At 43.0% G+C, this 50,782-nt stretch overlaps 1 protein-coding gene across 1 annotated transcript; it reads left to right on the forward strand.

Moving 5' to 3' along the window:
- Positions 1-2,280: 2,280 nt before the first annotated feature.
- Positions 2,281-41,517, forward strand: LOC143769883 (lysosomal acid lipase/cholesteryl ester hydrolase-like). Its single transcript, XM_077258907.1, has 10 exons — positions 2,281-2,379; positions 3,343-3,481; positions 14,606-14,720; positions 31,646-31,844; positions 33,379-33,488; positions 34,843-34,979; positions 35,396-35,542; positions 36,064-36,135; positions 39,349-39,417; positions 40,008-41,517. Exons 2-10 carry the CDS (start codon positions 3,350-3,352, stop codon positions 40,239-40,241), a joined length of 1,215 nt encoding a protein of 404 aa, XP_077115022.1. The 5' UTR covers positions 2,281-2,379; positions 3,343-3,349; the 3' UTR covers positions 40,242-41,517.
- The last annotated feature ends 9,265 nt before the right edge of the window (positions 41,518-50,782 follow it).

Raw genomic sequence — 50,782 nt, forward strand, 5'->3', positions numbered from 1 at the left:
CCTCCGTCGCAATCCGTCGTTATGGGCAAAAAACGGATCCTGCAAATGTGCTTGCAGGATGCATTTTTTGCCCATAGACTTGAATAAGCGACGGATCGCGATGAATGGGCACACGTCGCATCCGTCATGTGACGGATGCGTTGTGTTTTGGTGGACGCGATACACTAAAAAATGTTCAATGTAACTTTTTTGTGCGACGTGTCCACCATTTCAGACCGCGCATGCGCGGCCAGAACTCCGCCCCCTCCTCCCCGCTCATCACACTGGGCAGCGGATGCGTTGTAAAACTGCATCCGCTGCCCACGTTGTGCTAAATTTAGCACAACGTCCGTCGGTACGTCGGGCTGACGGTTTGCGACGGCCCTGTACCGACGGAAGTGTGAAAGTAGCCTAAGCAGTAGACACCCCCACAAGTGACCCCATTTTTTAAACTAGATCCCTCAAGAAATGTATCTAGACATGTGGTGAGCACCTTGAACCCCCAGGTGCTTCACAGAATTTTACGTTGATCTGTGAAAATAAAAAAAAATATATATATTTTCCCACAAAAATGTTGTTTTAGCACCAAATTTGTTCATTTTCACAAGTATAGCAGGAAAAAATGGACCCCAAAGTTTGAGCAATTTCTCCTGTTTACCCCGATACCCCAAATGTGGTCTAAAACTACTTATAAGGCCCAGTGCAAAGTTCAGAAGGGAATAAGTGCCATATTGCAGTTCAGATTTTGCTGGAACGGTTTGAAGGTACCATGTCACATTGGCAGTGTCCCCGAGGTGCCAGGACAGCAGAAGCCCCCATAAGTGACCCCATTTTACAAACTGCACCTCTCAATGAATTCATCTAGGGGTGCAGTGATCATATTGACACCACAAGTGTGTCACAAGATTTTATACCATTGGGCAGTGAAGAAAAAATAATTACATTTTTACCACCAATATTTTGTTTTTGTCCCAGATTTTACATTTTCTCATGGTGAAGTGGATAAAAATGGCTCCAAAATTTGTCCCACAATTTCTGATGAACGGGGAAATACTTACTGTGGCTGTACAGTACTGCTTAGTCATATGCTCTTCACGCCCTAGGACATATCCATACGTCACTTACTGGCCTTGGTTGTATGGATATGTCCAGGCGAACACCAGCCGGGGTGTTCAGTGATTGTGACACCAAGCACTCGGGTGCTAGGAGCAGTGCCTGCAGCGCTCCAGGGCAGTTTAACCCCATAAATGCTGTGATTGATATTGATTACAGCATTTAGAAAGCAGGCAGAGGAAGGGACCTCCGATTGGTGCCCCAGCCACTTCATCGAAGGGGTCTGATAGTTGCCATGGTGACCCGATATCATCATGACGACATCCGGGTCAGCAGGCTTTTGCAAGTTACTTAGATTATGCTCAGTGCAGAACTGACAGTTACAAAACAGAAAGTCTCCTGCAGTATAACTGCTATCAGACCGCAAAAAGTGAATGTCCCACAGTGGGACTAAGTTTTTTTTTAAAAAGTTGCAAAAATATATTTTTTAAAAAATTACAAAATAATAATATAGATGTTAAAATATATATAGTAACCATTAATATTTTGTATGAAAAAATAGACATTTGATATCGCTGTGACTATATTATGTCAGATGTCAGTATGCATTGGTCTTGAGCTGAGTCTGCGCCATATACCGGGATTACATATAGAAAAATAATTGATACACCATCATTGTCATTTTTCATTTGCTGCCCAAAAATACAATGAAAAGTTATTGAAAGTTCATTTGCTCCCCAAAATGTGGTCAATAAAAATGTCCGATAGTCACACAAGGCAAGAAACAAACCCGGGGGCATTTTTTTCTGCCTTTCTGCAAAAAAAAAAGGTGTGCAATGGAAAACAATACAAAAAATCTTCTAGCCCTCAGGGGGTTAAGCTTTAATAAAGTCATGTATGTTGTATAGGGTCTATTAATAGTAATGATGACACAGGATTCCAATGCAGACAGTTGTGGAGCGTGGGCTCAGTGTTACACCCTGTGACCAGCTCCACCCGTGGCTGCAGTGCACACTGGATGCACCCACGTGGAACTGTCCTCGGACGTCTAACGTCACATGACCCTTGTAGCAAGCGCCTAGTGACAGTCCCATGTGATTCGCACGCAGAACACTGATTGGATCTTTAGTTTACACCGTGCATCATGATACCTGTGTTATTATTGGTTAGAACAAGTCGGTGGCAAAGCTAACAAGCCTCTTGATTGGTTGATTGTTATCGTTAGTCGTCTCAGCTCCGCCTTTTCCAGGAAGGAGTGAATGGCGTGAGCGGAGGATGCTCTCTGATAGGCTGCAGTCTGCGAGCTGTCAGTGGCGGAGGAGCAGCTGCGGGGTGCGCTCCTGTGTGGTACGTACATGGCTGGGTGAGGTGTATAGCCGGCACCTCACTGCCTACACTGCAGCCTCTGCTGACTGTAATCTGCTGCTGTGCTATTACCCTGTTATACACTGTATAGTATACATACACACATAGCAGGCGTCATAGGTCTGTATAACACTGTACATAATATACTGTGTGTAATATATATATATATATATATATATATATATATATATATATATATATATGTATGCACTACATAAATATACTGTATGTGTGTAATATATATAGTGCTGTACATATACTGTGTGTGTAATATATAAATACTGTACATATACTATGTGTGTAATATATATATATGCACTACATAAACATTCTGTATGTGTGTAATATATACATACTGTACATATACTATGTGTGTAATATATAAATACTGTATATATACTGTGTAATATATAGTGCTGTACATATACTGTGTGTGTAATATATAAATACTGTACATATACTATGTGTGTAATACATAGTACTGTACATAAATATACTGCGTGTAATATGTATACACACTACATAAACTGTGTGTGTATATATATATATATATATATGTATGTATTATATATATATATATATATATATATATATATACATACAAATATTATTGTACTTGTTTTTATTATGTATAACCCTCCACACATATAAAGCGCCATGGAATAAATGGCGCTATAATAATAATATATATGCACTACATAAATATACTGTGTGTGTGTAATATATGTATACTGTACATATATTGTGTATGTATACACACACACCCCATAAATTTCCTGTTCTCTGTACATCAGTGTGTCATTTTCTACACACAGCCCTTTCCACAACAGATTTCATGATATATAATATGAGTCGGGCGTACAAGCCATTCTGCCGTGTCCGTTACGTGCATGTTTTCTGGTTAATTAATAACTATAACTGATCTATTTGTCCATTACTTTCCAGTCCCAAGATGTGGTGGGTGGCTGCAGTGACCCTATTGATCAGTGGCGTTACAGCCCAGACTTGGGCGCTGTCACCCAAAGCCAGGCGAGATGTTGGGGACTTCCTATATACCGCAGACCCTGAAGCTACCATGAATATTGTAAGTAATTGCTAATTACTACATATAGTCAGGGGGTGAATGTGATCCCCGATGCTCTACTGGATTTCATGCTCGCTAGATCTGAATTGTGCCCTTAGGACCAAACTAAGTGATAAAGGGGTGATAGCTGCTATTCCTGCTTTCATAAGTGAGAGAAATGTTAATGGAGACTGAAATGGCGGCATGACCATATCCTAACACATTCAAAGAAGAAAGAAGTACGTCGCCTGAAAACTAGGGTCTGTGGCAGGGAGGAGGAAGACCTGGCTAATGTCCTGAGGATGTGTCTGAACATCTTCTCTGGTCACGTCAGAACTGAGACCAATGTGAAACTGGGCACATTTATCATAAGACGCGGCGCTGAAGGGATCTTCCGACCCCTTGCCTGTGATTTCCATTCTGCTAAAGGAGATGTCACATTATAATTTTTTATATATTTTTAATCACATTTGCAGCGTTTTTTCTTTTTTAAATTCCCCATCTCCTGGCGATACAGGGTGTGCACTAAAATACTTACTGGCCTTTGTCTGCTGTCATTCCCACGCTGTTCCAGTCGCTCTGTTGTGACCTCAGCTTTGGGTTTCCGGCTCACAGAGCCGACCATTACTTCTTTTCTTAGTGGTAATCTGTGAATTTCTTATTCCATTTGGAGGTAAGCATTTTTGGCCTGTAGTTGTGAACTATCTGGTTATTCTGCCCTGCATCGATCTCTCCCGGCTCAGAGCGCTCACAGAACTGCTCCTAGCCGCGATTCTCCATCTTCCTGTGATGTCGCATCGGCAGAGCAGCTTCTTCTTTTCTGTTCTCAACAGTTTGCTACTGCAGATGTCATGTTGATTGACAGCTGGCTCCCCGCTGCGTTCTTTTGATCCGCCTGTCAATCAAGTGATGCCCCGATGACAGAGTGGAAGGGAAGGAACTGTTCTGTCACAGGAAGCATCAGAATCGCTGGCAGGAGTGGTCTGTGACCGCTCTGAGCTGCGAAAGATCGTTGCAAGGCAGCGCAGGTAGATAGTTGAATATCTTTAAGTGCTTAGATTGAGAAAAAGAAAAGCTCCAGATAACTCCTTTAAAGGTAATCCTATGAGATCCTCATTGTGAGTCTCACAGACTTATATCGAGAGTGATTTCCAGGTCTACACAAAAACGTTGTGTGAGCCAGCTGGTCACCACTGCAGTCACATGATGCAGGAGAGGACCAGATCAGCGCTGGAAACAGCAGAAGATGCAAATGGTACATAGTTTAAAGGGAATCTGTCACCGCTTTTTTGGCATATCCTGTAAAAATATCATTCAATTCAGTGCCAACTCTGCATCTGCGTTCTAACAGTACTTTTGATACCCCTTGACTCCTCACCTTTGATCAATAAATACTGTTTTCCTTCCTCCCACGGTGTATGTAAATATCCTCTTTCTCTAGTCACCTTCCACAACGGCATATGGAGGTTGCCTCTTTGCCCTAATGGGGAACAGGAAATGGAGAGGTTAAAAGGCCCTCCCACCTCCCTCTCACCAGTGTCTTTCCTGTTCCCCATGGGACAGGAGAGGTTTACTTTCGTATGCAGTAGTGGCCGGTGACTGCTGCATCTGACAAGCGTCGGCTTGTGTGTAACCGGGCAGCATGGGGTTGTATCTTACCTCCCCTCCTATGCTGCTCCCGTCGCGCCGCGCTGCGGTGTCCTCGGGACCTGTGCCTAGCCTTCCCGCGCCCCCGTGAGGGCAAAGCAGGCTAGTGTTCCTGACCGGAGTCCTCCTGGAGCTCTCCGGTCTCCTTCCCCTCCAACATGCCGCTGGCAACCCGGAAGTGATCGCGCGCGTCACTTCCGGTCCTTTCTGCGCTCCCTGGAGGCACTTCCGCCGGCGGTGTCTCGTGCAGGACGGCGTCCTCCACGCTGGACCATGGAGGGGAAGAGGTGTATCCACATCGCTGGGGGAAGGTGCATACCGCTGTGTATAAAACCTGCCAGAAAACGTCGCAGGTAAGACTGTTCCTGTCATGGAGAGCGGTACCTGGCAGAGCCCAGCGCTGCCCCTGCCAGCAGGGACAGGGGTTCTTAGGTAGTAACTTGGGGGTATCCTCTAGTCACTCTCTCTCCCCTCTCATTACAGGGAGAAAGGTCTGTCCCCAAAACTACTAAAAAGAAGTGTGCCATCTGTACCATTAAGCTGCCACCTTCATGGGAGAAAAAACTCTGCAGGACCTGTACTGACAAAGTTGTCAGGGCAGAACAACCTTCTTTACTAGAGGAAATCCGATCTCTGGTCAAGCAAGAAGTGCAATCCTCCCTAGCAGCCTTTACCCCCTCCGCCACCCCCTCCACCACCCTCTCCAGCCAAAAAACGGAAGATCCAGGAGGAGGATTCTGAATCTGAGTCAGACCTCTCCTATGCCTCATCCTCAGGTCGACAGGAGGAATCTACATCCTCTATAACATCTGAAGCCAGAAAATATCTCAAATTCGCTGTACAGAGAGGGCGTCTGATAGAGCACTATCAATTCAACGTCCTCCCATTTGGAATTTCCTCGGCTCCAAGGGTATTTTCCAAAATAATGGGGGAGGTAGTCTCCTTTATCCGGAAGCAAGGCGTCTGTATAGTGCCGTACCTAGACGACCTTCTGTTAATAGCTCCTTCCAAACAGGCCCTGGAGTCTCATGTATCCAAGACTCTCAAAATCTTGACATCTCTTGGATGGGTGCCGAATCTGGAAAAATCTCACCTACGACCTTCCAAATGCAGGAAATTCCTGGGAGTTCTCCTGGACTCTGCAAGACAAATGTCCTTCCTCCCATTGGAACACCGTCTAACCCTTCTATCAAAGGTCAAAACGTTCAGGGACACCAGATCCCCCACAATCAGAGAAGGCATGTCTCTTCTAGGCTCGATGACAGCCTGCATTCAATCGGTACCATGGGCCCAGGCCCATTCCAGAATTCTTCAGGCACATATCCTGCAGAATTGGGATGGTCATCCCAGTTCTCTGAACAAAAAACTGTACACACCAGGTCGTGTCAAAGCCTCCCTGGCATGGTGGATGTCCCCAAAAAATTTACAAAAAGGGGTCAGCTGGACGCAAGTCCCACTGACCACAGTTACAACAGACGCCAGCAAAAGAGGCTGGGGGGACATGATAAATCACAGCCCTTTCCAAGGCCTCTGGGACCAGTCAACAAGCAGGAAGTCTTCCAACTACAGAGAGCTAAAAGCTGTAGAAGAAGCCCTACTAGAAGGAGGTCATCTTGTCAAGGGACATCATGTTCGGATATATTCGGACAATGTGACCACGGTGGCCCACATCAGACATCAGGGCAGTTCAAAAAACAATTGCCTGAAGAACATATCTGCCCGACTATGCTCCTGGGCAGAAAGACATCTCTTATCTCTGACGGCGGTTCACCTGAAAGGCTCATCCAACATTCAGGCAGACTATCTAAGTCGCCAGGACATACATCCGGGGGAATGGTGCTTGAGCAACCAAAGTTTCGAGATGCTGGTGAACAGATGGGGTCTCCCAGAAATCGACCTCTTTGCATCCAGCCGAAATGCGAAAGTCGAAGCATTCTTCTCTCTGAACCCCAGGGACGGCTCCAAAGGAGTGGATGCGCTAGTCCAGAAGTGGAATTTTCGGCTGGCTTATGCGTTTCCACCGATTCCAATACTGGCGAAAGTCTTACAGAAAGTGCGAGAAGAACATATTGGTAGCTCCGCTGTGGCCCAAGAGAAGTTGGTACAACCTGATAGTGGACCTTCAGGTGGATGGGCCGCTCCACTTTCCGATGGAAGAAGACCTTCTTTCTCAAGGACCAATCCATCTCCTAGATGCCCACAAGTGGAATCTGGCGGCATGGCTACTGAAGCCCAAATATTAAGAGCCAGAGGACTATCAGAAGCAGTGGTTTCCACACTTCAAAAATCTAGGAAACCGGTAACCATTGCAATATATAATAAAATCTGGAAGAAATTCTCATCTTTTTGTCTCCCTGAGGTGCCGGATCCCTTCAACCCGAATATTTCAAAAATTCTAGATTTTTTGCAAAAGGGCTTAGAAATAGGCCTCAGGCCTAGCACCTTAAAAGTCCAGGTGTCCGCCCTCAGTTCAATATTTGATCAGGATCTGGCAAATCATCGCTGGATCAAGAGATTCATGATATCGGCTTCTAGAATGAACCCTAAGAAGCAAATAACAGTACCACTGTGGGATCTCAACCTAGTGTTACAGGGGCTCACAGGTCCCCCCTTCGAACCATTATCCTCCTGCTCCCAGAAAAACCTAATCTACAAAACAATTTTTCTAGTGGCTATTACATCAGCAAGGAGGGTGGGAGAATTACAAGCTCTCTCAATAAGAGAACCATACCTATCCATTCGAGATGACTCTATAGTACTGCGCCTAGACCCTTCCTTTCTTCCAAAGGTCGTATCGGACTTCCACCGCTCCCAGGAAATTATTCTACCTTCTTTTTGCCAAAATCCTGCAAATTCAAAAGAAGAGAGATTCCATATGCTGGATGTCAGGCGCACTGTACTGTTTTACTTAGAACAAACCAGTTCTTACAGAATTGACCACAATCTATTTATCCATCCATCAGGACAAAATAAGGGAAAAAAGGTAGCCAAAAGTACTATTGCCAACTGGATAAAGAAAGCAATAGCAGAAGCATACCTTGCTCAAGACAAAGCTCCTCCAGTGGGAATCAAGGCTCATTCGACTAGATCAACCTCAGTCTCCTGGGCAGAAAGAGCAGGTGCATCAGCAGAGCAAATCTGCAGGGCAGCCACATGGTCTTCATTGCATACTTTCTCCAGGCATTACAGATTGGATGTAATGCCCAACAAGGATTTAGCCTTCGGCCGGAAAGTACTCCAGGCCGTTGTCCCTCCCTAGCGCCAATCAGTTGGTATTCCTCCATATGCCGTCGTGGAAGGTGACTAGAGAAAATAGAATTATTCTTACCGTTAATTCGGTTTCTAGGAACCTTCCACGACGGCGCTAGTTCCCTCCCTATACTCCTGGATTTAAATCTGGGATTGAAGGTAAACCGGTGCTATGGTTTTCAGTTATAAGTCACTGGTGAGAGGGAGGTGGGAGGGCCTTTTAACCTCTCCATTTCCTGTTCCCCATTAGGGCAAAGAGGCAACCTCCATATGCCGTCGTGGAAGGTTCCTAGAAACCGAATTAACGGTAAGAATAATTCTATTTTTCGGTCCGATGTCAAAAGTCCTGCACATTACACCAGAAGAATTGGAAAGTCCACAGAGATTCACTTTCTGATTCTTCTGGTGTAATGTGCAGGACTTTTGACAGGTTTCCAGCGTGAGGAAGCACACAATTGCATTGCATTACTTCCTGGCCATACAACATAAGGCCAGTCTCACATGTCCAGATAATTCCGGTACCAGAGTTATCCGTGTCCGTGAGTTCACGTGGCACATTAGTGTGGCACACGAGCGGCAGCCGTCTGCCGCCCGTGTGCCGACTGAGTACCACATGGACCGTGCAGGAGACAGCGCTACAGTAAGCGCTGTCCCCCCAGCGTGTGGTGCTGAAGCTGCCATTCATTCCTTCTCTCCAGCAGTGTTCGCTGGAGAGAAGGAATGAAAAATCAATTTTTTTTATTATTTTTGTGTTTAAAATAAAGATCCTGGTCACCTGCCGCCTCCCACCCCCTGTGCGCCTGCCCGCTGGCATTAAAATACTAACCCAGCTCCCTCGATGCTTCCTCTCAGCGCCGCAGCTTGTCCTGTATGAGCCGTCACGTGGTACTGCTCATTACAGTGATGAATATGCGGCTCCACCCCTATGTGTGAACAGCAGTTTTCAGCTTTTTCCACAGATTCTCGATTGGATTGAGGTCTGGACTTTGACTTGGCCATTCTAACACCTAGATACGTTTATTTGTGAACCATTCCATTGTAGATTTTACTTTGTTTGGGATCATTGTCTTGTTGGAAGACAAATCTCCGTCCCAGTCTCAGGTCTTTTGCAGACTCCAACAGGTTTTCTTCAAGAATGGTCCTGTATTTGGCTCCATCCATCTTTCCATCAATTTTAACCATCTTCCCTGTCCCTGTGAAAAGCAGGCCCAAACCATGATGCTGCCACCACAATGTTTGACAGTGGGGATGGTGTGTTCAGGGTGATGAGCTGTGTTGCCAAAAAGTTCGATTTTGGTTTCATCTGACCAGAGCACCTTCTCCACATGTTTGGTGTGTCTCCCAGGAGGCTTGTTGCAAACTTTAAACAACACTTTTTCTAGATATCTTTGAGAAATGGCTTTCTTCTTGCTACTCTTCCATAAAGGCCAGATTTGTGCAGTGTACGACTGATTGTTGTCCTATGGACAGACTGTCCCACCTCAGCTGTAGATCTCTGCAGTTCATCCAGAGTGATCATGGGTCTCTTGGCTGCATCTCTGATCAGTCTTCTTCTTGTTTGAGATGAAAGTTTAGAGGGACGGCCGGGTCTTGGTATATTTGCAGTGGTATGATACTCCTTCCATTTCAATATGATCGCTTGCACAGCGCTCCTTAGGATGTTTAAAGTTTTGGAAATCATTTTGTATTGTATCCAAATCCAGCTTTAAACTTCTCCACAACAGTATCACGGACCTGCCTGTTGTGTTCCTTTGTCTTCGTGATGCTCTCTGTGCTTCAAACAGAACCCTGAGACTATCACAGAGCAGGTGCATTTATACGGAGACTTGATTACACACAGGTGGATTATATTTATCATCATTAGGCATTTAGGACAACATTGGATCATTCAGAGATCCACAATGAACTTCTGGAGTGAGTTTGCTGCACTGATAGTAAAGGGGCCGAATAATATTGCATGCCCCACTTTTCAGTTTTTGATTTTCGACAAAAATTTAAAATAACCAATAAATTTCGTTCAACTTTACAATTGTGTTCCACTTGTTGTTGATTCTTCACCAAAAATTTACATTTGGTATCTTTGTTTGAAGCATGATATGTGGGAAAAGGGTGAAAAGTTCCAGGGGGCCAAATGCTTTTGCCAGGCACTGTATAATGCATAGGTGACACTAAATTGATATTTTTACATGCTGTCCCAAAAAAATGGTGACAGATTCCCTTTAACTTAGCGAGAAAACTCTTAGAGTGGATTCACATGCTGCAGATTGAGTTGCAGAAATTTCCGCTACTGAAAATCATTTTCATTTATCTGAATAATGTTTTTTTTGCCAGTAAGAACATGGAATTTTTCACGTTCCATTCAGATGAATATTATAGCTGCAGTAATTTCTGCATTCTGTGAATCCACCCTTTCATTCCTGATGACGATTCTGTTGTTTGACTTCCTCTATCTACACTTGCATGAGTTTCTCTTGAATAAAGTCATTCTTTACTTACATACTATGAAAACCCGGCCTGATTATGTCCTGTTACTTCATACATTGCTATGATAGGAATAACTATAACTTTGTAGGTAAACAATAGCAGACACTGTTTTTGGCTATGTTTGTGTAAGATGGAAACAATAGTTAGATTGATATTTTTCCGATTTTATATAAGAAGGGGTTAATTTGCTAGACACGGGAGAGTCTTGTGATCCCACACATAGCCTTTATGTTATAGAGACGTTAGAACATGGAAGTATGTTCAGTACTCGCGCATGGCTGACTACTTTCGAGAATCTAATCAACGGTGTTTTCTACAAAGAAATTGGGACATCCCAACGTAATTATTATTTTTATAGGTTCTTTAAATATTTAGGTAAGGCAAGTTATTTAAGTGGTTGCTCAAGTTATATATCAAGTGGGTGTGCTCTCATTTATAATGAGCAAAAAGGCTTATTATGTGGTGGGCATTTACGTTTCGTTATAAGTCGCTCCCTGTGCTGCTCGCTGACCTGAGCACCCCTGCAGTGCTCCCCATACTGACAGGCAGCAGTGGAGACCGACTTTCTGGTCAATTTACGGCACTCGGGTCAATAAATGTTGGAGGGAGGGTTTATTATAGAAAGCATACCCTGGAACGCCCTCTTATTCTTCATAAATGTACTGGCCCCGCCGGTCGTGGGCTTTAATCAGAGGGTGTTTTTTTTTTTTTTCATTAATTACTTTTAATTCACATTGTGTAGATGAAAGACTCCTTTTTAGGATAGTTTGCAGTACCTCTACTTGCCTCTCCCCTCTTACAGTGCATAGTCAATACATGGTCACATTGGTGGCACTTCCTTGCATGGATTTGGGAGGATAGGTACAAGCTGTTGAGAAATGTACCACTTGGTCACTTGGATATATTGGGATACAATGTGTAACACTTGTTTTTTTGTTTTTTTTACACTCCAGCCTATGAATTTATTTTTGTTCCTGATGTGTCTCACCTGTATTGTGCCATGCCTATGGAGCGTATAGTCTATGGTTCTGTGTAGGTGATTCACTTGGAAGCATTACTTCATATCTTATCACATCCTACACAATTCAGATGTGGACAAATCTTTGGACTCCTCAATAGAGGTGTTAGGAAAGAGGCTATTTAGTTTCAGCCTTGTACCTTGTACGATGAGGTTATGTGTCTTTTTGTATTGAATGACTATTACTTCCCACCATCCAGATCACCAGGCTCTTGGTTACCATTCCTAAGCAAATATCAGCGCTCCTGAGTAAAGTGCTGACAGGGAGGCAGGGAACATTAGGCAATCTTTAGATAGACCTATAGTGGCCTCCAGCCTGAAAGTCAATCACTCACTCCCAAAATTGAAATTTAACTATTTATATTGTCACATAGGGGTCATATCCCCTATAAAAGTCATGCTTATACTGTAGATTTTAGAATTGTATTTACATGGTAGGTACATCACATAGATGAGGTACGATTCAGAGCTTCTATACATCGCCATGTGAGCGACCACATCCAGCCTAACTACTCGGCAAACTGGTGCTGCAGAACCTTTATGAAGACTCAAGACAGTGAAAACATTCTTTATTTTAAGTCACCAGAAGCACTAAATAATTGCGCCTCGTCTGTGGGATGGGCTGCCCCTCGTCTGTGGAATGGGCTGCCCCTCATCTGTGGGATGGGCTGCCCCTCGTCCGTGGGATGGGCTGCCCCTCGTCCGTGGAATGGGCTGCCCCTCGTCCGTGGAATGGGCTGCCCCTCGTCCGTGGGATGGGCTGCCCCTCGTCCGTGGGATGCGCTGCCCCTCGTCTGTGGGATGCGCTGCCCCTCGTCTGTGGGATGCGCTGCCCCTCGTCTGTGGGATGCGCTGCCCCTCGTCTGTGGGATGCGCTGCCCCTCGTCTGTGGGATGCGCTGCCCCTCGTCTGTGGGATGCGCTGCCCCTCGTCTGTGGGATGCGCTGCCCCTCGTCTGTGGGATGCGCTGCCCCTCGTCTGTGGGATGCGCTGCCCCTCGTCTGTGGGATGCACCTATTGTGTTAATAAAATACTTCATTGCATCAATTCTGAGCGTGTGCAGTGAGCGTTCTTACATCCTGATACTGGAGCAGCTGAGTGCCTGCCTATACAGTGTCTGTGGGCAAGGGCCGAGTTCTTATCCCCCTCTACTGTTTATAGCAGCCGCCCTCTGCACACAGGATCATACAGCAGCGTTGGGCCATTATGCACAGGAGAGGGCAATGACACGCTGACATTGTGCACGCTCTCATCTCCCTTTCCCTGTCCTTGTCAGCTGCTGCTTTGTAATCCTCTGTGTAGCCAACGACTCCTATCTACAGGAGAGAGAGATGACAATTCTGCCCTTCCACACGCGCACACTGTATGTGCAGCCCCTCCAGTATCAGTGTGTGCAGGGCTAGAGAGCTATATCAGACAGCTCTCATTTTGTCATGAAGGAGAGGGGTGCAGTATTGTAATTTAGGTGGCGGAAATGAGCACCAAGCCCTTGGCCACACCAAGGGTTCACCGCAGGCCCCCCTCATTTACACATGATGATAGTATATTTTCATATAATAAAACTTTTTATATAAAACACGTTTAGTAAAATGTTGAGTAAAAAATTGTTTATATAGGAACTAAGTCCCCTGTATGAAGGTCTAAATAGTTCAATTTCAGTTTTGGGGAGAGCAAACTCCAGTTAACTTGGCGGTTAAGGAATAATAACTACTACTGTGATTATATTATTTCTCTGCCGCGTTTTATGTAGTTGCCTAAAACAGGGTAAGAAAGCAGTTTTGGCAGTGAATTAAAGTTTGAGAAACTGTCCAAGGTTAGAAATGACCTTAAAGCCTTACTAATAAGCTCCTATAAATATTGCACACCATACCATAGTAAGTGTAAATGCATTATTTATTCCTCTTCTTCTCTCAACTAGTCTTACTGGAACAAACGGAAGATTCTTGTGGTGTGGTGTAGCAGCCTTATCTCTTTGTGTGTTAAACCTTTACGTTTTATACTGTCATATATTTCACTACATCTCCCGTTGAGCGTAATGGAGAAAAAAAATTATGTTCTTTGCTTAGTTTTTCTCATTGGAAAAAAAAAAAGGTCAACTAAGGCTACGTTCACATTTGCGGTGTGCGCCGCAGCGTCGCCGCATGCGTCATGCGCCCCTATATTTAACATGGGGGCGCGTGGACATGCGTTGCACTTGCGTTTTGCGGCGCACGCGTCACTGCGGCGCACGCGTCCGTGCGCAGAGGACGCAGCAAGTTGCATTTTTGCTGCGTCCAAAATCAACCAAAAAAAGGACACATGCGTCGCAAAACGCAGCGTTTTGCATGCGTTTTGCTGCGTTTTTGTTTGCGTTGTGCGTTGCGTCGCCGACGCTGCGGCGCACAACGCAAATGTGAACGTAGCCTTAGTATTTAGTATGTCAAAAATAAAATGCATTAAGACGTAAACAGAACAAAAAAAATTTTTGTACTTTTCAATTATTTCTTCCCTGTTTATTTTATGGGCATGCTGCAATATAAATGTCTGAATACAGTGTTTTGCAGTCCAGGCGTATAAGTCCAGCAAGGAAGAACTGTATATGTGTGACCCGAGGCATGAAGGGCACATCCACACAGAAAGGCGACCTACAAATTCATAGTGCTTGACCGAGAGCAATGTGTGTGTGCACCTAGCCTTAGTGGGAGTGCTGTATCTCACACTATGTGTTTGCGTTAGATTTCACTGTAACTTTTTTTTCGCCCCCATAGAGTGAGCTGGTTCGATATCGAGGTTATCCCAGTGAAGAATATGAAGTTGTCACTGAAGACGGCTATATCCTGAGCACCAACAGAATACCTTATGGAGTCAAATATCCATTTACAGGTGAGTGTGAATGGCAAAACTTGGCATTTCTCGACAAGGCAAGATTATGATTGAATAATATTATAGACTTACAAAAAATGTTGCGTAAAAACATTAAATTTTACACTGTCTAAAATAGATATCAGATTATCAGTTTAAGCCAATTTTTGGCACGTGGTGTCTTTAAAGGGAATTTGTCGGTAGGATGAAGCGTACTAAGCCGTCTATACGGGCATGTAGGTCATAGGAAGCTAAAAGCAGAGAATAATTAAAATTAAACACCCCGTTTCCCCTCATTCTTTACAATGAATAAGTAAATTGTTTATGCCAGTAGTTGGTAATTCTTTAGTGTGAACATGGAATAAAAAGGGAGTCTGTCAGTAAAATCTACTCTCCTAAGCTGTCTATATGGACATGTAGGTCATAGGAAGATGAATAAAATGATTCCTTGGTATCTGCAATCTGATGTCTTATTCCAGAGAAATCCATGTTTTTCTCATATTTTCTATGGGCCGGACATGGATCTCCCTGAGAATCTGGCTCTAGTTACTAGTGATGAGCGAGTGTGCTTGGGTAAGGTGTTATCCTAGCACGCTCCCTCATCATGTGACGTCACTAGTGTGAGGCACGTAATTACCGTTTTTGTTCTTATTTTATTCCTGCTGCTCCGTTTGTTTTCTTAAAATCTACAATTTGGTTCCAGAGATTTGTACCTTTTTTTTTATTATTTTGTTCTACCTTTTGTAGTCTTTACCAAAGGGGATTGGTTTCCAGGGTAATAATGCAGAGTAGCCTAAACACACTCCCTTTTAGTAAAGACCAAGGGTAACCCCTTTAACCACTTCCCGACATGCGCCATACTAGTACTGTTCTGTGGGAACTTAAGTGAACAGCGTAAAAAAAAAAAGGCAATAAAACAATGCTTTATCATCCTACCACCAAGCAAAAAGTGCAATAAAACGCAATCAAAGACGAATGTAACTAAAAATGGTACAGCTGAAAACGTCATCTTGTCCCACAAAAAAACTGCTGTATGGCAATCAGCAGAAAAACAAAAGTTATAGCTCTCAGAATAAAGCGATGCAATAGTTTTCATTGTGTAAAAGATACAAAACATAAAAAAGATTAAAAATTGGGTGTCGCTGTAATCGTACTGACCTGAAGAATAATGCTGCTTTACCAATATTACCACATGCAGAACGGTATAAAAAAACGCAAAAAGCAGTTCATGAATTTCTGTTTTTTTTGTTCATTCTGTCTCCCAAAAATTTGGAATAGAAAGCGATCAAAAAATGTCATGTGCCTGAAAATGTTACCAATAAAAACGTCAGCTGGTTCCGCAATAAACAAGCCACAACATGACTCTGTTGGACGAAATATGGAAAAATTCTATCTCTAAAAATGTGGTGATGCAAAAAAACTAGTCTTTTAGTGTGTGACGGCAGCCAAACATAACAACCCGATATAAATCTGGTATCACTGTAATCGCACTGACCCGAAGAATAAAGTCCCCTAATCACTTATACTACACGAGGAACGGCATTAAAAATAAATAAAGCCAATTCCTCACGTGCTGTTGTCCTTTTTTTTTTTTATATATATTTATTGTGCCTCCCAAAGATTGCAGTAAGGCTTGGTGCACATTTATCCTGCACTCTGCGCTGAGCTCGTACATCTGGGTTTCTGTGTAAATCTCTGAAACACATGATTCAGACAGAACTCTGGCGGAAGATTCCCTATAATGAGGCAGATGGAGGCACTGTGGACACCATAGGACCTGTGATCCGGCAGTGTCCGTCTTTTTAGGATTGCATAAAAGTACCGTTGGCCACAGTTTTGTGCACTTATGAAAAAAAAAAACGCTGCACAGAGGACAGATGGAGTCCAGAGTAACTCTGCCTCATTATAGTGAATGGATCCCTCGGGGGGTTCCTCTGTTACGTCACTCTGAGATTTAGATGGAAACCCTGATGTAAGTGCTCAGCATAGAGGGACGAATAAATGTGATCATAAATGCTGTATAAAATGTTCCCAATAAAAGCTTCAACTCAATCCACAAAAAAGCAAGTCCTCACACTGGTCCGTCATCTGTTAGCGGAAATATAGAGGGCTTCCACGTTACTGGTAGCACAAAGGCTCTGGAAATGCGAAATGGCTCCTCGCTCCCCAAAAGAAATTCAGGAAATTCTCGTCTCCCAAATCCAAATACCCCCTTCCCTTCTGAGCCCCAGTGTGCCTAAACCACATTTAGCGCCCACATGTTTGGCACTTTTGCAGTGATGAGAGCCCGCCTAATTTACAGGTGCGTGTCTCCAGAAGCATGAGCTGGGCTTAATGTCCTGGTCACTACAACGGCAGTTTGCAATTTTCACTTGGCAACATCCACTGCTGCCTGTTTCTGGAAAATTCCCATAGAGTCAAAATCATCACTACATCTGTAGATAAGTTCCCAAAGGGTTATAATTTCCAAAATGGGATCATTTGAGGGGGTTGTCTGCTTTTCTTGCACTTAGGAGCTCTTTACAAGGAATCCACAAACTATTCAAGCAAATAGCGTTCCGTCCCTCCCGAGTCTCTCCGTATGGCTAAATAGTACTGCACAGCCACATATGGGGTTTTGCCGTGTTCAGTAGAAATTACATGTTAAGTAGAATTTCCCAGTTTGAAAATGTAAAACTTGGGGCTAACCTACAATCTTGGTGGTAAAAATATGAATTCTTTTATCTTCACTGCTCAATGATACAAAGGTCTGTGACACACCTGTGGTGTTCATATAATTACTGTACTCTAGATTAATTCATTGAGAAGTGTAGGTTGTAAAATGGGGTCACTTAAGGGGGGTTCTGCTGTTCTGGCACCTCAGGGGCTTTGCCAATGTAACATGGCACCCTCAGACAAGTGCAGCAAAATCTGGCGCTACTTCCCTTCTGAGCTTTGCATTGTGCCTCAAAAGTAGTTTTTGAAGACATATGGGCTACCGTTAAACTCAGTAGAAATTGCACAACAAATTTTTGGGTTCATTTTCTACTGTTACCCTTGTGAAAATAAAAAATTTGGAGCTAAAAAAGATTTTTGCGGGAAATACGTGATTTTTTTTAATTTTTTTTTATTTTCACGGCTTAACGTTATAAACTTCTGTGAAGCACGTGTGTGTTCAAGGTGCTCAATACACGTCTAGACCCTGAGGGGTCTAGTTTCCAAAATTGTGTCACTTGTGGGGGGTTTCCACTGTTTAGGCACATAAGGGGCTCTCCAAACGAGACATGGCATCCGCTAATTATTACAGTAAATTTTACATACAAAAAGTCAAATGACGCTCCTCCCCTTCTGAGCCATGCAGTGCACCCAAACAGTAGATTTCCCACACATATAGGGTATCAGCATGCTCAGGATAAATTGCACAACAAATTGTTTGTTCCATTTTCTACTGTTACAATTGCGAAATAAAAAAAAACTAGGTCTAAAGGAAATTTTTTTTGTGAAAGAAAGGTAAATGTTTGTTTTCTCCTTCCACCTTCCAAAAATTCCTTTCAAGCACCTGAAGGGTTAATAAACTTCTTGAATGGCTGACTAAAGTATTTTTAGTAAAAGTGCAAGTTCTCCCATTAAAAAGATGAGAGGCCTGTAATTGACATCATAGGTAGACCACAACTATGAGAGTCAAAATGAGAAAACAAATCCAGAAAATCACCTTGTCTGATTTACCAAGATTTATTTTGCAAATTATGGTGGAAAATAAGTATTTGGTCACCTAAAAACATGCAAGATTTCTGGCTCTCACAGACCTGTAACTTCAAGAGGCTCCTCTGTCCTCCACTCATTACTTGTAGTAATGGCACCTGTTTGAACTTGTTATCAGCATAAGACACCTGTCCACAACCTCAGTCACACTCCAAACTTCACTATGGTGAAGACCAAAGAGCTGTCGAAGGACACCAGAAACAAAATTGTAGCCCTGCTCCAGGCTGGGAAGACTGAATTTGCAATAGCCAACCAGCTTGGTGTGATGAAATCAACTGTGGGAGCAATAATAAGAAAATGGAAGACATACAAGACCACTCATAATCTTCCGCGATCTGGGGCTCCACGCAAGATCTCACCCCGTGGGGTCAAAATGATCACAAGAACGGTGAACAAAAATCCAAGAACCACAAGGGGGACCTAGTGAATGACCTGCATAGAGCTGGGATCACCGTAACAAAGGCTACCATCAGTAACACACTACGCCGCCAGGGACTCAGATCCTGTAGTGCCAGATGTGTCCCCCTGCTTAAGCCAGTACATGTCCGGGTCCGTGTGAAGTTTGCTAGAGAGCATTTGGATTATCCAGAAGAGTATTGGGAGAATGTAATATGGTCTGATGAAACCAAAGTAGAACTGTTTAGTAGAAACAAAACTTGTTGTGTTTGGAGGAGACAGAATGCTGAGTTGCATTCCGAGAACACCATACCTACTGTGAAGCATGGGGGTGGCAACATCATGATTTGGGGTTGTTTCTCTGCAAAGTGACCAGGATAACTGATCCGTGTACATGAAAGAATGAATGGGGCCATGTATCGTGAGATTTGAGTGGAAACCTCCTTCCATCAGCAAGGGCATTGAAGATGAAACATGGATGGGCCTTTCAGCATGATAATGATCCCAAGCACACCACCAGGGCAACGAAGGAGTGCCTTTCGAAGAAGCATACGAAGGTCCTGGAGTGGCCTAGCCAGTCTCCACATCTCAACCCCATAGAAATCCTTTGGAGGGAGTTGAAAGTCCGTGTTGCCCAGCGACAGGCCCAAAACATCACTGCTCTAGAGGAGATCTGCATGGAGGAATGGGCCAATATACCACCAGCAGTGTGTGCCAACCTTGTGAAGACTTACAGAAAACGTTTGACCACTTTCATTGCCAACAAAGGATATATAACACAATATTGAGATGAACTTTTGTTAAGGACCAAATACTTATTTTCCACCATAACTTGCAAAATAAATCTTGCCAAAACAGACAAGGTGATTTTCTGGATTTGTTTTCTCATTTTGACTCTCATAGTTGTGGTCTACCTATGATGTCAATTACAGGCCTCTCATCTTTTCTAAGTGGGAGAACTTGCACAATTGGTGGCTGACTAAATACTTTGTTCCCCACTGTAGGTCCCTCAAAGTCACTTCAAATGTGAGGTGGTCACTAAAAAAAAAAAAAAAATGGTTTTGCAAATTTTGTTGTAAAAAATGAAAAATCAACTTTTAACCCTTATAACTTCCTAACAAAAAAAAATTACCGTATGTTTCAAAAATTGTGCTGATATAAAGTAGACGTCTGGCAAATGTTATTTATTAACTATTTTGTACGATATGACTTTCTGATTTTAGGGCATAAAAATTAAAAGTTTGAAAATTGCTAAATTTTCAGTTTCCCCAAATTTCCGTTTTTTTTTTCACAAACGCGTCCTATCAAAGAAATTTTTACCACTATCATGAAGTACAATATGTCACGATAAAACAGTCTCAGTATCAGTGGGATCAGTTGAAGCGTTTTAGAGTTATGACAGTGGTCAGAATTGTAAAAATTGGCCTGGTCAGGAAGGTGAAAACGGCTTTGGGGCGAAGGGGTTAAATAATGTCACATTGGTCTAATCTCCATTCTTTATCTGGCTGTATTCTGAATTATTTATTTGGTACATGCCTGGTAAAATTTGTTCTTTTTGTGAAAAATAATAATAAAAAAAAAATCTACATAAGGCCGTTTTATTTATGGGCTCAGATATTGCTGCTGCAGGACAGAATTGGACCCATATGTCTTTTTCCAGCCAGATTTGTGAACTTGTCTCCACTTTTTTGGATGTAGAGGCTTTTTTCCTTTCATGCTTTTAGCCCATATTAGAGGACAGCTGTCTTTTTACTGCGAATTTCTGGCTTTCATCTCTAAACACAGTAGCCTGTTTGAAACCGCGCCCATGAAATATTTTGGTTTTTTTATGTGCAGAAATTATCTTTTCCATTTTATGTTATTATTTTCTCGTTGCGTACATCCTGCTCTTGAAGTTGACGAAGTGTGAAACGTCGGGCATTGATCTGGTGCAGTGACACAGGCCTCGCGCAGATGCCCATGTTGGCCGGTAACAAGGACAGGGTTCTCTTGCCCTTGGAGGATGACGCATTAGTAACATCATCTACATTGCAGCCAAGTACTAACAGGAGGATTCCTTGCAGCTAGGACAGTATGTCCATGACCAGACGTGTTCTTGGAACGAGCAGAGTTTAGGAAGAGCAGCATTTTCATTTGTAAACGTGTGAAACTGAGCGCAACTACAAGGCTCTCTGAGGAACGATGACAGAACATGACTTTCATTAGAAGACACAGAAGATGTGCGAGTGACTTCTTCATGGAAAAATGCAGTTCTGTTAATCCTCCTCCTGGCTTAACATTGCCATTTCCACAGCAATCTGGTATAATCACGACCATAAACGTTCAGACTTGGTTCTTCTTCAAGGATCGCGAAGCCTTTGAAGGTTGGATGATTTGGAAATGTGCTGTCACCGAGCTTCGTGACTCAGCTCGGATTTTATGATGGCTCTACAGATGGGAAAAATGGTTATTTCACGTCGGCATTTCATGGTTTACGGTACTTTAGGTGGAACGAACGTTTAAATAAAGATTATATTGGTGTTATCAGTTCCTCTTTTGTTCTTTGTCAGGATGTTACAACACTCACTGAATAAATCACTTGTTGCAACAGGCACAACGACCATCTGCAAAATCATTAGCAACACTGCCTTGGCTTTCATTACTTTGGGGGTAACTGCTCAAACACTGCTTTCTGAAAAGAATGCTATAAATTCAGAAGGATTTATCAATTTTATATTTGGGTCTCGCTGAATAATCAATGTGATCTTGGAAAATCATCTCTAAAAGGACCTGTCACCAGGTCAAAAGTGGCCAGTTTTTGCTCTGAATTTATTCCTGCTGTAACCCAATTCTTCATTTGCTTTTTTTTTTCTTTTAAATCTGCTATATGGTTCCAGGGTCTGTTATATTTACTACTTATTTTTACAGCCATCACCAATGGAGCCTGTCTATAGGCTGCTCTGCATTATATGTGTGAACAACTCACTTAAAAGAAATCTGACAGCTACTTCATCTGAGAGCATCATGATGTAGGCAAAGAGAAGCTGAATCCAACGATGTATCACTTAGTTTACTGGATGCAGCCGTTCTTACACAGAGATTTTAGATTTGGCAATGAAGCAGAGCTGAGACAGCTGCCCCCGCCCACACCGGGCTCTGTATGTACCATGTCCATAGACAGTGAGCTGCTTATCACGGGCAGGGGGCATTACCGGACTAGTGTAGTCCGGCAATGTTAACCTTTTAGTGATAAATGCTTCAGAGTTAGGCTGGAGTCACACTCAGCGTAAGACAATATGGTCCGTTTTTTACGGCCGTAATACGGAGAAATGTTCCCAAAATAGTGATCCGTAGTCAGGGTGTGTCAGCGTATTTTGCGCATGGCATCCTCCGTATGTAATCCGTATGGCATCCGTACTGCGAGATTTTCTCGCAGGCTTGCAAAACCGACATCTAATGGATTTATGTGCTCAAATGTTCGGGAAAACATATATACAGTGTGTGTGTGTGTATGTATATGTGTATGTGTATATATATATATATATATATATATATATATATATATATATATATATATATATATATGTGTCATTGAGACACATATATATATATTCTGTATTTATGTTTAATTCAGCGCGAGATATGTGAAAAGCCGGTAATTCAATTGCCGCCTTTTCATTTCTCCTTCACAAACCCGACAGGATATGAGACATGGTTTACATACAGTAAACCATCTCATATCCCCTTTTTTTTGCATATTCCACACTACTAATGTTAGTAGTGCGTATGTGTAAAATTTGGGCGCTGTAGCTGCTAAAATAAAGGGTTAAATGGCGGAAAAAATTGGCGTGGGCTCCCGCGCAATTTTCTCCGCCAGAGTGGTAAAGCCAGTGACTGAGGGCAGATATTAATAGCCTAGAGCGGGTCCATCGTTATTGGCCCCCCCTGGCTACAAACATCTGCCCCCAGCCACCCTAGAAAAGGCACATCTGGAAGATGCGCCTATTCTGGCAATTGGCCACTCTCTTCCCACTCCCTGTAGCGGTGGGATATGGGGTAATGAAGGGTTAATGCCACCTTGCTATTGTAAGGTGACATTAAGCCAGATTAATAATGGAGAGGCGCCAATTATGTCACCTGTTATGGACCTGGTGGTTAGGAGCACCCGGAATGACCTGATGGTTAAACTAGAACTAGGGACAAGCTCTGGGGAAGTGGGAACTATGCTGACCGCAAACCCTACTCCTATCACACACACTAGAAATAGCCGTGGAGCGTACCTAACTCTCCCTAGACGCCTCTTCACAGCCTAAGAGCTAACTACCCCTAAAGATAGAAATAGAAGCCTTACCTTGCCTCAGAGAAATTCCCCAAAGGAAAAGGCAGCCCCCACATATATTGACTGTGAGTTAAGAGGAAAGTCACAAACACAGGAATGAAACAGGTTTTAGCAAAGGAGGCCAGTCTGCACTAAATAGTCAGAGGATAGAAAAGGGAACTATGCGGTCAGCACAAAAAAACTGCAAAAACCACGCAGAGTATGCAAAAAGACCTCCACACCGACTCACGGTGTGGAGGTGCAACTCTGCACCCCAGAGCTTCCAGCTAGCAAGGAAATATCATGATAGCAAGCTGGACTAGAATTTAGCAGTACTAAGAAATATATTCAGGAAGCAGTAACAACAAATGAACAAGCAGGGACTTAGCTTCTGCTGGAGTAGACAGGTCATCAGAGAAGTCCAAGAGAGATCTGAACCAATACTGAGACATTGACAGCTGGCATGAAGTAACGATCTGAGTGGAGTTAAATAGAGAAGCCAGCCTAGCAATAAACGAGGGCAGCTGGGAAAGCCAACCTCAAGGACCAGCAGTTCCACTCAAGGCCACCAGAGGGAGTCCACGGACAGAACTCATCAAAGTACCATTCATGACCACAGGAGGGAGTCCGAGAACGGAATTCACAACAGTCACCTATCCATTATTAATCCAATTGTCTGAAAGGGTTAAAAAAAAAAACACACACACACATTATTAAAAATTATTTTAATGAAATAAACACACAGGTTGTTTTAATATTTTATTGCTCTCTCAATCCACCTGAAGACCCTCGCTTGGCAAAATAATAAACCCACAATATACATACCTTCAGATGAGCTGTCACGTCCCACGAAGTAAATCCATCTGAAGGGGTTAAATCATTTTACAGGCAGGAGCTGCGCTAAAGCACTCGCTCGTGTCTGTAATCCCCCGGGTAATGAAAGGAAATCTGAGTGATCTGTACTTACACTGAGTTGCGGTGAGGCGCCCTCTGGTGGATGAACTCATATGAACTCGAGCGTGGGAACTTTTCCAAGGCTCCAGTTCATGAGAACATCCACCAGAGGGCGCCTCACCGCAACTCAATGTAAGTACAGATCACTCAGCTTTCCTTTCATCACCCGGGGATTACAGACACGAGCGAGTGCTTTAGCGCAGCTCCTGCCTGTAAAATAATTTAACCCCTTCAGATGGATTTACTTCGTGGGACGTGACAGCTCATCTGAAGGTATGTATATTGTGGGTTTATTATTTTGCCAAGCGAGGGTCTTCAGGTGAATTGAGAGAGCAATAAAATACTAAAACAACCTGTGTGTTTATTTCATTAAAATAATTTTTAATAATGTGTGTGTGTGTGTGTGTGTTTTTAACCCTTTCAGACAATTGGATTAATAATGGATAGGTGACATAATTGACGCCTCTCCATTATTAATCTGGCTTAATGTCACCTTACAATAGCAAGGTGGCATTAACCCTTCATTACCCCATATCCCACCGCTACAGGGAGTGGGAAGAGAGTGGCCAAGTGCCAGAATAGGCGCATCTTCCAGATGTGCCTTTTCTGGGGTGGCTGGGGGCAGATGTTTGTAGCCAGGGGGGGCCAATAACCATGGACCCTCTCCTGGCTATTAATATCTGCCCTCAGTCACTGGCTTTACCACTCTGGCGGAGAAAATAGCGCGGGAGCCCACGCCAATTTTTTCCGCCATTTAACCCTTTTTTTTAGCAGCTACAGCACCCAAATTTTGCACATACACACTACTAATATTAGTAGTGTGGAATGTGCAAAAAAAAAAGGGGATATGAGATGGTTTACTGTATGTAAACCATGTCTCATATCCTGTCGGGTTTGGGAAGGAGAAATGAAAAGCCGGCAATTGAATTACCGACTTTTCACTAACACCGCTGCGTATTTCTCGCAGGTCACACTGCTGGTCCGTGTGTAATCCGTATTTTTCTCGCCCCCATAGACTTTCATTGGCGTTTTTTTGCGCAATACGCTGACAAACGCAGCATGCTGCGATTTTGTACGGCTGTAGAAAGCCGTATAATACTGAACCGTAATATACGGCTGATAGGACCAGACCCATTGAGAATAATTGTGCCGTTTGTTTGGCGAGTTTTACGGATATATTTTCTGCGCTCTTACGTCCGTAAAACTCGCTAGTGTGACGCCGGCCTTAGTAGACAACACTCATGGTGACAAGTGACATCCCTAAATTCTGTGTTTCAGCCTCTATCCCCTGCTTTCTTCAGATTACATAACAGAAACCTGCTGACAACAGATTCCCTTTAAGAAAAGGCCATTTAAATATTAGGGGGCAGCGCGGTGGCTCAGTGGATAGCACTGCAGCCTTGCAGCTCTGGAAATCTCAAAAGGCTCATATCTCTGGAACTTAATAATAAAATAAGAGTAAAACCTCATCTCCCTTGATCTGATGATGGGTCCTAAAATGATTTGTCAATCCAGCACCAATGCCACAGTGGTTCATGTGATCACTGGCGTCAGCTGTAATATATCCTGTATAATGGTAACTCCATTCAATTTTTACCTCCCCATACCGGCACCCTCGCCATCTGACATCCTGATTCGCATCTCTTTTATACATGCTGTAAGCACTGGCTCTCTTCAGCCTCCATCTTGATTCCCAGATTTCACCCTGTATTTTATTTCCTCCATACTTGGCTATCAGTCCCATGATGTATCATCACAGCACCCCATAGCCTGTTAGAGCCAGCACCTTCTCTGCCTGCTGTGGTAACACTGTAATTATCCATCCCTTTATATTCTGCTTAATAACAACAAAGTGTAAGTATACAGTCAGGGGGGCTTAGTTCTGGTCCCCTATATAATTGTGTAACTGATGCTGTGTAGTCATCATCGGTAACTGTGATGGTTGTTTCTATCACCCAAAGTGAAGAATTTTCTGGTACAACTTAATTGCACATGCAATATTGCCTTGAGCTGGCGTGTACTCCGGAGGACAGAGAATGAACTTCAATCCAGTATTGCGGCCAGCATGCAGCCAGCGGGTAAGGAAAGGGTGAATCAAACACCCAAAAACCCCGCCCATATGACCCAAAACTGGTCCCGCCAAATTCAGGTGACAGGTTCCCTTTAATATCATAATTGTATATATTGGAGAACTAGTTACAGGATGAATTAATAAAAAAAAAATTGTGAGTCCTACTTTAATTGTGTGATCAGTACATTTAGAATCTGTGCGTTTTGGCCTTTCATGATGGGTGTCTTGATTTGCAGGCATCTTCCAGTCCACTTGAGACTGTTATGCCCAGTAGGGGCAGAAGCAGTGGGACAGGAACTTTTCCCCTTCAGGCCGTTTAATAATAATTAATATTTTGTTACATTTAATTCTTCATTTATAATGGAAAATATTTCTTTAGTTTGGAAGATTACATTTTTTGCTTTGGTTTTACATCGCTATAAAATTTGGTGTGTCATTCATCCTTGTTCTAGTTACAGAAACATTTTCTAGCGCCTCCTTGTTCTTATTTATTTTTCTCCTGTCTACAGTAATATATACCACTATTGATACAATGAATAAGAATATCTATCTATAGATTAGGCATGACACTTCAAAATATACAAAACAATGTAGGTTACTAAATTGCCGACATGTTACTACTGCTCCTTGTACAGCTGTGTCTAGTACGACCATTGCTCCTCATACAATAGGACGAGTGTGCCCCCTAGTGTTACTCCGTGCTAGAAGTGTGGGATGCAGTTTGGTTGGGAATTAGGAATCTGAATGTGCTGTGAATGCTATGACCCTTAAAAAAAAAAAAAGAGAGGATTAAAACCATATCACTAGTGTTTGACAACTAATAACCTTTTTCTTTTTTTAAAGAGAATATTTCTCTGTATTATTTTTAATAACCTTAATAGGACCTGTCTCTAGTTTTTGCTGTTCTTTTAATCCCATTCCTCCCCCTTCATAATCAGTTTTTGGGACTAATATTTGTGTTGTTTTAAGTCTGCCTTACTGTTCCAGAGACAATGGCACGTTTTTTATTTGGTGGTAATTATTATGGTCTAAAACATGCATCCATACACCATAAAAGTTAGCGCTAAAAAAAAGGCCCATATCTCTGAAACCATATGTTCGCCAACTCAATTTTATTTTCCTGGTTTCCCCGATGTCGCTGGAAGCCGCTCCAAGCACCACACTGTGCGGGATCATAGTGACATCGGAGCAACCAGTGAATTCAATAAAACTGAGTGGGCAGCGACACCCGTGACTGAACACAAAGTAAAGCACACGGCTGTGACTAACTGAGCAGGTACAATATAACTATATAAAGTGCATTTTGGACATCATTGCAGCACCATTTTTAATGAAACAAAAATATTTGTGATGCACATTGCATCACTAACAACGCACTGGGGACGGACAGGTTAGATGCTTGAAATGACGTGACAGGTTCCCTTTAAAGGGAACCTGTCACCACGTTTTTGGAAGATGGGATAAAAATAGCGTTAAATAGGGGCAGAGGTGGGCGTTACATTAGTGTGTGTGTTATGCGTTTATTACCCACCTAAGTTGCCGAAATAACTTTGCAAAGTCTCCGTTTTCGCCTGTCAATCAGGCTGGTCAGGTCACATGGGCGTGGTGTCTTCACCCAGATTTGGCGTAGTTTTCCGTTGGTGGCGTAGTGGTGTGCGCATGCCCAAAGTCCGGAATCCTCTGCCAGGGGATTTAAAATAGCGCGGTGTTCGTTATTGCATTGGTGATCGGTGGGCGCGGCCATCTTCCTTTGGCCGCGCGTGCGCAGAAGCGGCGCTCTGCTGGCCGCGGCTTCAGGAAAATGGCCGCGGGATGCCGCGCGTGCGCAGATGGATATCGCGGCGGCCATTTTCCTGAAGCCGCGGCCAGCAGAGCGCCGCTTCTGCGCACGCGCGGCCAAAGGAAGATGGCCGCGCCCACCGATCACCAATGCAATAACGAACACCGAGGCTATTTTAAATCCCCTGGAAGAGGATTCCGGACTTTGGGCATGCGCACACCACTACGCCACCAACGGAAAACTACGCCAAATCTGGGGGAAGACAACGCCCATGCGACCTGACCAGCCTGATTGACAGGCGAAAACGGAGACTTTGCAAAGTTATTTCGGCAACTTAGGTGGGTAATAAACGCATAACACACACACTAATGTAACGCCCACCTCTGCCCCTATTTAACGCTATTTTTATCCCATCTTCCAAAAACGTGGTGACAGGTTCCCTTTAAAGAAGCACTCCTCCCATCAAAGTTTTTATCCTCTTAATATATTGCAGTCACCACATTATATAGCACTGTGTACTTACAATTGCTCATTTTGCCTTTCCACGAAGCAAATTTTTCTCTTTTGTCTTCTCTATCTAGAAACAGGGAGTCTATTGTCTCTGCAGAAATCATTCCCCTCAACTCCTGATCCAGCTCTTCCCCTTCCCCCTCCCCCTCTTCCTGTCAGGGACTTTTGCAGTGAGTGATGACTCCTACAGGGAAAATTGACCTCCTGTTTCTATGTAGAGCTTAGAAGGATTTTGTAGTCACTTTTTAATCACATGATGTCATAGACCTAATGAAAAAGAGAAGAATTATCTGGGTAGAAAGGTAGAATGAGCAATTGTAAGTACACATCTCTACATACTATGATGATTGCAATATAATAAGCGGATACAAATTTTAATGAGCGTGCTTTTTTTTTTTTAAAACAGACTTCCTCCTCTAATTGGGGCTGTTCCACTGACCTTGGAACAGTGTTTTTTTTCTTTTTTATTTATTATAACTTTCAAGTTATGCCCCCGAGGAATAAGTAACGTCAAATATGCAAATTTTCCCTCCAGCCAACTGGGCGTATTCCTCATAACTTCTCTACAGGACTTTGTTTATACTCATGCATGTTGCAGTCAAATCAAAACACAGCCGCATCATAAAGGGGGGGGGGGGGGAGCAGACACAAAGAGAGAATGACACAGCTGCAGCCTGGCCCTACATGCTTTTCTGAGATGAGATTTCTCTTGTGTTACCACTCTGAGAACTACGCAGTTGACGTTTCCCTTCTTTTAGATCACAGGAGAGAAACCCTGCTAGCGTGCCAGAGCATAATAGAAAAGCAATAACACAGGATGTCGCCTGCAGCAATTTGTTCTAGTGCTGCAAATTTCCAGCGCTACTGCTTTCTTGTGTTTGGGTGCTCCAATAGCTAGCAGTGACTCCAGAGTTCTCAGTGGTTACGCGAGTCAAATCTTGTCTCAGGAGAATACTCATGTTGCAGCTGAGACCTTCTTTCTGTGTGTTTTTCCTTTTTTTCCCCCTCTATGATGCAGCCGTGTTTTTTGATTGGACAGCAACATACAGGAGAATAAACAACATTTTACAGTTTCCCTGTGGTATACATCCAGTTCTACAAATTTGCCTATTGAGTACTCTCTATTACCAAAGGGCATGACTTTGTAATGGAATGGCACAGAAAACAAATCAGCGTAGTAGCGCCAATTTCCGGACATGGTCTGTTTTAAATCCTTTAAAAATTCAAGTGAAAGGTCATCGTATCTCGATATTGCTCGTCATATTTACATACTAGAATAGATTTGGTATTTCTACCACAAAGGATTGTTTTGCTACAATCTGTTCAACTGAAAGCTGATCAGCTGAGAGAACAGAATCCTGTGCTACAGTCTACTATGGCATATGGAGGTCATGGTGTGGGTGGTATATTTCACAACCCTCTATTATTTAGGGACACGTTACACATACAGTGCCTACAAGTAGTATTCAACCCCCTGCAGATTTAGCAGGTTTAATAAGATGCAAATAAGTTAGAGCCTTCAAACTTCAAACAAGAGCAGGATTTATTAACAGATGCATAAATCTTACAAACCAAAAAGTTTTGTTGCTCAGTTAAATTTTAAACATAAAAGTGTGAGTCAATTATTATTCAACCCCTAGGTTTAATATTTTGTGGAATAACCTTTGTTTGCAATTACAGCTAATAATTGTCTTTTATAAGACCTGATCAGGCCGGCACAGGTCTCTGGAGTTATCTTGGCCCACTCCTCCATGCAGATCTTCTCCAAGTTATCTAGGTTCTTTGGGTGTCTCATGTGGACTTTAATCTTGAGCTCCTTCCACAAGTTTTCAATTGGGTTAAGGTCAGGAGACTGACTAGGCCACTGCAACACCTTGATTTTTTGCCTCTTGAACCAGGCCTTGGTTTTCTTGGCTGTGTGCTTTGGGTCGTTGTCTTGTTGGAAGATGAAATGACGACCCATCTTAAGATCCTTGATGGAGGAGCGGAGGTTCTTGGCCAAAATCTCCAGGGAGGCCGTGCTATCCATCTTCCCATGGATGCGGACCAGATGGCCAGGCCCCTTGGCTGAGAAACAGCCCCACAGCATGATGCTGCCACCACCATGCTTGACTGTAGGGATGGTATTCTTGGGGTCGTATGCAGTGCCATCCAGTCTCCAAATGTCACGTGTGTGGTTGGCACCAAAGATCTCGATCTTGGTCTCATCAGACCAGAGAACCTTGAACCAGTCAGTCTCAGAGTCCTCCAAGTGATCATGAGCAAACTGTAGACGAGCCTTGACATGACGCTTTGAAAGTAAAGGTACCTTACGGGCTCGTCTGGAACGGAGACCATTGCGGTGGAGTACGTTACTTATGGTATTGACTGAAACCAATGTCCCCACTGCCATGAGATCTTCCCGGAGCTCCTTCCTTGTTGTCCTTGGGTTAGCCTTGACTCTTCGAACAAGCCTGGCCTCGGCACGGGAGGAAACTTTCAAAGGCTGTCCAGGCCGTGGAAGGCTAACAGTAATTCCATAAGCCTTCCACTTCCGGATGATGCTCCCAACAGTGGAGACAGGTAGGCCCAACTCCTTGGAAAGGGTTTTGTAGCCCTAGCCAGCCTTGTGACCCTCCACGATCTTGTCTCTGATGGCCTTGGAATGCTCCTTTGTCTTTCCCATGTTGACCATGTATGAGTGCTGTTCACAAGTTTGGGGAGGGTCTTAAATAGTCAGAAAAGGCTGGAAAAAGAGATAATTAATCCAAACATGTGAAGCTCATTGTTCTTTGTGCCTGAACTACTTCTTAATACTTTAGGGGAACCAAACAGAATTCTGGTGGGTTGAGGGGTTGAATAATAAATGACCCTCTGAAACAACTTTTCACAATTAAAAAAAAAAAATAAACAAAGAAATAACATTCTTTTTTGCTGCAGTGCATTTCACACTTCCAGGCTGATCTACAGTCCAAATGTCACAATGCCAAGTTAATTCCAAATGTGTAAACCTGCTAAATCTGCAGGGGGTTGAATACTACTTGTAGGCACTGTATGGGTCTACTGTGGCGTTGTGCAATTGAAAAGGCTCTTAATTGTTTTGTATTTTGTTTGTTTTTTAATCCCCATAAATCTGCACATATTTGACTCTGCTCTTAAACTTTGCACTACCTGATGTATTACAGTGTGTGGCTTCATATGTATTTCTTACTTTCTAGGACCCAAGCCAGTAGTTTTCTTGCAACATGGTCTACTTGCAGATGGAAGCAACTGGGTCACTAATCTGGCGAACAATAGTTTGGGCTTCATCCTGGCAGATGCAGGATATGATGTGTGGATGGGAAATAGTCGGGGAAATACCTGGTCTCGGAAACACAAGACTCTCACTCCTGATACGGAAGAATTTTGGGCATTTAGGTAAATGTGAGCAGTGTACCATTGTATAGTCAATAAAAAGCATCTATTTTTACTTTAGTTTATAGTTTACAATCTGCGATAACATAAAACATATTCTCTTAAAGAAAAAACGGACAATAAAGAATAACCGAAAAAACACAAAGCAAACCATGTCCTTTATACAATGGTAAACTACGTTAAATGACCTAAAATACTCCAAAGGTTTTTTTTTGTTTGTTTGTTTTTTTTTCTCCATCTCCCCCTTTCACCCTTTTCCCCCTCTCTTTCACCCTCTCCCCCCCCTCTTTCACCCTCTCCCCCTCTCTTTCACCCTCTCCCCCTCTCTTTCACCCTCTCCCCCTCTCTTTCACCCTCTCTTTCACCCTCTCCCCCTCTTTCACCCTCTCCCCCCCTTTCTCACCCTCTGCACTCTCTTTTTTTCTCCCTTTCTCAGCAAAGTTATTCAATAAATTAAATGTTTCCCAAAGTCAAAAAAATATAACTCATGATTTCGATTAAATTCCTGTATTTTTTTTCTCTGACCAATAAACATTACATAAAATTGTTTCTCTGACCTGTATGTCCCTCATGGTTTCATGTTAATGCTGCTGGTAGATTCTTATCTATGTTTGTCACTAGCTCCATTGAGCACAGCACCCATCTATTTGCAACAGTCTCCTAGACAATGAATGGAGTGGATGGTGAGCATTATGTTCTAGAGTGGGCTTTGCAGAGCCCCGTTCTTGTAATCACTGCGGATTCCAGTTGTCGGTCCACCAGCAGTATAACCCATTAATACGGATACAGGTAGCTCTGTAAGTCAGCTGTCCATAGACTTTTAAGGTTGCTTACCTTTAGCTTGCTACCATCAGAAAGGTCTTGGAAGTGAGTATGTGGGGAAGAAGGGGTCAACATTACTGTAAGCACTATATGGCTAAGGTAAATGTTATTTTATTATGGGCTATACTTTTTTATGCTGCCAGTTTTGTGCAGACATTGAGCCAGTGTGGTAAGAGATTTCAGCTCTGAAGCCTGTAGACTTGTAAATGCAGCTTTGGACTACAACACTTAGGCTATGTGCACACGTTGCGGATTAGGCTTAGGAATTTCTGGTGCGGATTCTGTCTCTCCTGGCAGAAAATGCACCTGCGTTTTTTTGTGCGTTTTTGCTGCTTTTTTCTTGCGGATTTGCTGTGTTTTTTACCCCTGCTGTTTTCTATAATGGAGCGGGTACAAAAAGCTGCAGATTCACAAAAAAGAAGTGACATGCTACTTCTTAAACCGCAGCGTTTCCGCAGGGGATTTTCCGCAAAGTGTGCACAGCATTTTTTTTTTTTCTCATTGATTTACATTGTACTGTAAATCAATTGCGGATCTGCAGCGTTTCTGCACCTCAAAAAACTCTGCGGATCCGCAGCAAATCCGCAACGTGTGCACATACCCAAACTGTAATTGGTTATGTTCAGTACAAACATGCACTGTAAATCAACAACTAATATGTTTATTAACCTTTTTAATTCTGAAGGTTTTAATATAAATTTGTGCTTTCTTCCAGCTATGACGAGATGGCTAAGCTTGATCTTCCTGCAGCCATAAACTTTATATTAGAAAAAACTGGACAGGAGCAAATCTATTACATTGGACATTCCCAGGGAACCACTATAGGTATGAACTAACCATAACTATATAACTCTGATGCATGCAACCAACACCAGTCATGGTTCTAAATCCTAATTTCTTGAACAAGGCCATTGTACACTCAATAGAGACTTTATCATATCCACAATCGTATCCTGTGCACATACATTTCTCATGACTGCACTGAGCTGTGAACATAAAAGTTTGTGTTCGTGAATGTTCAACTTGTGGATTGCTCAGACCAGACTTGTAATGGACAGATCGTAAACTTATTCTCCAGAGTACATATGATGATCTGCGTTGGGTAATCTAACGCTTCCGGGTCTCTATTCCCCCATCAGGACAACAGTCCCATTCCAGGAGCCATAGCTTTTCTTTTGTATGAGGGCTTGCGTTTTGGGTCTGTCCACAGTTATATTTTTCGGAATGATTCACGTTACGTGGCTGCACTTCTGGAAGAAAGGTCTTTGGCCAATAGTGGATAAAATGTTTTTACTTTCATGCATTTGGACACTGAACTGGCGTCTTTTTCAAGTGAAAAAACAAAGTACTAGTGTCACTGTTCTAGCATAAGTATGTTCTAGCCTCCAGCCTAGAGTACCAGTAGTAAGGAGCTGTAGTAACCGACACGTCCCATAGACAAGAGTGGTGGGACATTAAATCTAAGGATGTGTTTTTAAATGTAATCAACAAATATAATTGTCCCGATTTGTTTGTTCATCCGCAGCATTTTTGTATGAACCTGAAACAATCAGTCCTGTAGAAATCCTGCTTAGAGCCCAAAGATTAATTCCCACTGCTCAGTTTCATCTCCGTCAGGTGAAGCCCCAAGCACTTAGGAGGCAAGGCTTAGGTATAATTTGCATTACTATAGATTAGGTACATGAACCTACGGCTGGGTTCATATTGCGTTGGTGCAGTCCGTTTAACGCATGTGTTAAACGGACTGCACAACCCAACGCTAGTGCCTTTTCCAGGACCACGTTATGAGATCGCGGTAGCACAGAAGCTCCACCTGCGCTAGCGGTGACGGACCCAGAAACGCTGCAGACCGCGTCCAAGGGTCTGACACAGAATGACGGCACATTGCTAACGCTTGTCGATTGACATGCATTAGCGATGCACTACATAATGGCAGTCAATGGATGCTGTCAGCGCATTGCCATTGACGCAATGTGAACCTGGCCGTACTGTCACAGCCATGTTCTGCAGCCAGTATTGTCGCAGCCACACACAGGACAGTAGGAGGGGGACATGACTGAATCCCTGGGCCACACAGTTTTATATATAATATGATATTTTTCATTTTTGCAGCACAGTATTGCAGTTATTATTTGTATTATTGGCCTAATTGTGTTTTTTAATGTGTTTTGTATTCTAGGATTTATTGCATTTTCAAGTTTGCCTCAGCTGGCAAAAAAAGTGAAAATGTTTTTTGGGCTGGCTCCTGTGGCTACTATCAAATTCTCCAGCAGTCCATTGGCAAAATTGAGCATTGTTCCAGAGTTTGTAATCAAGGTATGGCTAACCAAGTGGTCAGTAGAATAGATTGTGTATTTCAGGATGTTCGGTTGGCCAGAAGGGTTTGGGCCGGGGTAACATTTTGATTGATATTGGAGCGTTCTAGAAGACAAATGATCAACTAATGAACTTTTGTAGCATGTGGTTTGGTAGTTGCTTCACTTCTGGGACCCACAAAGCATTTTGAGTATGGGGTGCCATCTTTGGAAGGCCATGGGAGTTCCTAAAACTGCAGAGCTTACACATATAGCCACCATTTCATTCCCAGTGGTGGGAGTCGGTGCCCCCTGCATATTCTGTGGATATAGCAGAGATTTCCAAACTGAGATTATCTCTTCAAACCCAATCTATACCATTTGTTTGATCATATTCATTGTAGTTAGAGGACCTTATACTTATTTCTTTATATTTAGGACCTTTTTGGCGAAAAGGAATTTTTACCCCAGACAGAACTCATTAAATGGCTCGCCACTCACTTCTGCACCCATGAATTGATTGATCAAATATGTGGCAATATTTTTTTTGTTCTATGTGGATTTAACGAGAAGAACCTCAACATGGTAAGCTTAACCATTTTTGTATTTCACCTAAGCTTTATGGCTGCTTTACAGAATTTTGCATGGTATATACTGTATTGTGGCATGACATTGACGACACAGAGGTTCGCCTGCACTCAGAAGACTGGGAGATACAGGACTTAGATTGCGCCATTTGAGCAGCAGGATTCTGGGCAGATTTTCTAGTTCATTGCATGGTAGCAGAGATTGTGCCCTGTTCATCCTACAGCTGTGAGCCTCTGTGTGCCAGGCAGTATATATAGATAGGTAATACTGCTAGCCCTATACGGCTGCGGGTATGAGGCCTAGGGAATTTGGGGCTGATGGCCATGGACAGTACCATTAAGTAGACACTTGTGAAGGTGAAATAATGGCCCATGTTAATAGGCAAGCATGTGTTTTTAGTATCTGGGAAACAAAATAACTGGCTTTATGTGGCAAGAATTGACTGAAAATTGCCATTTTGTAGTGTGAGTCCCATTCTTTTAAGCAGCAAGTGTTTTTTTTTATTTTCTTTCTTTTAGAGTCGAGTAAATGTATATTCCACCCATTGTCCATCCGGAACATCTGTGCAAAATATAATCCACTGGGCTCAGGTAAGGAAGCAATTCCATTAATGTACACTCTTCACCCCATCATGACTGAAATAAAAAAAACAGAAATGTGGTAATTTTGGCAAATATATTAAAAAAGAAAAACTGAAATATCAGATGGTCATAAGTATTCAGACCCTTTGCTCAGTAATGAGTAGAAGCACCTTTTGAGCTAGTACAGCCATGAGTCTTCTTGGGAATGATGCAACTAATTTTTCACCCCTGGATTTGGGGATCCTCTGCCATTCTTCCTTGCAGATCCTCTCTAATTCCGTTAGGTTGGATGGTGAACGTTGGTGGACAGCCATTCTCAGGTCTCTCCAGAGATGCTCAATTGGGTTGAGGTCAGGGCTCTGGCTGGGCCATTCCAGAATGGTCACTGAGTTGTTATTTTACAATAACACGCCTTTGTTATTTTAGCTGTGTGCTTAGGGTCATTGCCTTGTTGGAAGGTGAATCTTCAGTCAAGTCTGAGGTCCAGATCACTCTAGAAGAGGTTTTCATCCAGGATATCTCTGTACTTAGCTGCATTCATGTTTCCTTCAATGACAACCAGTCGTCCTGTCCCTGCAGCTGAAAAACACCCCCATAGCATGATGCTGCCACCACCATGTTTCACTGTTGGTATTGTATTGGGCAGGTGATGAGCAGTGCCTGGTTTTCTCCACACATACTGTTTAAAATTATCACCAAAAAGGTCTGTCTTCATCTCATCAGATCAGAGAATCTTATTTCTCATAGTCTGGGAGTCCTTCATGTGTTTTTTTTAGCAAACTCTGTGCGGGCTTTCATATGTCTTGCACTGTCTTGCGTAAAGGTCCGATTGGTGGAGGGCTGCAGTGATAGTTGACTTTGTGGAACTTTCTCCCATCTCCCTACTGTATCTCTGGAGCTCCGCTTCTTTACCTCTCTCGCCAAGGCTCTTCTCCCACGATTGCTCAGTTTAGCTGGACGGCCAGGTATAGGAAGACTTCTGGTGGTCCCAATCTTCTTCCATTTAAGGATTATGTAGACCACTGTGCTCTTAGGAACCTTGAGTACTGCAGAAATTCTGTTGTAACCTTGGCCAGATCTGTGCCTTGTCACAATTCGGTCTCTGAGCTCCTTGGCCAGTTCCTTTGACCTCATGATTCTCATTTGGTCTGACATGCACTGTGAGCTGTGAGGTCTTATATAGACAGGTGCGTGCCTTTCCAAATCAAGTCCTATCAGTTTAATTAAACACAGATGGACTCCAATGAAGGAGTAGAACCATCTCAAGGAGGATCACAAGGAAATGGACAGCATGTGACTTAAGTATGAGTGTCTGAGCAAAGGGGCTGAATACTTATGACCATGTGATATTTCAGTTTTTCTTTTTTAATACATTTGCAAAAATTACTACATTTCTGGGGGGGGGTTTCAGTCAAGATGGGGTGCGGAGTGTACATTAATGAGAAAAAAATGAACTTTTTTGAATTTATCAAATGGCTGCAATGAAACAAAGAGTGAAAAATTTAAAGGGGTCTGAATAGTTTCCGTACCCATTGTACGTATAAACATTAATGTAGCCCTCTCCCCGATATTGGACCTTCTGGTACATCCTATGTCTGTTCCAAATATATTATGTGGACTCAGGAAATTAACCTACGCCATACCTGGCAGATGCAGGATGTGTTGCACATCTAGGATATGCCTGTAACTGCAGAGAACTGCTGTTAACTCCTTAAGTGCTGGTGCCAGTCTCTAACAATAGTATTTACAGCGTGCTGTGGGGGGGGGGCACCATTCCACCCAACCATTACTCCCATATCACATCAAGACAATCATGGCGTTCCATGGCAACCATGGACATACTGAAGATGGCCATTACTGTGCTTCTGTAAAGACCAACCTGTGGCTAGGCTTCCCAGGAGGCCGTGACTGTGGATACATGAGGGTCAGTGGGTGCTCTTGTCCGCTGGCCTGGCTGTCTTTAGAATGACAGCACGGGTCAGGGCTCATCCCACTGAACTCCTATAGTCCTTCCCCTTGGGCAGAACACTACTCTGACTACACAAGGTGCAGATACCACACTCCTCTAAGACTTTATTGGATCTCCAACAGTCAACAACATATAGTTCATTCCCATCAAGTACACTAGGTGGTGCAAATGACTGAGTCTCACCTTTCTGCTGGCTCACCAGGGAGTAGAACTTCCACGACTTCTGGGCCAACTACCCCAACCAGTAGCACCCCGCTTTAGGTGGGCATCCACAGAGAAGAGGTAGCGTCAAGCTTCGGAAGCTGACAAGCACAGCGAGATATGTGGTGACCTGATTGTCCCAACCTGGGTTCTCCAAATGACTTTGTGGGCTCAGTGATGGGAAGTTGAGCAAATCTATTTTCCGCTAGCTGGAACTGTGGCTCCTGGACTGACATCCTGTAGAATCACACTCTGGTGACAGCAGCAGGGCCCTTTTATATCCCACAGCTCTCATTTCCGGGCATTGTCCCACAGCATTGGGGAAATTTGGAGAGAGGTAATCACTCATTGTTCAATTAGACTGCATATTTTTCTTCCAAGCTGTGCATACTAATACACCACAGGGGACTGAGCATTCCACAAATTAACAATACAAGGGTCAACGGACAGTCTCATATGAAACATTGACTCATGTCCCATGACCTACTGAACAAGGAACAGTGCATCTGGCATAATAAAGAATACACTGCCGCAGCAGTGGCCAAATTGACACTGTGTAGGGTTGATCGAATGGCTTTGGATAAGTGCTTATCCGAATAGCTATATCGCCTACCGAATAGCTGCATGGGTAACCTGGAGCGCTCCCGATAATCAGCTGTTCGGCGCTACACGATGGCTCGGTGGTTAGCACTGCAGCCTTGCAGCGCTGGGGTCCTGGGTTCAGATCCCAAAGGTCAACATCTGTAAGGCTACGTTCCCACGATCAGGAAGTAGCAGCGCTTTGGACGCACTGTATTTTTCCAAAGCGCTGCATTCTAATCACGCAGGTAAGTGCAGGTAAATCTGCATATGTTCACTGAACAGTGCAGATTCACCACATCCGCAACAGAAATTTACATACTGCAGCTCGTAAACCCACGGCGCCGGTGACTACACAGTGTCAAATAGAAGCACAGGGGCATGGGGTTTCTATAAATGTGAGTAAAATGGCTATAAGAACAAAGCTCATTGTATCTGAACTAAATGACTGAATTATCCCTCTTCTTTTTTAGGCAGTGAAAAGTGGTGAACTTAAGAGTTTTGACTATGGAATAAAGGGTAATATTCTCCATTACAACCAGGTACTAAATCATTATTATCCCAAAACTTGCACGTGGGTAGATAGATATGACCCCTTTTTTTAACTCCTTCATGACCGGAGGTATTTTCTTTTTTGCTTTTTGTTTTTTTGCTCCCCTTCCTCCCAGAGCCATAACATTTATTTTTTATTATTATTTTTCTGTCCGTATGGCCGAGGGCTTATTTTTTGCGGGACGAGTTGTACTTTTGAACGACGCCATTGGTGGTGTACTGGAAAACGGGGGAAAAAAATTCCAAGTACCGTGAAATTGCAAAAAAAAGTGCAGTCACAGTTTTTTTTTTTTTTTTGCTTTTTTACTATGTTCACTAAATGCTAAAACTGACCTGCCATTATGTTTCTGTTCAAAACCGCTGACATGTGCCGGAAAAGATAAGGGCTCACCGCCGGAGCCCAGATCAAAGGGAGGGTGTCTGACATCGGCGTATTATTACGCGCGATGTCGGAAAGGGGTTAATATTACATTGTACATGACTGTGCAGGAATAAGATGGTCACTAGTAGACGAGGATGTTGTCTTTTTGCATTTTTTTTTTCCAAACCTGACTGTTACTTGCGGACTTTTGTCTTCTAGACTGTGCCCCCCTTTTACACTGTAAAGGACATGAAGATTCCCACTGCGTTATGGAGTGGAGGCAATGACTGGTTGGCTGATCGTAAAGATATGGCACTTCTGCTTACTCAAGTCAGTAACTTGGTTCACCACAAAGAGATTCCGGACTGGGAACATCTGGATTTTATCTGGGGCCTGGACGCTCCGGAGCAGATGTACAACGAAATCATTCAGTTGCTGAAGAAGTTTTCTTGAACGTGTTCTGTACTGTAGGTGAAGAACAAGGAAGGAAGGAGGAGAATGTTGCCTCATTGACTACTAGGCGAAAACTTCATTTAAGTTGTAGCCATACAACAAATTAATTTGCAATGGTGCTTCAGCCACATACAGAGATTTTACTATAGCTACATACAGAAACTTACTATTGATATACAAAAAGATAAAGGTCCTGATTCATCAAGACTGGAGTTTTTCATACCAGTCTAGGTGACGGAGCAGGGTGTAGGCAGAGGCGCTTACCGTAATTCGGCCAAGGTGCAAAGTGTGATGCGCCTCCCTACAATTCTTACTCCAGTGGTGGACTGGAATAAGATTTGTGGCATATGTCATAAATTTGATGAGTGGGGCTCACAATGCCCCGTCACTCCTTCGCTCCTCTTGCGTGAAAAAAAACCAATAGTCTCAATGTTTTGTTGCAAGTTTTCAAAGCCTTTTTACACCAGCTTTTTGGTGTAAAAGCTTTGATGACTAAGGGCCATAGCTTTCTATTTCTTTCCACATCGTTTTACCCTACTTTTATGTTCAGCAATGTCACTGTGTTACGAGATTCTTAGAGGTTGCCTGTTATATACTACACCCACCACTGTGCAAAACCCCAGTTTTGATTAATCGGGGATTAATAGTTCTTCCTGTTTTGTGTGTGAGGTTTATGTTTATTTTTTATATTTATGACAACTAATGGATTGGTATTTTTAAAGATTGAGCTAAGTGGAGAACCTGTTTAAGGTTTGGTAATGTGATTGTTCACGTAAAGTTTTCCATGGATTATTCATTTTAAGTTAAAAATAAGAAGTAACCACTAAATACTACCTACTTACACTTCATTAAAGTAAAAATACTCAGGAAATGTGTAAATATACACAAATGATCTAAAGTCACAATGCAGCAGTTGTTGCGTTATCTTGCAGGTCTTTAAAAAATAGCAATAATGCGAAATACATTTTACAAAGTGCTAAATTTTATACAGAACATGTTTTTGATATATTAGTTTTAGGCTGGAACATAAATCAGTGTTATTACCACATCTGTATAGCCTACTGGCAGTATTCACCCCATTTTGTAAGATCTAATTACAAAATGTGGTGATTACAGGGTTTTGACCAGTACATTTTGCCATGTAATTTAAAAAAATAAAATAAAATAAAACACTTCACTTATTAATTACTACATTGGTTTTATACTGTGCCTATGTCCATTGACTACTTGCATATATATTGGAAAATACATATAGAATGCATGTAATGGTTTTCAGGTGATTAACCCCTTCATGACCTTGCCGTTTTTTGCAATTCTGACCAGTGTCCCTTTATGAGGTAATAACTCAGGAACGCTTCAACGGATCCTAGCGATTCTGAGATTGTTTTTTCGTGACATATTGGGCTTCATGTTAGTGGTAAATTTAGGTCGATAATTTCTGAGTTTATTTGTGAAAAAAACGGAAATTTGGCAAAAATTTTGAAAATTTTGCAATTTTCACATTTTGAATTTTTATTCTGTTAAACCAGAGAGTTATGTGACACAAAATAGTTAATAAATAACATTTCCCACATGTCTACTTTACATCAGCACAATTTTGGAAACAAATTTTTTTTTTTGCTAGGAAGTTATAAGGGTTAAAATTTGACCAGTGATTTCTCATTTTTACAACAAAATTTACAAAACCATTTTTTTTAGGGACCACCTCACATTTGAAGTCAGTTTGAGGGTTCTATATGGCTGAAAATACCCAAAAGTGACACCATTCTAAAAACTGCACCCCTCAAGGTGCTCAAAACCACATTCAAGAAGTTTATTAACCCTTCAGGTGTTTCACAGCAGCAGAAGCAACATGGAAGTAAAAAATGAACATTTAACTTTTTAGTCACAAAAATGATCTTTTAGCAACAATTTTTTATTTTCCCAAGGGTAAAAGGAGAAACTGGACCACGAACGTTGTTGTCCAATTTGTCCTGAGTACGCTGATACCTCATATGTGGGGGTAAACCACTGTTTGGGCGCACGGCAGGGCTCGGAAGGGAAGGAGCGCCATTTGACTTTTTGAATGAAAAATTGGCTCCAATCTTTAGCGGACACCATGTCGCGTTTGGAGAGCCCCCGTGTGCCTAAACATTGGAGCTCCCCCACAAGTGACCACATTTTGGAAACTAGACCCCCCAAGGAACTTATCTAGAAACATAGTGAGCACTTTAAACCCCCAGGTGCTTCACAAATTGATCCGTAAAAATGAAAAAGTACTTTTTTTTTCAAAATTATTTTAGCCTCAATTTTTTCATTTTCACATGGGCAACAGGATAAAATGGATCCTAAATTTTGTTGGGCAATTTCTCCTGAGTACACCAATACCTCACATGTGGGGGTAAACCACTGTTTGGGCACATGGTAAGGCTCGGAAGGGAAGGAGCGCCATTTGACTTTTTGAACGCAAGATTGGCTGGAATCAATGGTGGCGCCATGTTGCGTTTGGAGACCCCTGATGTGCCTAAACAGTGGAAACCCCTCAATTCTAACTTCAACACTAACCCCAACACACCCCTAATCCTAATCCCAACTGTAGCCATAACCCTAATCACAACCCTAACCCCAACACACCCCTAACCACAACCCTAACCGCAACACAACCGTAACCCTAATTCCAACCCTAATCCTAACCCTAATCCCAACCGTAACCCTAATCCCAACCCTAACCACAACTGTAACCCCAACACACCCCTAACCCTATCCGTAACCCTAACCACAAGCCTAATCTTAACCCTATTCCAAACCCTAGCCCTAATTCCAACCCTAACTCTAATTCCAACCCTAACCCTAAGGCTATGTGCCCACGTTGCGGATTCGTGTGAGATTTTTCCGCACGATTTTTGAAAAATCTGCAGGTAAAAGGCACTGCGTTTTGCCTGCGGATTTACAGCAGATTTCCAGTGTTTTTTTGTGCGGATTTCATCTGCGGATTCCTATTGAGGAACAGGTGTAAAACGCTGTGGAATCCGCACAAAGAATTGACATGCTGCGGAAAATACAATGCAGCGTTTCTGCACGGAATTTTCCGCACCATGGGCACAGCGGATTTGGTTTTGCTTAGGTGTACATGGTACTGTAAACCTGATGGAAAACTGCTTCGAATTCGCAGCGGCCAATCCGCTGCGGATCCGCGGCCGATCCGCTGCCGATCCGCTGCTTATCCGCGGCCGATCCGCGGCCGATCCGCTGCGGATCCGCGGCCGATCTGCTCTGTGTGCACATGCCATAACCCTACCCGTAACCCTACCCCTAACCCTACCCCTAGTTCTAACCCTAACCCTAGTGGAAAAAGAAAAAAAAATATTTTCTTTATTTTATTATTGTCCCTACCTATGGGGGTGATAAAGGGGGGGGTTTATTTATTATTTTTTTATTTTGATCGCTGTGGTAGAACCTACCACAGCGATCAAAATGTACTTGTAACGAATCTGCCAGCCGGCAGATTCGGCGGGCGCACTGAGCATGCGCCCGCCATCTTGGAAGATGGCGGCGCCCAGGGAGAAGACGGACCGACTTCGGGAGGATCGGTAAGTATGAGGGGGTGGTGGGGGGGTGGATCGGAGCACAGGGGGGGGGGGGATCGGAGGACGGGGGGAGCGGACAGGAGCACGGGGGAGCGAACAGGGGGACGGAGGGGGGTACCGGACAGAACGGAGGACTGGGGGCGGTGGGGGGGGCCAGAACATGATTTCCAGCCATGGCAGATGCTATTGCAGCATCGGCCATGGCTGGATTGCAATATTTCACCATTTTCATAGGTGAAATATTGCAAATTGCTCTGATTGGCTGTTGCACTTTCAACAGCCAATCAGAGCGATCGTAGCCACGTGGGGGCAAAGCCACCCCCCCTAGGCTGAAGTACAACTCCCCCTCTCCCTGCAGATCGGGTAAAATAGGAATTAACCCTTTCACCCGATCTGCAGGGATGCGATCATTCCATGACGCCACATAGGCGTCATGGGTCGGGAAGGGGTTAAAGTACACATTTCTACCACTAGATGTTGACCGTAAGCCCTGTTTGGATGATTGTGCCTTAGATTCTTTTAACAGCACACCATGTGGTTAGGAGAGGTATTGCAAATTAAACTTAACCCCTTAATGACTGGCAATACGTCTTTTAACTGACCTGAGATATAAGAGAATAGCCTCCCCATACAGGTGACAATCCGTCAGCTGTCCACTATAACTGACAACTTGCTGCATCAGCCACGATCAGTGTTTGCCCCATCCAAATCTGTTTAACCCCTTAGATGCTGATGTCAATAGTGACTACATCATTATAAATGGTTAACAGAGTGTGGGGGCTTCCTCTTTATCCCAATTGGGGCCCTCAGATCATGATTGTGTGGTCCTGATGTTTGCCATGGCAATTCACGACCAAATAGTGGCCTTACAGTCTGACGGCTGTTGTAATCTGTTCAGAAGTTAGAGGCGTTTAAGGTGGTAAAAATACACATTTTCATTACTGTCATGCCACTTTGCATTAAATCCTGAAAAGCATCTGTAGGGTTAATAAACTATCTGACTGCAGTTTTCAATATGTCAGGGGGTGCTGTTTTTAAAATGGTATCACATTTGGGGGTTTCCAATATGAGACCCCTAAAGTCACTTCAAACATGGATATGTCCCTAAGAAAGTAAATTTTGCAAATTTCCTTGAAAAAATGAAAAACTACAGCTACATTTTTAAAACTCCTAAAATGCTAACAAAATAAAATAACATTTTACAAATGGTGCTGATGTAAAGCCGACATGTGGGAAATGTTATTTATTAATGTTTTGCTGTGATATGACTTTCTGGATTAAATAGATAATCATTCAAAGTGTGAAAATTGCTAATTTTTTAAAATGTTCTCAAATTTCTGATATTTTTTATAAATAAATACAAAATATATCAACCTAAATTTACCATTATCATAAAGTATAATGTGTCACGAAAAAAAACAATCTCAAAATCACTGGGATTTGTTGAAGCGTTCCAGAGTTAATACCACATAAAGTGACACTGGTCAGATTTCAAAAATTTGGCTCCATCACTAAGGGGTTAAGGTTAATACCTAATAGAGTATAGAGAATCTATGAAGCAATGGCTCACATGCAATGCATTTCAGAATAACTGTAAGGTGTTTTACAATGTCCATATGTTAAAAACCATGTATACTTGATTCCTTTTTGAATTTTATGCATTTACTGATGACATTGTGGTTCATCTTTCAGTTTTGGTATCCTATTATCTCATGCAGTTCACTTTTTATCGAGAGATCTTTGCCTGCCCCAATGCCTGTATTGTTTATTAATTTAACCCTGTGATGTATTTTTAGATATTCTATGGCCTATTCTACCAAACTTTGTTGTGTTATATGCTTTGGGGCAGGAGCTAAACTAATAAATTGTGAATAACTAAAATGTGTCCTGTTCTTCCTTCTATAATGTATCTCTGTACAGTGCTTATGGTGTTTTAGTTTTTGGTTACGTACAGTTATTGCTACATGAAGTGACACATGTCTGAGTAAAGCCAAAATGGGCACTTTCACTAAGTAATATTGCAATGTACACGACAGTAGTAATATGACGGTCATTATGGATGATGCTCGTGTTGTTCTTTTTGCACTTTTTTGTTTTATCTAAAGTGTTTCCACTGACTTACACCTTTTTGCACCGTATCTGTGGGGGAAAAAAACGAAAAACATTCTATACTTGCTATACACCGTTAAAACCTGAAGTTTACATACACTATATAAAAAGACACATATGCATGTTTTTCTCATTATCTGACATGAAATCAGAATAAACTTTAGGTCCATTAGGATTATCATAATTATTTGCCAAATGCCGGAATAATGAGAGAATGAATGTTCTAAGGCATTTTCATTACTTACTGCAAAGTCAAAAGTTTACATACACTAAGATTACTATGCCAGTAAACAATTCTGGACTGCCCATATGATGATGTCATGTGTTTGAAAGCTTCTGTTTTTTTGGCAACAGTTGAGTTAATTAGAGACACACCTGTGGATGTATTTTAATGCACACCTTAAACGCTCTGCTTGTATGTGTAGCATCATTGGAAAGTCTCAAGAAATCAGCCAAGTTATCAGGAAGAGAATTGTAGACTCGCACAAGTCTGGCTCGTTCTTAGGTACAATTTCAAGATTACTGAAGGTGCCTCGTTCATCTGTACAAACAAGATGGGAATGTCAATGTCCAGCCATCATACCGCTCAGGAAGGAGCCGGGTTCTGTGTCCCAGAGATGAACGTACTTTGGTCCAACATGTGCATATCAACCCAAGGGCAAAAGACCTTGTGAAGATGATGGCGGAAGCTGGTAAGTTTGTGTCAATATCCACAGTGAAACGAGTACTGTATCAACATGGACTGAAAGGCCACTCGGCCAAGAAGAAGCCATTACTCCAAAGGAAACATAAAAAGCCAGATTAATGTTTGCAAATGCACACAGGAACACAGACCTTAACTTTTGGAGACATGTCCTGTGGTCTGATGAAACTAAAATTGAACATTTTGGGCATAATGATCATCGTTACATTTGGAGGAAAAAGGGAGAAGCTTGGAAGCCTAAGAATACCATCCCAACTGTGAAACGTGGGGGATGTCGGCATCATGTTGTGGGGTTGGTTTGCTGCAGGATGAGGAACTGGTGCACTTCACAAAATAGGTGGCTTCACGAGAAAAGAAAATTTTGTGGCTATACTGAAGCAACATCTCAAGACTTCAGCCAGGAAGTTGAAACTTTGGCGGAAATGGGTCTTCCAAATGGACAATGTCCCGAAGCATACTGCCAAAATGGTAACAAAGTGGATTAAGGCTAACAAAGTCAATGTTTTGTAGTGGCCATCACAAAGACCTGATCTCAATCCTATTGAAAATTTATGAGCAAAGCTGAAAGGGCAGGTGCGAGCAAGGCGACCTACAAACCTGGATCAGTTACACCAGTTTTGTTAGGAGGAATGGGCCCAAATTTCGACCAACTATTGTGAGAAGCTTGTGGAAGGATATCCCAAATGTTTGACCCAAGTCATTCAGTTTAAGGGCAATACTAATTAAATGTATGTAAACTTTTTACTTTGCAGTAAGTAATAAAATGCCTTAAAACCTTCACTTATTCTGGCAAATATTAATGATTATGGTAATCCTAGTTGACCTAAAACAGGAAAGGTTTATTCTGATTTCATGTCAGATATTGAGAAAAACATGTGTGTGTCTTTATATAGTGTTTGTAAACTTCTGGTTTTAACTGTAGTTACAGGGCCGGCGTCAGCACCCGGGCAAGTGCCGGGGCCCTGGCGAGACGGGGGGCCCATAACGGTACGACACTGATGCGCATCATGCACTCCTGGGGGCCCCCGAAGCCGGATTACATCCATGTACTAGTGTGCTGTGTGTATTATGCTACACAGTCAACTCCCAGCCAGGACTCGGAGGCGGAGCTGGAGCTGACATCTTCCGCAGCAGGAGGCGGCACACAGAGCTCTCTGGGACTGACGCTGCGCAGCTGCTGGAATACTCACCATGGGGATATGAAGAGTCACTTCCGGACCGGCGGTTGTCACTTCCGGGTGAGAGTGAGGACGAGCTTGTCATCCTAAGAGCTCACAGATCGTCCCGACACGTCCACCGTCCAGGTCCAGCGCCAAGCAGCAGAAAAACGAGCAGCAGTCAGTGCACCCTGTGTCCACAATGGGGGCGACGGCGTGAGTCGTGATGGTGAAAGTGAAGCAGTGAGTCTTCCTTCCTGGTCCCAAAGCATTGCGGGGGGATGCAGGCTGGGAGGACAAGGTAGTGGTATGACCATACAGGCCACAGAGACAGGCAGCGGTGGGAGTTGATCATGGCCTCTGCTCTGTGCAAGACAGTACTGTCTGGGACTTGTAGACTAGTCCTTGTGCAGTTGTGCTACAATGTGTTATCTCTTAGCGATGCTGGGACTTGTAGTCCTACACAGACCTACAGTATGGCATCTGAGTGATGCTGGGACTTGTAGACTATATACTACATGGCTGGCTGTGCTATAGACTACGTGGGCTGCCTGTGTTATATACTACATGGGCTGTGTTATGTACTACGTCACGGGGCTGTGTTATATACTACGTGGGCTGTTATATACTACGTGGCCTGTTATATACTACGTGGCTGTACAATATACGTAGGCTGCCTGCGTTATATACTACGTCACGGGGCTGTGCTATCGTCTACGTGGGCTGTGCTATATACTACGTGGGCTGTGCTATATACTATGTGGGCTGTGTTATATGCTACGTGGCTGTGTTATATGCAACGTGGCTGTGTTATATACTACGTGGGCTGTGTTATATGCTATGTGGCTGTGCTATATGCTACGTGGGCTGTGCTATATGCTACGTGGGCTGTGCTATATGCTACGTGGGCTGTGTTATATGCTACGTGGGCTGTGTTATATGCTACGTGGCTGTGCTATATTTCTCTGCTGTATCTGTGCATTATGAATCGTGGTATATGTTAAAGGGGGGCCCACTGAGACTCTTTCGCCCGGGGCCCTCAAAAACCTGGAGCCGGCCCTGTGTAGTTACATAGGTTGAAAAAATAATGTACATCAAACTTAACCTTCCATAACCAGTTACTAGTGATGAGCGATCGTGCTCAGATAAGGTGTTATGCTTATATGCTGAGTATCTTTGGCTTTATTGAATAATACGTTTGCATCTCCACAGCTTCATGTCTCATGGCTGTTCGACAGATACAACACATGCAGGGATTTCCTGTTTCTTAGGCAATCCATGCATGTGTTGCTGCTGTCGAACAGCCATGAGACATGCACCTACAGGGACTTGAAAATATTATTCAAGCACGCCGAAGTCGCTCGGTTAGCACACAAGCATACTCTGAAAACATCTTATCCGTGCATGTTTGCTCATCACTACCAGTTACACTTTCTGTATCGCTAGATTTATAGCCCACAATACAACTACAGTATGTGGGGGGGGGGGGGGGCAGCACAGGACGTAGAATGAAAATCAATAAATAAGACTGATTATCTGGGGCTCTTTCAATGGGAATGTTATATAAGACAGCATGTGAACGGTCAGTTCTTGAAGTTAAGATGATGAAAATAGGAAGAAATGGAGAAGTCTCTCAAGGATCTGGGAGACTTTCATTTGGGTCAAATTGTAATGGGTACAAGACTTGCTATATGCGGAGCTGCGTAGAGTAAACCTGCTGATACCTTCACTACCATAAGCAACCACGATGGGCACTATAGGATGAGAAACAAGCCATGACGCAATGAAAGGTGGTCAGTTATAATAAATAGACAATTATGTGGGAAAAGGTAAAGAAGCCAACTAGTGACCAGGACTAACATCTGCTGGGAAATCATTGGTTCTGGCATTCATGTGGATTTTAGTTTTGATATGTAGCACCCACCTAAACATTGTTCCAAACCAAGCATACCACATCATGGCATCCGTACTGATTAATGGTGGCATCATCATTTAAAAGATTGGCAGAAATCATCAAACTACCTTGTCATCCAAACTCCTAGATTTTGGTTCAATCTAGACTTCATGGGATGTGCTGGAAAAACAAGTTAGGTCCATGAAGTTGGGTCTCATTTTGAAACAATCAACCCCAAATCTGTTGCTAAAGTCTTAGAGTAAGCTATCACAGGACACTTTCAGGGTCCTTGTGAAGTCCATACCGTGACAGGTCAGAGACTTTTTGGCAGATAAAGGTGTACGTATTCAATATTCGGCTATATGACTGATGAATGTAGATGATTGTGAAGAATATGGGATGATTGAACGGCAGCTTACAATCCCCCTTCAGCATGTGTAGCTGTAACAGTTCACCCGGCTCAGCAGGTCCAATCACACCAGCTAATTTCCAAGCTCTTACAGGATGACCTCCTGTGGAGTCCACTCTGTGTAACTGCTTCCCCAGTCAGATAGGATTTCATAAGGAGATTTATGGAGGATGATTTATCGTACATCCTAGCCACACATTGGTTACATTTTTAAGATCTCTAGAACAGACTGAACTCCTTTCAGGGTCTCGATGCGTTCTAGCACCCCAGTATGGGGAGATACGCAGCACGGCTAGTAGAAGCCAAGTTACAAAACCGTGTTTGGCCACCAAGCGTAACGGGGGCCCAGCTGGATCTGATCGCGCCAGAACCACCCCCCTAATACCTACTATTGGGAAGTTATGAGCTTTCATAGGTTTTGAGAGATTAAATCACAAATGTCCAGTTGAGGGGGAAAAGGACCATCCTGGGGGCGTAAAAAGGAGTTACCAACCAACTGAGATAAAGGATTGTGTAATGCCATGTGCTCTGTCATGCTTGCTTTTCACTTCCAAAGGATGGTGCCACGTCAATTAACATGCTGAAAGGACGTGGAACCAGCTGGCACCCCATGCGACCCAGCACATGGTCGAACATCAAACCAGTAACTGACATGTTTTCCTCTGCTTACACAAGGTAGTACAAAAGTATATTTGCTTATATA

The sequence above is a fragment of the Ranitomeya variabilis genome, chromosome 4 (genome assembly GCF_051348905.1).
Source record: "Ranitomeya variabilis isolate aRanVar5 chromosome 4, aRanVar5.hap1, whole genome shotgun sequence".
NCBI lineage: Eukaryota > Metazoa > Chordata > Amphibia > Anura > Dendrobatidae > Ranitomeya > Ranitomeya variabilis.

Coding starts and splice junctions, on each gene's coding strand:
- LOC143769883 (XM_077258907.1), top strand. CDS start 3,350: ATGTGGTGGGTGGCTGCAGTGACCCTATTGATCAGTGGCGTTACAGCC. Junction 14,721..31,645: donor AGTCAAATATCCATTTACAG/GTGAGTGTGAAT, acceptor CTTACTTTCTAG/GACCCAAGCCAGTAGTTTTC. Junction 35,543..36,063: donor ACGAGAAGAACCTCAACATG/GTAAGCTTAACC, acceptor TCTTTCTTTTAG/AGTCGAGTAAATGTATATTC.